The 52055-nt window shown below is 33.3% G+C and overlaps 6 protein-coding genes across 13 annotated transcripts; 3 read left to right on the forward strand and 3 right to left on the reverse strand.

Moving 5' to 3' along the window:
* LOC18596117 (protein FLX-like 3) lies at nt 4802-12916 on the forward strand. 6 transcript variants are annotated; one of them, XR_001928476.1, is made up of 8 exons: nt 4802-5011; nt 5156-5235; nt 6102-6632; nt 6786-6931; nt 7612-7688; nt 7791-7999; nt 11832-11879; nt 12604-12916. XR_001928476.1 is itself a non-coding variant. In XM_018123187.1 (6 exons), the coding sequence occupies exons 3-6, from the start codon at nt 6103-6105 to the stop codon at nt 7863-7865; spliced, it is 828 nt and encodes a 275-aa protein (XP_017978676.1). In that variant the 5' UTR covers nt 4802-5011; nt 5156-5235; nt 6102; the 3' UTR covers nt 7866-8153. The 6 variants fall into 6 exon arrangements, 1 of the variants encoding a protein (XP_017978676.1); XR_001928477.1 differs by having other exon boundaries at nt 11832-11861; XR_001928474.1 differs by lacking the exon at nt 12604-12916 and adding an exon at nt 12054-12559.
* On the reverse strand, nt 17608-18253 carry LOC18596119 (SKP1-like protein 1A). The gene has a single exon (XM_007024396.2). The coding sequence runs from the start codon at nt 18173-18175 to the stop codon at nt 17717-17719; it is 459 nt and encodes a 152-aa protein (XP_007024458.2). The 5' UTR covers nt 18176-18253; the 3' UTR covers nt 17608-17716.
* LOC18596120 (phospholipase D alpha 4) lies at nt 20384-23481 on the reverse strand. Its single transcript, XM_018123185.1, has 4 exons — nt 23326-23481; nt 22483-23043; nt 21197-22400; nt 20384-21043 (listed from the first exon to the last, which is right to left on the reverse strand). The coding sequence occupies exons 1-4, from the start codon at nt 23410-23412 to the stop codon at nt 20598-20600; spliced, it is 2298 nt and encodes a 765-aa protein (XP_017978674.1). The 5' UTR covers nt 23413-23481; the 3' UTR covers nt 20384-20597.
* On the forward strand, nt 26952-28137 carry LOC18596121 (PRA1 family protein F2). The gene has a single exon (XM_007024398.2). The coding sequence runs from the start codon at nt 27082-27084 to the stop codon at nt 27640-27642; it is 561 nt and encodes a 186-aa protein (XP_007024460.2). The 5' UTR covers nt 26952-27081; the 3' UTR covers nt 27643-28137.
* LOC18596122 (protein WHI4) lies at nt 30232-34323 on the forward strand. Of its 2 annotated transcripts, none has more exons than XM_007024399.2 (10): nt 30232-30658; nt 31348-31410; nt 31502-31583; nt 31724-31798; nt 31966-32044; nt 32234-32276; nt 32513-32622; nt 32798-32867; nt 33712-33794; nt 33887-34323. In XM_007024399.2, exons 1-10 carry the CDS (start codon nt 30473-30475, stop codon nt 33915-33917), a joined length of 822 nt encoding a protein of 273 aa, XP_007024461.1. In that variant the 5' UTR covers nt 30232-30472; the 3' UTR covers nt 33918-34323. The 2 variants fall into 2 exon arrangements, with proteins under 2 accessions (XP_007024461.1, XP_007024462.1); XM_007024400.2 differs by having other exon boundaries at nt 32519-32622.
* LOC18596123 (inactive protein kinase SELMODRAFT_444075) lies at nt 35176-41894 on the reverse strand. 2 transcript variants are annotated; one of them, XM_018123366.1, is made up of 10 exons: nt 41585-41894; nt 39802-40898; nt 39007-39158; nt 38822-38916; nt 37663-38705; nt 37040-37200; nt 36631-36707; nt 36399-36546; nt 36033-36182; nt 35176-35635 (listed from the first exon to the last, which is right to left on the reverse strand). In XM_018123366.1, the coding sequence occupies exons 2-10, from the start codon at nt 39983-39985 to the stop codon at nt 35420-35422; spliced, it is 2226 nt and encodes a 741-aa protein (XP_017978855.1). In that variant the 5' UTR covers nt 39986-40898; nt 41585-41894; the 3' UTR covers nt 35176-35419. The 2 variants fall into 2 exon arrangements, with proteins under 2 accessions (XP_017978855.1, XP_017978856.1); XM_018123367.1 differs by having other exon boundaries at nt 41341-41590.

The raw sequence follows: 52055 nt of genomic DNA on the forward strand, positions 1-52055 counted from the left end.
TTTTATCAATTTTTTAATGTTATAGAATCAATTAATTTGAAATTATTAATTTATAATTTAGGATTCAATAAAGTTTAAAAAAAGTAAAAAAATTAGCAAAAGAAAACATAATTAAACTTTTAAATATTATAAACTTCACATATGAATATATTTGCTTTTAATAATATCAATTTTTTATAAAAGATTAATAAAATTTATAAAAAGTTTTAAATGTTTTAATAAAAAATTATTAGTACCAACAGAATTTTCCAACGGAATATTTCGTTGGAAAATTTACGTTGGTAATAACTTTTTTCAACGGAATTTTCGTTGGAAACTTCAACCGGGTTTTAAATTTTTTTACTCTTAGAACTTTTTGATAGATTTCCAACAGAAAATTTTTCGTTAGAAATTCCGTCGGACATGGTGGTCTCCTTTTTTTTTTGCTCCCCAAAAATTTTTCCAACGAAAATTTCGTTGGAAATTCCGTCAGAAATGGTGGTCTCCTTTTTTTTTTGCTAGCCAAAAATATTTTTTCAACGAATTTCCAATGAAAATTCCATTAGAAAAATTTGTTCCTGTTTTTTTGGCTCGCCAAAAATTTTTCCAATGGAATTTTTTCGTTGGAAAAAATGGATCGAAAATTTTTTAAATTTTCGTTGGAATTCCGTTGGAAATTTGTTAAAAATTTTCAACAAAAATTTTTTCGTCGGAAAAAACAAAATTTTTTGTAGTGTAAGTTATTGGGTCTAATTTATTAAATTAAACAATTAAGTTAATTGAGATGGATTAATTGGCAATTACAAAATAGCTTTGTAATTAGGGTTTAAAATTAATCCAAGGTATAAATACCTTGCTATAGTCTCTAAACAAAAATGAAAGAGAACGGCGCATTAGAAATTCCTTTTGCCTTGCTGCTCCTTGTGTGAAGAAAAAATAGTTTTTCATTCACTTGATTTCTTTTATGTGTTTAGCCTCAAAATTTTGTGTGGATTATGAGTTTATGAAACTCATCTTTGCTGGGATATTGTAAAGGCATAGTGTTCCCAATCCTTAAAGAAGGATTTTCTAGTTCATTGGTGTAGATCACCGTTAGAGGCTCCACAAAGACTCCTTCGACAACTTTGGTTTGCAATATCAAGGCTAAGGTGCTTGAGCTTTTGAAGGCTGATTTGGTGCTTTAATAAATGATTCATCAACTTTTATTATTTAGGTAAAATGATATGATCATATACTTTTATTTTAGTTTAATTCTGTACTCAATTTGGTATGAAAGAAATCTTAAGAGGATGAGACATAATTTAATTTTTTAAATTTATTTTTACTGTGTTTTATTTGTATTTGATGCGTGATCATCTCTCACCCAATACCTTTAACCAATGCCATACAACTACCCTTCTATTATCCAGATTACTTGTCTCATTCCATGTCCTTAAAGCTCGTCTCATCAAGCTAGAAGTTGAAAAACATGAAGGGCTTGGGCCCCTATTTGGCTTTGTCAGTACAAAGTGAAATGGGGTTGTGATCAAATAGTGAGCAAAAGAGACAACTTTGAATCAGATTAGGGAAATACTTTGTAACTTTCGTAGTAACCAGAAAACGATCGAGTCTGTTGCAAGTGACATATTCCTTGAAACTACACTAAGTAAACCTTCCAGGCGAAAAAGGTAAATCAATAAGTCCATAATCAGTAATGAAATTGTTAAAGTGACCCATTTAGCTATCCAAATGAACTCATCCAGACCTTTAATCAACAATCCTAACTGCATTCAAATCGCCACCAATACACCAGACAATGTTCCTTGAGCTCAGAATATTAAGAAGCTCATCCCTAAATTCCTGACGTTCCCCCTCGTCATTCGGTGCATAAAGATTCACAAGTCCACATTCCACATTATATAACTTCAATTTACCAATGATAAGGACGTACCTTCTATTTGTCATTCTACAATCAACTTCAAAAAAAACGTTACTCCAGATAGAGATAAGGCCTTTTGAAGCCCCAAGCAAATTTGCCACTACCCAACTGCAATCTCCTCTACCCCATAATCTTTCAATTACTCTGTTACCTGAGTCCTGCAATTTAATTTCTTCAAGAAATAAAAACTGAGGCTTGTATTTTTGGGACAGAGATCGCATCGCACAAATCTTTTCAAGGCACCCTAATCCTCTCACCTTCCAACATATGGCAAGCATAAAAAAGAAAACCCGGACAACCACACACCGCAAACATTTGACTTCAACATTTCCTTAGCAGGATAAATGGGCACTTACTTACCAAGTGACGGTTTCACGTGAAATTAGTCTTGCCCATCCCCTTTTTATTTAACAAAAACTTTACCCATCTCTTCATCACAAAGATCAAACTCCAAATCCACCTTCGTACCGATGTAGAGAGTTTCCTCGACCTCCTTTATGATAGCCTCATTTCGTCTAGCAATGTCGCTGTCAGACACTAGCTTAATTGAAATCTCAAACTTATTTTTACAATTCCTGACTCCTTTTTTGATTGCTTTCTTACCCCTCCATTTAGTGACTACTACCCTACACAGAGTAGCACGACTCTTTGTTAGCTGATCGGAGTCGTTGGAGTGTCGTTCATCAGTAAGCATAATGGGGGCTCGCCCATTGTCAACAAAATCAACATCAGCATTCGAAACATCTTCTCTCCCAGCTTTTTTTTTCCCCCAAATGTCGTTAATCTTGGATCAAGAATTACAGTATTCTCCACCAATTCTCGAGATAGCTCGTCCAAGGAAAAGCACAATCTAGGCATGTTCTCCATTATTTCTTGACTAGCGTTAAAAAGCCTATCAAGAGAGCCATATACAAGCCCAGTTGGTCTCGTAGCCATGTCCGTTTGATAGGAACTTATTGCAGATTCATCTAGTCTTTGAGCCTGGTCTCTCTCCACCACATTTACGAGCTTGGTATGCATTAGATAGATAGGCTCGGAACCTCATGATCTAATGATCAATTCTTAACGTGTTCTGTTTGGCCATGATTCACTCTCGACTAGCCTACATTTTTAATTTGGTGCTCTGCCAATACCTCATTTGAAATTCAAATTCAATCTACAAATTGACCCATCTAACCTTGGACTCGCCTGACTCGATGGCTCACCTATTGCACCACCATTTCTAGAGGAGGCAACTGATTGAATTGAGCTATGGTTGCTACAAACGTTAAAGGAGTTCAAATGTATTTGTTCACTGTCATCGTTGTTGTCAATCGAAAGACATAACTTAACCCGACATCCATTGATACAAAGTTCAACATCATCTGGAATTCTCACCTTATCTTTCACCATGATTAAGATCCTAGCATAGTCAAGCTTTTCTAATCTGCTAGTGATTGCTATTTACTTCGATAACATTACCTTATAAGCTCCCAATATAATGGAAAACATCTATATGCCAAAGATGAATTGGTAGATTCTCAATTCTAACCCAAACAGCTGTTTTGAAACCAAGGGAATAAAGGGAGATGAACTTAAACCAAGTGTTAAACAGATCAGAGTAACTACCATGGATGACCTTCATTGTATCCGGGCTATCAAACGTGATTAACACCTTTAACGCACCAAGTGTTCTAATTGTCATTGGGATACCTTCATTGAGCAGCCTAAATTGTATGAGATTAAGAGGAACTAACTCCCTCATAGACGCAGTCACACTCTATCTCACCTATTCCATTTCACTGCCCGAAATGCTAATGTTGAGAATTATGAGATACTTTCTATTTAGCTCAACCCAAGCAGTACGAGAAGGGTCTGCTTTTTGACATTGCGGTCATCATCCCGCTATTGACCTGTGCAAAGGGCTTCCTTGAATGATCTTATGGTACTCGAAGTAGCTTGAATCTTACCTTTCTCTTGGTTGGCCAGCCTCTGGTTCTCCAATCTTTTTGGCCTAACCAGTTTGTTTTAAAGTGCTCTATTGACGATCATATTAAATCCATCAATTAGTCTCTCATCAGCTTGTGCTATTGCCCTCCATCTCTCTTCCACAGTTCTATATAGAACAAATGTAAAGGATGGTCTTTCATTCCTCACTAATCGATTGGGCTTCCAGATGAAGATTTCGACAACAATACCAAGTTCTTGGAAAATGTTATTCAGTTGCTTCCAAGCAACCTTAGGGTCTAGATTTCCCACATAGACAAAGAAAAGCCTACTCTTCTATCGCTTTGAAGTCTTATCCCAACTCTTTCCTACCTCAATCACTACTTGAATGAACGTGCTATTTTCCATGCAGCCTTCTGTTGTCTCTCATTGCTCTCTAATCTACGAGACTAAATAAAATTTAACTAAATTTTTATTATTTTATTATATTCAATCAAGTTTTTGTACTTTCATTCTTGATCAAATAAATTTTTATAACTAATAATTAACTAATTATTATTAATTAAAACGTTTCTTATCATTTTATACTCACATAACGTTAATGTGAAAGGTGAAAAATACAATATAGCAATGTCATCATGCCATGCCATCGTTTATTATAATATGTCAATATGTCACGTTAGTACTATGTCAATATTATATGATATAAAATAACAAATAATATTTTAATTAAGTCAATAATTAATTTTAAAAATTTTTTTAACCAGAAATTAAAATATAAAAAATTATTTAATTTAAAATAAAAATATAAAAATTTAATCAAATGTATATAAAAATATAAAAATTTATTTAAATTTTTTAAAATAACTTAAAGCTTTTTGTTAATTATTATGTCAAAAGAAATTATTCTGCCCAAAGAAAAAACTATATTGACATAAAATTAAACGCTTAACTTATGTTGGAAAGAGAACTGAAAACCGACGGTCATACCACATGGGCACGATGGTTGCGACGTCGTTTGGTATTTCGACGCCATTTCTAGCAAAAAGGCGACCTCGGCAAACCCTCAGCTAACAGCTTCTGTTCATTCATCAAAACCATTTTTCTCCCAAAAAAATTTTTTTTCCTCTAATATTTTAGTCTAGTCCCCGCTGACAAACCCTAATATATCGTCCATTTTCTTCACAGGTTTCGATTCCCCTTCCTTTTTCGTCTTCTTTTTTAATTTTATTATTTGATTAACATTTAAAACAGAAAGTTAGGACTCAGATTTTACCCATATAAATTTTTTTGAGTCGTAAATTTTTGCTTAATTACCTATTTTGATTGCAGACAAAACGGTGTAGAAGCAGAGAAAAGAACTGAAGATTTTTTTCTCAATCAGGCCGCGTTGATAGTTGAATTGTGCTCAAGTAAGAAGAAAAAAGAATTAACTTTTTTTTACTGTTTTACATTGGCAATTCAGGTTCTTTTAGCTAATTTATGTAAATTTATGGTTTTGATTTTTTTTCCTTTTTGTATGTGTTTGTCTGGTTTCGTGTTTTGTATGCGAAATTTATAGAAGGGAACTTAATGTTGCATTGGAAATAGTTTATTAAAAATTTCAAGTTGGTTTTACTGGAATAAGGTTTCTAGTGTTGTGGGCGTTGGCGTGTGATGAGAAATTGAGTCGTTTCAGTTCGTCTGGAATTTCTGGGGCCCAACCAAGAACAATAGTAGCTTGATTGTTTAAAATCAAGAACAATGGTGGCTTGATTGTTTAATTTCTGCCACAGTAATTTACAACGTCATGTTGATTCTATATGCTGTTGCCATATTTTTTTGTTATGAGAATTTATGTTCGAATTTATGTTGGCAGCTTTACTGTATGGATTAGGGGATATTAATATGATGGTTCAGAAAAGGTCTGTTAATCTGCACTCTTGATTAAAGCTTAGGAAAACTAGATTACATTATGGACTTCTTTGCATCTGTTTCTCGGTATCTTACTTGTGTTTCATCTAAACTATGTTGAATAGTTGTATGGGAGGCTCAATTGAGCTGCATCTTGTTTCCTCTGGTAATTCATTATGAAAAATCCTTTGGATCCGTTAGCACTTGTCATGTGGCCAATTTATTCTTTTCCTGTCGGTAGTACATCACATATATTTCAGTAAGACTGATTAACAGATTCTGTGTTAAAAATGTGAGTGTATATTAATTCTGTTATCAGTATCATATTTATAAAAGCTGACTATAGAATGATTCAATGGTGTTATGTTTTCCCTGAATAACTTAGAATGGCTGGGAGAAACCGCATTCCTCGCGAAGCCTTCAATGACCGGCGTGGATTCCCTCCCGAAAGACCTTTCCTTCGTGGTCCTCCTTTGCCTCAGCCACCTCCTCATCCTGTGTTGTTGGAGGAAGAACTTGAAATGCAGCATGCAGAAATTCGGAGGCTTTTGACTGATAACCGCAGGCTGGTAGAAGATCGAATGGCTATGCAGCAAGAGCTTGGTGCTGCGAAGGAGGAAATTCATCGTTTGAATCTTGTCATTGGTGAAATTCGTGTAGAACAAGAAGTGCACTCCAGGGAACTTATTGAGAAAGGCTTGAAACTGGAGGCAGATATCCGTGCAACTGAGCCATTGAAAAAGGAGGCTGTGCAACTACGTACGGAAGTTCAGAAACTGAAAAATGTTAGGCAGGAGCTAACTGGCCAAGTTCAGACCCTCAAGCAAGATGTTGCCAGGCTGCAAGTTGATAATCAACAAATACCTATTCTAAGGGCAGAAATTGATGGCCTGCACCAGGAGTTGATGCATGCAAGGTTTATACCTGAATTCTTTCAGCCTTCTATTTTTTAAATTTTCCAGATGAAATGAACGTGCTTCCTTTCCATTGGGCATATAATTTGCAGCTCCACTTGCTATTATAGCCAATCATATATTTTTTAATGCTAAACTCAGAATTTATTTCATAGGACTGCTATTGATTATGAAAAGAAGGCAAATATTGAGCTGATGGAACAGAGACAAGCAATGGAGAAGAACATGGTCTCTATGGCACGAGAAGTTGAAAAGCTACGTGCAGAACTTGCTAGTGTTGATGGTAGACCATGGGCTGCCGGTATGACCTGTCTCTCTTTTATGTATCTGGTTGCAGTTTCTCCTTCAAATGTGAGTAGTGTGATGTTTGTTGTTTAGTATGCTGGCTCTTCAGTAGCTTTGGTCCCTTTGGTTCAGGATATGTTTCACACCTTTGTGTTTTTCTAGATTTCTTTCTTTTCTGTCACCAATCTGAAAGGATTTTCTAACCTTTTCCCACCAAGCCTAGTTGTATATAATCTGTGAGAAAAATTCTCAACTGTTCATTCAACCTCCATATCTTTCTGGTATGTATGGGGGTCCATTGTACCTTGGACTATCATCTTCTCTCATCTCATAAGTGTCTTCCCCGCTGCCCCCTCTTTTTTTAATTTCAAAGGTTTGAATTTGAGACATTCAAGTGGGAAGTCTGAAGTTTGAATGTTTGGGGTGTCTCTCTTGGGGTCTCCATTCAACCTACATTGGTATTCCCTTATTGATATTTCTATTTTGAGTAACCCAAATTTGTTAGGATTTTGCCATGGTCTTTTGATATACTCAATTTGAATGATAGTTACTACATTTTTCTCCCCCCTTTCTTCCCCTCTTCTTCATGTCTAGAGCTCATAAAATAATGGATTAGTTGATATTATGGATTGTCTCTGAAGCATCAGTGTTTTATGTTGCTTCTGATCTCAATGTCTTAATGTATGATGGCGCAAGGTGGACCATATGGGATGAAATTCAACAGTTCTGAAGGTGCTTTTCCTGCTCCATATGAAGGATATGGCGTTCATCTGGTATTTATGCTCATCTTCTTGTTTGAATTTGTTAGTTTGACCATAAAGCTATTACATCAGGTTTGTAATTTTTTCAGTTAAACATTTGTTTTCACTTAACAGGGTGTTGCTGACAAGGGTCCTTTCTATGGTCCCGGTCCTGCTGCTTGGGAGAAGCCTCGCATGACTCGTCGCTAGGAGAGTTATTGCTTGATGGAAGGAAGGAAGCGTTGCTGCTTTCAGCTGCCACTTGTGAAGTGCAAATGTTGATCAGCATGGAGTTCTTCATCTATGTGTGCATGCCACATCAGTAACTTTTATCTAATTACATTGTTAGTCATCTCAAACTTCTTATATAAGATTCTATGTTGCTTTCTGTTAATTGGTAGAGGAAGTGGTGTCCCTTATATATACATGAGATTGTGATGTGATAATTTGGACTTTTAGTGGGTCCAATTCTTCATTGCCAGTTTTTTTTTTCTTTTTTGTTGATTGTTTTTAGATCATTATTTTTAGCCCTTTTGCTTGATTATAACTAATATTTCTTTGGGTAGAAGTGCTGGGTAGTCGTCTTGGGTCCATTTGAAATTTATGGCCTATGAAGGAAGCTTTTGGTTACAACTTACAGGTTGATATACATGCTACCTTTTTGACCAATTTGGAAAGATTCCTTGAACAAGTTGTGTGTGATAGTAGATTGAAGAGGGATGCAATGAAGTTATGCCTAGCTGCAGAAAGATAATGTAATGTCCGATGGGATGGAAACTCTATGTTTTAGTCTTAATATAGATTATTTTAGTTACTAGGCTGTTGCGTGCAACACTTGAATACTAGTGTTGTGGTGGAGGGCATATTTCTCATGAAACGTGGAAGTTATCTCTCTGTGGATATTATTGGAGGTTGATATGTTAATCTTGAGTGCACGTTATTCTATGTGGATGAATAGGGTATTGTGTACCACGGTAGATTGTGGTTCTGAAGATGTGCACTTTGAGTATTTAATCTTGGCAGCAGAAGTGGGTGGAAGGATATTTTTCAACTTGTTTCAAAGGGTCACTTTATGGACGACGTTGTTACTTGATCTGTTAATTTTGAATGCATGCTATTCTTTCTGAGATGAATTGGATACCTTGAACCTTTGTAGAATCAAGATCTGCAGTTTTGGTATGTAATTCAGGAGATTATAAATTGCATTTTTACCAGTACAGAAATTCCTGAGAATGAATTCTTATCTCTCAAGTGATAAGGACATTCTATTAGATGATAGTGAGAAGGATCTCATGCTCTAGAAGTAAATTGTTTAGAGTATTCATGAGTTGCCTTTTGTCTGCTTATGTTAGCTCTTATTTCTTGATGTCTGCTGTTGAAGTATATGACGTACGGTTGCTTGCAAATTTTAGTGGTTTTGGTTTTAGGTAACTGGTGTTCTCCTTGCTACTCACTCTTAAGGGAGAATCATCTGTCTTAAATTTACTGCAAAGTGCCTTTGTGTATCCATTATGCCTAGGTAACCATAGTTATATGGTTGTGTCTGAAGCTTGGAGGTGCAAGTGTTATAAGGAATATACAAACTGGCATGGTGTGTGTGAGCAGGGATTTGTTTGGGTTTCTTTTTTGGAATAGTTTTTATATTATTTGCCTTTTTGGAATATATAACATGGAAAACTGGCGCGAGAGTATTTTTTTTCTTTTTGCTCCTATGGTCTTTTGAGAATGTGCTGAAGAGCAAGACCCTAATTGCTTCTGACTGTTAATGGATTTTGGCTTGAGGTATCTTGGATGGAGAAAGTATTAATCTTTCATATAGTCCACAGAACTACGTATAATTTCTTCTGATGATGAAAGTTATAAAAATGGGCTCAGCTATGAAGAGTGGGCCAATACAAACATTCGTCTGTGCAGTGTCACTACTCATCCTGAGTTTTAGTTAACATTTTCTTGTAAGTTTATCCGAATTAAAAGAAAGTTTAGCTCATCAAAAATGAACCTTAGAGTTCAACTAGTTTTTCCACTTTTTAGGTGATTTATGATCGGGTTTGATCGCATTCTATAATTGAGGGATTTGTTGTATTAAGCTGGTGCAGTGGGTGGTATATATGAGGTAGAATATGTTTTACACAAAGAGAAGGGTTTAGGATATTAGTCCATTATTGGATGCGCTTTGCCAAAAATGTCCCAGTGCCATGGGAATATCCTTTTGAAGCACACATAACAATTGAATACAAAAATCCCGGCTCCTTGATTGGATGATGGATTTTGCAATTCACCCTTTGATTAAATCTCATACCCGATCATCTGCAGTTATATACCATGTCCATCGCATCATCTGCAGTTCTGCAGTTTGTTCTGGTGCAACTCTTCAGCTCTGCTATCATTTTTTGTTCTGCAAAGTTATCAGTGGTCAAGATATTCCAGCCACCTACATGATTACAAGTGGCTCCATTATGCATTGAAAATATCTGAAGGATGATGGGCTGGCCATGTGGAAGAGGCTCACTACTGATCTGTACTTACGTAGGCAAGTTTTCTGTCTTTGTTATATGAGCTCCATGGATCTTCAATTTGATGCTCGTTTTTAAGTTGAACTTTCCTGACATGCTGTCTTAATGTTTCCTATCTCTTAATTTGGCATTTTCTGCTTCATATAGATAGACCTTTATGCTAATGCTCACATCAAAGCTCATTACTAGTATTGATTTATTGCTATAGTCAATGATACATAGTTTACTTTTTGGTTTTAATTGTAGTCGGTTTGGGATATTTTTACAAAGCTCCTGTGGGATTAAGTGGTTACGCCTAGTAACATAGTCATTGCAAGAATTTCTTAAGCCTGTTTTTGTACTCGTATTGCATTTGTACCTCATATTGGTTTAATTAGGTCTCAGGTTGATCTATATACAGGTAAACTAGTAGATATGTGTTTGTTATTTACCAAGGATTTGGATGAGGATAAGGTCCTGCAAACAAAATTTCAAAGGGTAATAATCATTCTATCAGGCTCTTGTTTGTACCAGTTTGTGGTGAAATGTTCTATTGCTTAATGTGCCAGGATCAGTAATCTTGGATTGGCTGTGAAAAACATTTTATTCTGAGTGCTCAAGGATGATAGAACCAATTACCATTGCTTAGTGTGCCAGAATTAGTAATCTTGGATTAGCAGTAGGAAAAAGAGTTATCAAGGATGATAGAAGATGTTAGGTTTGAGCCATTTGGTTGGATAACTCTAGATCTATATGATTTACTTGAAAGTACACACTTCACAATTAAATATTCTTGAAAATTAGGCGTAGAATTTATATATCGTGTAGAAGGGAAGACAAATGGTGTCACTGCTGAGGATGGGTGTTTCACCATTTTAGTGGGAAGGAGTTTGCACAGCAACAATCTATTAGTTTATCTAAGAATGACTTGAGTGGCTTCCTTTAATGGGTCTCTACTTATCTAAGATATTTTCAATGTCATGGAGCACTTATATGGAGAACATCTGTTGGGAGTGATGAATCATTTCACAGAAGCTAAATTTTTGTTGGCTCCATGAAATTATTTTGATGCTAGGCTGTTACAGAACTGAAAATTTTGTGTTCTATTTCTGACCACATATTGCTATATCATTTTTTACTTGATGAGATCAAGGTATAAATCATTTTGTTTTGATAGCTTATTGATAAGAGACAGTACTTGTATCCAAATATACTGATCTCATCCAACAATAGTTTCCTTATTTTTCGATTTTCTTTCCTGCATTGTGCTGACAATTGGAAGAGAAATAGTTCTGTTGTCTACGTAAATTTGTACTTGAGCATTGACCTAGCTTGAACAGAGTTGCTGTTGCATTCCTTCCTGCAATTGAAGGTATTTGAAGAGTCAACTTGTGGCTGGCCTCAAATTGTTAATTATGGTCATCTTATTAGTAAGATGCTTATGTGATTGTGAAAGTGGAGACAGGAATAGCCCGGGTTGCTGCATTGCTTGCAAGTTTTTATACCAGTTAATAAAAAATTTGTTGTTTCATTTAGATCACTTTGATGGTAAATAAAAAATTGTTGCTTGTTTACTACTCATCGAAAGAAGATTGTTACAGTGTATTCGATAAATTTCCTTATAATGGAAATTGATATTTCAATTTCTAGATTCCTCCTAATTTATTGTTTTTAATGTTTGCAGATGGGAAGCTGTTATACATCATGCAGAAAGGTAAAGAAAGAAGATCAGGTATATCTTACATGAGATTGAGGACATATTTACATGTGCTTCCTGACAAATTTGGAAGGAGGAAAAGGATAACTCTGTCTGCATGCGTGTGTGTTCATTGGTATATATGCATTTCAATCTTAAAGGGGATGCATGGAACTTTGTTGTATGATTTTATTTATTTTTTCCATGCAGTGAGAGATGGGGAGGGGATTTTGGAATTCATTAGGCTACACAATGACAGCCAGCACTTTCAGTTCTGTAGCCTATGGTCTCCTTCCCCATTCCTTTTCGGGGTCTCCTGCAGTCTCTAGTGATGACAGGACTTGATCGCAATTCCTTGGTATGATCAACCAAGGACATTGTCATATAAGCTTGTTTCACAGCCAGCATTGCCATCAATGTTTTATAGTCTTAGTTATCTCTGGTTAGATGGAATGTCCAACTAGCCTAGAACTTGCTAACATCTCCTAACCTTTTTTCCTCCTTTTGGGTGGTTCATCTGTGAAACAATCTTTGAGAAGGATCTTTCTATTTTGAAAGAGAAAGCTTTACCCACCACTGATTACTAACAAATACCAAGCACGAGATTATATGCCTGCACTAACTAATTGTATTTGTTCTACATTCTGGAATGATACTGTGTTATGTTTGCGAAATATTAATGTAGGTTATATCTATTATGATTTTCCCATTTCAAAGCACGCATGTATGTATGAGTAACAGATAAGATGTCTTGCTCCAGGATCAGCACTGGAAGTAGTGAAGTGCATTGTGTCATGCATTATCTTTCTATGTCAAATATTGATGCTACAGCCCCCCCAATCCTGGTGAATTGAGGTGTGGTGTCATGTAGATACTCTAGTTTTGCCACTTTGATTGCTCAAGCTGACGCAATGCTGTAACTAGAAGACATTTTGCCCCTCAGCTCTCTGGATTAATATTGAGATGGTCTTGTAACAAGAGGCAATATATCTTTCTTGTCTATTTGAAAATGATGCTGGCTATGGGATTTTCGTTTTTAAAATAAAAGAAAGAAGTCTATAATCCTACATTTATAGTTTTGCTTTTTCTAGCTTGTTTATTCTGTGGTAATTCCTTTTGACTTTTTGAGGTCTGGTGTAAGCCTTTAAGCAATGAAAATTTGTAGCCAACAGATTATGTGTATCCTCCTGTTTAGTTTGGAGTTAAAATTAATTATTAAAAAAGGCATTTTTCGTAAAATAGAATATTGAAAAAAGCATCAAAAATCATAATGCTAATGATTTGGCCCTCACTCGCAGCATGTTCCATGCCTCAAAAATGCTAATGATTTGGAGGGCATATTCCTCTTTTCTGTTTCTCAATTGCTTAAGCTTAAAAGATCAGGGCCAGCGTCTACCTGACTCGGGAAATGCTTGGCTTTACTCATCTCTTCGAGCTTCCTTTAGGTGATAAACGTGGAAGTGGGGGCCATAACATATGGGAAAATGAGAAAAGTGAGGAAAGCGCAATCATGGTGATAAATAGTTGGTAATGAATATTCAGAACGTACAAATTGACAAAAAGGCCTTCAACGAGGAAACCAAGAGGAGATGCACATGAATTTTTTGCTTGATCATATGTACCACTATATTTCCCTCTTCTCCTAAAAATAAAATATCAAAGTAACTAAGAATGTATCGACAGTCTCTGATCACAAAGAATTACAGATATACATGGGGTTCAGCTTGCCTGAATCAGGTAACGGCGCCCGAAGCAGCGGTGGGGCTGAAGCAATTGTTGAGCCCAAGTAAAACAAACTCTTGGCCATTTTAATGGAAGCACTGCCCCTGTGCTTTCAATACTGCCCTTACTAGAAAAGAGCTTAACTGGTCAGTCATCAACTTCAGTGACTGTTGCGATGTTCCTAGCACGTGAACAAAGTTAGACAAGGGAAAAAGTTCAAAGGAGGATAGAAAATCTCTTGAAATTATTAAAGAAAATTTTTTCTTACATGATTTTGTTAACAAATTCCAAGTGCTGGATTAATTAGCAATGCACCAGAAACAAGAAAGAGTCAAAGACCTGCAGTATCAAGATTAGTGAAAAAAGCATCCCAATTATAACTTAAGTATTACACATGGTCAAGTTGAGAATGAGTAAAAAGTACAAACGGAAAAAACAGAGAATTCGACAAGAGTTGAGGAAATAACATATAATAATTACCCTATCCACAAAAACATGCTCCCCTGCTTGATTTCTTAAGAGTGCCAATCGAAGCTCTTCCTTCAATTAATAAAAAGTAAAATTAAAAATAAAAAGAAAATGTGTTGATTCCATTTCAACATTGTTAATACTTAAAAGAATTAATCTTAGAAAAACAAAAATAATATTTTAACCTTATGAATGAGGTCATCATCAATAATTGAGCAGCTCAGTTCTTATACAGTTAGTGCAATGCTTCCACTTCATTCGCACTAAGTGTGAAATTTTAAATCAACCAAAGAAAATCAAATTCGGAAAAACAGGTAAAAATATATATTTAGAAAATAATCAGAAATGATAATATATGCTAATTAATAGACGAGGAGAGTTGTTAGAGAGTCGAACGATGTCGTGGAAGGAGCAACGGAGTCGTCGCGGAGTTTGATAATGATGGAGGCAAGAAGTTAAGCTTAAGATGAGAGCTTCGATCTGTCTAATAATTGGTACCAACGTAGCGTATAGTGTCATAAGTCAATTTTGTATCGGATCACGATAGGGTGGAGTTGTCTATGGGATTTAATCTTTTGTACTTGTAAGAAAAATGTCCCTCTTTCAAATAATGTAATAGTTCATTGTGACACATCTAAAAATACTTGTTAAGTCTTTAGGAGAAAGACCCTTTAAGAAAGGAATATCTTCATTTCAAGCGTTGTAATGGCTATTGGTAGAATACTTGTAAAATCTTGTAAATTTTTTATAGGAGGTGAGTAGTTGACGAATTGTTGGGCTGTTTCACTGGTAAAGGTATATTTGTAGCGAATCATTTAAGGTTACCCCTATGGCCCGTCGATGGCATGTCTTGATCCATTTGTAATTAATTTCATATTAATAAAACATTTTTCCTTGTTATGGCTCAGTTGTTGCATATATGACATTCAATATGTCATCTGATTTTTATATGAATTCTCTTAATCTAATTTGTTACAATTATTGATGTTTGATAAGATATAATCGAATATTGATTAACTTGCGTGAAAGCGTCCACTCAAGTGTCGCACAGATTATCGTATATTTAAGTGAAAGAGTATAATTCATGACACAGCCTCTCCTCCATCGTTAATGAGCTCGATCTCTATATTTATCATTCAAGCAAACTCCTCAAAGTTAACTAACTTTTCAAAACATTGAAATTCTTTTTTTTTTTTCTTTCAAATCCAAACAGAGAGAGAGAGAGAGAGAGAGAGAGATGTCGCTGCTGTGTAGCACCCATTTATGAGCTGAAGGAATCATGGAGAGAGAGAGCTATGACATCTGAAAGGAAGGTGAGAGGGAAAGTTTTGAAAAACCGTTTTCCTTAAAAGGTAAGCAATAAAAGGAAAAAAAGTCAAGACCCAACTTTTACGGGCAAAGTATCTTTCTTTATCCCCTAAAAAGAAAAAAGAAAGAATTTTAAAATTACTATGTAGGTGATTAATATGGAGATAGTTATTTACGTAGAGAATTATTTATACTATTTCTTCCTTAAAAGATGGTCAAATCATATAATCTCATAAGCTTAATACAATTTTGAGTTAGAAGCTTTATAATCCGACACCTTGTATTAAGAAAGATTGGGATACTCTAAAATCGAATTTAGGTAAAATTTAATTAATAAAATTGCTATTCGTCACGAGTTTGAATAGATGCGGATAGTAATCTTAGGATACTCACAATCTAAACCCGATTATAAACAGTGATATTTAATATTTATATATGTTATTTTTTTATTTATAAATTTCATATAATTAGTGTATACTTACTAAAATTTATTAATTGTTATAAATATGTTTTTAAAAATTTTAATTTTATTTTTATGAACTAAATTTAATTTATTAATTTAATTTTCATCAATAATATATATAAAATTTGATTTTAAATTTCTTTTAATCGAATATGTGACAGGTAGCATTTATGATATTCGAGTACGTTTTCAAATAGAAATTGTAAAATTTAATTGGATATTTATAAGTTCCAAATACCTTATCAAATAATCTGGTTTAGATAAAGGTACCTAAGAAATAGTCCGTACCATACCCGTTGATATCTCTATATATAATTCAAATTCATCACTAAGTGCTTGTTTGGCTTGGCTTTTTTTCAGTTTATCTACCTTTTAAAAGCAAAAGTCAAGCCAAATATAAATTTTGAAAAGCTTTTAAAAAAAAGTAACTTTTTTTTAAAAAATAAAATTTTTAAAAAAAGAGCTTCAAGAAAAGCTCTTGTGAGAAGCTTTTTCTTCTCTTCTTTTAAAAATACAAGAGAATTTTTATTTTTGTTTCAAAAATATCCTCATCTATTAAAAATAATTATAATATTANCTTATAAAACGAAAATTTACTAAACCACTTTAGCTTAATTTTAAAAACTATTATTTTTTATAAGAGCTTTATAATAACTTTTAAGCTAAAAAAAAATCAGACCAAACAGGCTCTAAGTAGGGATATGAAAAATCTATAAATTTTCAAAATAAATAAAAAAAAAAGGAACATTTCATGAATTCTATCACATAATTCAATATAAATTTTAAATTTAACTTTTTTTTATAAAGAGTAATTTCATATGGTCCGAAAGAAATTTACCTTTTTTTTTTAATAAGGCATAAGAAGAAAGAAATTTACTTACCAAATTGTTTTTATAATTGTGTTGTATAAGTTTATATAGAGCTATTATAACATTCTTAATTCTAATAGTAGTAAATAATTTATAAATTTATATTATAACATTTCTATTTTTTTTTACTTCAAAACCTTTAACTTTATAAATATTTGTACATATATATATAATTATTATTTAAAATAAATAAATAAAATATTGGCACAAAACGTAACATGGTAGCAAATATTAATCCTTACTAGCATGTTTGGTTGGGGAAATGGCTAAGCCATGCCCCCTTTATTTCCAAAGAATTTTAGTTTCTTTATTTGGTTAAGAAATAGTCCAAGAAATAGTCATTTCATAGGAATGGTTATTCTTCAAAATCTTTCAAAACTAAAGAATAGCTAATACCACCCTCCCTCATGGTATTAGTTATTTCATGATTGAGGAATAAACTCAAAAAATTATAAAAACCAAAATACCCCTTACAAGTTTCAAAAATTATAACTCTATACAAGTTTTAGTTTCCCAAAAACAACAAGAACCTAGTAGCTAGAAATTTAAAGCCAATATTATTTTTCTCTCTTTCTTTTTTTCTTCCTTTAACAATCATGGCCTTGGAAGATTTATTATTGAAAGGGTTATTTCATCTAATTTGAAAAAAAATAAATAGACATATACTGTCATATAATGATAGTTTCAGACAAAAATAACAAGAATTAATTTGATAAGTAGAGAATAATGTCTGTTGTGAAAATAATAAATTAATCTCAAATCTTACACAATAAAAATATAAAAGGAAATTAAGTAAATTTACAATGACACAAAAATTTACGTGATTTAATCTTTTGATAATTGAAATTTAGAAGCACGACAAAATAAAAAAGAATCAAAACTTAACAAAATATGAATGATATAAATTTTATATATTACTTATCTATTTTCCAAGTTGTGAAGTGATCTGTAGAACCAAGAACTAAACATAAAACAAAATAACTAAAAGGAAAATTAATCCAATGTTTCAACTTTCCCCATCTTGACAAGCAGAAGCTACCCAATCACTCGAATGCCCACTGGTTCTCCCTCCTAATCTCCTCTTCTTCCTCAGGGGTGAAATCATTCTCAATGTTGAAGGTCTTGCGAATCTCCTCAGGTGTCTTTCCCTTTATCATGTCAGCAACAGTTTGGCAAATCAAGTCCAACAAGCTCTGGATGTTCAAATAGTTGGCAGCCAAGACGAGATGGTAGAGGATATTTTGGTCAACCTTGACAAAATCAGCATCCCACGCCTTTAGTTCATCCTCGCCCATCTTTCCCTTGTCCACGTGCTTCTTGCAGTACTCGAGGACCTTGGCCAAGATCTCGCTGGTGACGTTGGGGATAGGGATCTCGTTGTCCGCGCAATCGTCTTCGATCATGTGCTTGATCGTCTGCAACTCAACGGCCACCGCTTCCTCCACCTCGACCGTCTCTCCATCGGAGCTCCTCAAGATTATCTTCTTCGAAGTCGACGCCATTGCTTCTTCTAAAATTCTCACGCTGCTAACACAAACCCGAGAGAGATAACAAAATTCTTAAATATCTCTGATAGACTATTAGCACAAAAGAAATCTTGTATTATAATATTGTATGTATTACATAAGTGAATGAGGTATATATATATAAGCTTAATCCTAATCATAATCTAATTTTAAGTAACTAATCCTAATTATAATCTAACTTTAAGTAACTAATATTATTATACTATAATTCCAATGAAGTGTTGTAGTCTAATTAAATAATGATATTGTACAGTAACACTAACTTGAAAATTTATATAATTATCTTAATATAAAGAATAGATAACTAGATTTTAATTAACATTTGAGCATTTGATTTATTGGTTGGGGTAAAATCTTCCTCTAAAAAAGAATAGAGTTCAAATCTCTCTTTTTTAAATAAAAAAAACTAAATTTTAATTAATTTGTAATTTTTTGATTAATTAATTAATTATTTATTTTATTTAAATATATAATAATAATATGATAACAAAACCATGCAATGTTATGGTGTTGACAACAAGGATTTCCTTGTTCTTTCTTAGTAACTCCTGGAATCTCATCAATCAAAACAAATGTTCCATAACTAGAAGATGGAAGGCTTTTAAGCCAATGTTGGATTTTTACTGAATCTAGGCACAAAGAAGTTTTAATACCTGACTTCTATTGCAACGAGTTTGTGTCCTGAGACAGAGACGAGGTGAGTAGCTCATGCCACATAGAGGAAACTTCACTTGTATGATTTTCGAGGTAGTCTTCCTACCAAAGTTGATCTAGTAAAAACCTGTTATGTGCCATAATTTGCTGGTGTGACTTCTCTTACTCGATGTTCCTTCACCAAATTCTTTTGAAAGTCTTCCTATGTGATGAGATCCAATAGTTTTAATTTCATTTTTAAGGTAACCAGGGTTGCAGGTAGAAGAAGAGATAATCAGCTTCCTAAGCTTACCGATAGACAAAACTTACGAGATATGCTACAAGCCACAATCTTGAAAGAGTTTGCTTCTGTACTACCGGATTGCAGAGGGAAAACTAATGGTAGAGAATGGCATTAATAATTTACTTTGACCTTTCAAAATCAAGTAGGACTTAATGGATTCTTTTAGCTCAATATATAAAATATATAGAAATTTGCGGATGTAATGAAGCTTCATGTTCTTTAACTTTATGTTTCCATGCAAATAACCAATATAACTGTAAAAATAATCATAGAAGAAGATTAATATTTTAATGTAAGTAACTTAAAAGGAAAGTTTTAATTTGGTATATAAATGAAAGGGTAAAATACACTAACACTCTTAAGTTTTAACCATAAATCCAAACGAGTCCATTAATTTTAGAAATGTACAATCCATCTTAAAATAATATCTTTCAATGAACACATAAGTCCAGTCGTTTATTTTTTTTAAATAACTACTTAACATATAAGTCTAGTCATAGTCAATCGTTAATGTTTTCATTAATTTGATAACATGATAATATTGAAAAGATAATTTTATCTTTCATTAATTTTAAAAATTATCAAATTATAATATTTCAAAAAAAAAACTCTACCCTACCTCTCACTGAACTATCATCCCATGGCCGGATCTGGCCAAATCCGACTAAATCGCGCTCCTTTGGATGCGTGCTTCCCAGAGAGAACTAGTCTTGGTACTCCCCTGGCTTAATGGTCGGGGTAAAAAAGCATCGCCGATTGGCCAGAAAGAAAGAAAAATAGTGAAAAAAAAACAAAAGGCATTTTAGACATTTCATTGTAAATATTAAAGACATTTACATGTTTATGACAAAATATTCATTTTGAAAACTAATGGACTTGCATGTAATTATGGTCAAAAATTAAAAGAGTCAATGTATTTTACCTTGAATTATAAAGATGAATGAAACTATTTACGATTAGTTAAGATTTGATGCATTATAAATTTGAGAGGTTACAAGAAAATAAATTTAAAATATCTATATGTATATGTACTAAAAGAAATATCTTAAAGTATATGTAAATAAGTGAAACATTAAATTATTTATGAAATTGATCTCTTTGAGAAAGAATTTTCATCTACTTCTTTGGAGCCTTGTTTAAAATAGATTCGTAGAACAAGTTTTTGTTGAACCAATTTTACTTGGAATGAGAAACAAGATTGATAAATTTTAGTAAAAGTAGGACGAGTAATTAATTAAAGACAAATATTATCGTGATAATAATAAATAATTGTTGTCTTATTTTTTTCCCTTTTGCTTGCGTTTCAATCTTTACAACAAATCAAAGGTTCCGTAACAGGGCCGTGATTTGCATTCTTCCTTTGGGATTTGGAGCCCATAAAAGGACAGGACCGTAATACACGGCTCGTTACAATGACAGTTAGAATGTAAGTCCTGTTGAGCTTAAATAATATTTCCATAACTAAGTAGTGAAAATGGGTGGCAGCATTTTCGATCGTCTTCCCTTCACGGGGGATTTCGTGTCAGGAAAATTCCCACCGCCATCGGCAACATCTTCAGTCAAACCATCCACCGTCACGTTAACGGGGTAAGTGACTAGGTGCACTCCTTCCATGTCCGCAATTTCTTCTTCATTGGCATAAATTTGCCACATTTGGTCGCCCAGTGAACGCACCTTCTGTACACATTCCAGGCTCTGTGGCTCCAGGAATACGTCATCGGCAAGTCCAGTGTGCTCATACCATAGCGACATTCGATAGGCATGGATATCTCTGGGAGTTGTGGAATTATTGCTTTCAGGATTTTCTGGCAGCTGGTAGCATCCTATTGCAATTTCTGTGTCTCGTCGCCCGTCCATGGATCTTTGGTTTACGTTTGCAGATCCTATTAGAATGTACAAATCATCCACTGGAAGTAGCAGCAACAAACACCGTTAATCGTGAATCAAGATTGTCATTACCTTTTCATTTGTAACAATATTTTAAGAAGAATCTAACTCATGAAATGGCTTAAATATTTGACAATTTTATCAAATGGAAAAGTTAATTAATGGGGCATTACCTATCATGACCTTGGAGTGGACATACACCATGAACCTCCTATGCTTTTGGGCATTCCAGTATTGTGTTGAAGGTTGAGGGGAATGAGGAGGAACGAACTCTTCTTTGCTCTGTGTTTCCCTGTTTGCAAGACAGAAGAAGTTAAGGTAGTCTCTCGGGTGCCCTGGCTCGCCGCTTTCCTTTATGGATTCTCCAATCAATTTGTACATTATTGACATTGTTTCTCTAGTCCAGTGCAATATATCCTGAACTGGTTCACTGTCAGGTACTCCTTCAGGCCACATTGGTATCAAAATATACACGGTAAACCTCTCCTTTGCTTTGATTTTGCTTGCCACCTTAAGTGCAATCTCTACGGGAATCAAATTTCTACAGCCAGAGTGCTTATCTTTATCCCATAAATGGCATCCCCCAATGAAATATTGGTTTTCAATGTATATGAACCTCTCCGCCCGCCTTATTGCTTCCACGTAGGCTTCATGGATGCTTTGCTCAACAGTTAAGTTTTTAGACAACTGGCTAACCGAGACATGGTCAATTGATCTAAATACTTGTACCTTCCAATTCCTGTCGTTGGAAATGCTTGAAGCAAAAGGCTGGCGTATGAGATTCGGTATGGAGCTTGTAGGCAATAACAAAGAAGGGTCACATTGCTTCGTCCATCTTTGCTCAAAATTGGCCAGCACATCCCAAGCAGCTTCCCCAGTTATGCAGGCGTGAGCATCGTGCCATGGTTCCCTTGGTCCTCCTTTGTGAAGGCTGGCTCCAGATATATTTGTTTGATAGAAATCAAAACAATGAGCTCCTGTATTAAGTGTGCGAAACAAGGAATGTTGCTCTGTATCATACCGGCCATCGCAAAGATCTACTCCACCGACAAAGCTCATGATTTCCCTATCGTTTACTGAAGAAGTACTATAAGTTCTAGCATCAACAGTTATAGTCTTTTGATGGTGAGCAAAGAGTGTTGGGAACTTATGGTGCAATCTTGGGCATAACTTGCATCTGACTTTGGTGTGTTTGAAGTACGCAAAAGCATCTTCATCGTGTGTTCTCATTACTCCTTTGTTCTTGATAAATGGTAAGGAAGTTTCATCATTCCAAAGCATAACTCTTACTGCAACACCTTCTTCAGCTTTTCGTTTCAACAATTCACCAAGCTTTATTCCTTTTGCATGTGGAATATTAGTTTGAGGATCTCGGACCTGTTTCAAAGAGAAAATAGATTAGAGAGTAAGAGGAAAGGATTAATTTTGATGGATCATTGTGACAATATGTTTCATTTACCAGAACCATCTTCGGATTGAAAGACCAGCCTGCAATGTAAATTAAATGCTTTGCACCCTCAATGGCCTTGTATACATCCTCCCATAATTTTCTTGGACTACCACAGAGAGAAAACGGAGGCTGAAATTCAGAGCTATGATGTGCGTCTTGATAGAGCATGACATGGCAATTGGACCGTTGAGGAAATGTAGCATTTCTAAGACCCTGGAATCCTCCATATTTAAGTACTTCACCCCAGGTTGGTTCAAACTCTGCTGGTTTGAACCACAACATGAACCTTAGCTTGAGTTCTGGGTTCGTTTTACCATTTTCCATTTGGAGAGGAAAGAACCCGCTGATCAAACTAGCTTCATTTAGTATTTGTCCTGCCTGGATACAGAATTTTCCTAAGATTGAGCACTTGGTTTTCATTGTAATGGTGATGGTTGAATCAGGTGGATGAGCACAGAGAATTTGGAAGGTTTGGTTCCAAACACGATCACGCTCAAGGGTTGTCTTTGCTACCTTCTTATTGTCCAGTTTGATGGTCACATAGGTTGGCTTTCCATTTGCAAGTACACACTACAAAACGTATAGTCAGAATTGGGAAGAAGGAAGAAAGAAAACATGTCAGGATAGCTTTACAAAAGCCTTCAGGTATATAATTAGAAGTTGCTAGCCTAAGATTTGATCTCGAAATTTCAAGTCTCTCAAGCAAGGGAGATATTAACTCAACCTTAAGGGTGAGAATAACTTCACCAATTGTCAAGTGCTATAGTAATTGCAATGAACCTACTACTAACTTCTCGTAGAAAAATCTATTTACAGAATTTTCCAATACACTGCAATCAAATTGGCACTTACATTCAATGGAAATGGAGGTATGTAAGGTGTTGCATCAAAAATTGTAGCTTCAAGTGTTCCATGGAGGAACTTTTGTTTTCCCTCCATTGCTCAGAACCTTCAAATAGCTATCAAAGAGACAAAGAGACAGGCAGAGAGAAGCTACTTAAATGGTGAGTTTGGTTTTGACATGAAATAAAATTTGTCATATCATCCTCGAGTATTTAAAGGTAGGCGAGGCTGAAGTTGCTATTGAAGAAGCAATGGTAACTTGGGATGCAATTGAATGGGGTTGGCGCCTTGGAAAAACTTGTGGAATTCTCCATTCTTAATCTTAGCTGCAATCACCAAGTCTTTGACAAGTTTTTCACTTGAAGTTGAAGTTTCTTAAACTCAAATCACACTTTTCCCTGCCACAAAAAAACAAAAAAAATTGGAACCTTTAGTAGATAGATTACATCTGTTTGAGGTCACCTAAGAAACTTGAGACCACCACATAGATTAAGGGCTGACCTGACGATATTATCAAATTTGACAATTTATGGTAGGTATTTATCTTGTCCATAAATATGGTGCTCTTAGGTTAATATGTGGGAATTGAAATTATGCTGTTTCTCGCCCTTTTTTGTTTGGAAAGTTCAAGTGCAATTTTTAGACAGCAAATGAATTCATTAATTAGTCAAACTCCTTATTCCATTTTGTCAAATTAATTTGAATGAGAATAGTGAGACCTGCTGAAAAATTGGAGGTAAAATAAATTTATACCTATTAATTCACAGTTATTTGTCTAATTAAATGTATTTTTTTTTTTTTTTTTTTGCATAAGAATGCTATATATTGGGAGCAATTTATAGTGGCCCTCTGCCAACTTTTTAGGAATTATAGGAGAATGACTTTAAAAAGTTAGAGAAAAAGCAACATCATTTTCACACTTTCTCTTCACATGTTATGCAAAGAGGATGGATGTATTACCCACATATTCAAATTGACGACAGATGATTTGATAAATTCAGTTAAGGGTCCGTTTTATAATCGAAAAATAACTTGTTATAACAAAATTTTTTCTGCATAAAATATTTTATTAAAAAATTTAATTTTTGTACTATTTAAATAAATTAAAAAATATATTTTATATCATTTGAATCAATTTATAGAAAATATTTTACACCATGACTCATTTTTAAAAATTTTTCACTAATAAAGAAAAACATATTACAACAAATTTAAAAAAAAATAATTACTCTTTCTCTTTATTTTTTTTTAATAAACGAAAAAAAGGAACTCATCGCCATTTCTTTTAAGTCATCATCTGTAGATCCTCTACCTCTGCAATAAACACTTCCAGACACTGAAGACTAAAAAAAAAAAATTAAGTTATCTAAAGATTAAAAATTAAATTTTTATTTTTTTTTATTTTCAATTTTAGAAGGGGAAGAGAGAGATAGGCTAAATTCCAAGCATGAAGGCAAGAAATTCGACTCCGAAGCGAGTTTTCAAGAGCTCATTCACTCCATCTTCGTCAACCCAATGAGGTCACAATTAGGCAATCAAATGTCAAATTACAAGTTTTTTTTTTAATGAAATTACATGTAAAGGAAATAAAAAAATTCAATGAGATAAATCAACCTACAAATTCATGTATAATTAGACAAATTCAATATAAATTTAGATGAAACTTATATATGATGAGATTTGAACATGAAAGTTTAATTTTTAAATCTAAGACATCGTCTCATTACTCTTACTTACATTAATGGAGATTAAATTACAAGTCTTTGTTTGCGTGTAAATTAAGTATTATGGAAGATTATATACACAAATATTAGAGGTAACTTTCATCATTTATATTTGTAATGAAATTTTGATTTGTATGTATAAATTAGATATTAAAGAAGATTATCTATATACAAAATATTAACGATAACTTTCATCATGTCTTTCTAACAGAACTTTAATTTGTCAAATCGGTCCCACATCCACACTATATTCCCATTGCTCTTACTTAGAATTTTGAAAATTTGTAAATTATATCGATCAAAGTGGACCGACAGAAAACAAAACCTTCGGATGTCTAACGTCTCAATCAAAATTAATCTAATTTAATGTTCGATTGAAACTGAAATTTAAAAAAAAACAATTAATGGTGAAAGGTCTTTCTTCTAAAAATGCATAAATTATATGAAGTACAACGGGTTGTCCTGATTTTATAACTGAATCGCTTCTATAGTTCAGATTTTATGTATAGAAAAACAAAGTCAAGATTAATATAAAAAATTATTTATATGGATAATTAGCAGACAAAAAAAATTTTTTTTTTTTTTAGAAACTCACTGTAGGGATCATGAGCGAAGTTCCTCTGAAGAAATAAATCAGTCTTAAAGGATAACTCTCAGCTATAATAATTAGCTTTCACAATAGCAAAAGTGACCTAAATGATTCCATTCATCCGATATTGATAAGCGGAGCTGGCATCTGAATTACAAAACATATGCTATCAAACATTTGTCACATAAACTGACATTCACAAAAATTTGTCCTAACAACAACGTGTTGATCTGCAAAATCTTCCTTCCGACATGCCAATGGCATTTTCTGTTTAATTTGAATCAATATTCAAAAATCCTCCAGCCAATGTGTCACTCTTCCTCACCCACGTCTCGAAACTCGATTGGTTGGTTGTTCCAAAAACTCGTCTAGAATCCACGTGCGCAGACACTGTGATTCCGGATTTAGCAAAGACAACCGCAAAGGGAGGGAAAAAGCTTGTACAACTTTGCCAGAGCTACCAACATGCCACGTGGACGAAGTGGCCGGCCTCGTTGGTAACTTACCGTCGCTTTACCCGTGCCGTCCCTACAACGTTTTAGTGTGGTCTTATCCGCACAAGACGCCAACTTATCCTTCTTTGAAGGGTAGTTGGATGTGTCGGCTTCTTCATATTGATTGTAATAAAATAAACATATTACTACTAAAAAATATCTAACAAAGTTGTTTAATATCCAAAACTCAGACATGTTACCATGTAGCTCAAGTCCATCATCACGCATAATCTTACAAAATCTAGACCGTAGGACCAATATAGTACACGGATCCGGTGGCCAGTGATTCCATCACACCGAAACAATATGCTCCTAAACAATATTCAGTAGTAATGTTCTTCAGAACTAATGTAAGTAAGAATAGAGAAGTATCTTTTTAAATGATTCAAATATTTTGATAAACTTTCTACCGTCATCCTTTAGAGATAATTAGGAATTTCACTAAGACTATATGATAAAGATGTGCATATAGAAATACATCATTAATGTTTTTCTCCTTTTATATATTATCAATGTTTGATGTTCAAATTAAGAATAAAAAACGTACATTATTAAATGTTCTAACAAACAAATTTGAATTGGCTGGATCCATATCTTTTATGTAGAAATTAAGAATTACTGCAGCCCCATCCTACATCAACAAATATCTATATATAGTAAAATGAATTTGTTAGCAAAAGTAGATATCCAATAAAGGTTGTTAATGCTAACGTGGCATAATTTGATAGGTTAGAAAAAATGCAATAAAAATCAGCAAATATCTAAATAATTATGAACCGTGAGATATGTATGGTAAAGCAATGGACCTCGCAATCACATTAAAAACCCACCCCCCCTTTTTCATCAATACTTTTATTCCTTAACCCCCACCTCCCCTACGTCCCTCTCGTTTCCTTCTCAGTCTCGATCTTCTTCCCCAAAAAAAAAGGTCAAACCTTCAAACTTCCAGCCAAAAAACATGGCATCCTACGGCACAATCCCGACCTCCTCATCGCCAGGACCCGCGACGAACCTCGAATACCTATCTCGAGCCAAGGAACGTATCAAAGAAGGCCTCGGAACTCGACGTCCATGGAAGCTCATGTTCAACATCCGCTCCATCAACTTCCCCGGGAACCTCTCCGAAGCCATTTCCAGAGTGAGAACTAACGTAGCTTACTTCCGCATGAACTACGCCATAATCGTGCTATTCGTACTTTTTCTTAGCCTTTTATGGCACCCCATCTCCCTCATAGTCTTCATAGTTATGATGGCCGCTTGGTTGTTCTTGTACTTCCTGCGCGATGAACCCATAGTTGTTTTCAGCCGTACGATCGACGATCGTGTGGTGCTGATCGTCTTGGGCGTTTTGACCATTGTGTTCTTGCTTTTGACTCATGCCACGCTTAATATTTTGGTGTCTGTTTTGATTGGTGTGGTTATCATTCTGGTCCACGCTACCCTGAGGAGAACTGATGATTTGTATGATGAAGAATCTGCTGCCTTGATGACTGGAACTGGACCTTCATCTTCTTCATAATTGTGGGTTTCTTCTTTTTTTTTTTTTGGTTTATTTTTTGTGGGGTTTAATTTGAGTTATTGGTCTTAGTATGATCTCAATTTTTTTGTTTATTTGTTTGTTTCTAAGTGTTCTTTAATTTAATATTGGGGTTAATTTCTTCTTTAAAAAGTTTTAAATTGCCAAAGATGTTTGGTTTGATCCCTTTAATCATATAATTGAATGGCAGTTTGCAAGTGGTAGTTCTGAATGGTAGGTAGAGGAATTTGTTGCTCAGATCATCTGATCTTTTTTCTGACGATTTTCTTTCCTTTTTCTTTGGTATTTGAGAATTTTGTTACTTCCAGTACTGTGTAATGAGATATGCACCAGCCCAAGCAAGCCATTGTTTTCAGTGAACAGTTGATAATCTTTGGCTAGGTGACTGTATATTAAAACAGTCTGGTATATTGTCCTTGATGGTTGATTTGGATTTTTCCCTGTTTTTGGTTATGGTATGGTCTTTCAGTTTCACTCTTTCTATTTTAAGTGGTTTTCCTTTATTGTTCCATATTGGCTTTGAATGGTTTCTTTTTTGTGGTTCATTTTGAGGAAATGAACTTAGGGAGAGTAATGCACTGGCCACTGGTTACATTTTGTTCAGCAAGTTGTGGGCCTTGTGGCCCTGGTGTATAACTAAACCAAGATTCAAGATTAAATAATTGAAGAAGGAAAAGATAACATAATTCATACAATTCACTAGCTGATGATGATGGGTCCTCATGATTTCTGGACTGCTTCAATGTCATTGACAGTGCTTTATACCGAAAAGTAAAGGCACATGGATATGGTGCAGTAGTCACTAGTCAACACAGAGGGGGGGGGACACACTTCTAATGCAAGATTGAAGGCTTTTGGCATGTGACCTTGGAAGCCATATGTCAGAGCCAAACCTTCATTTGTCAACAAATAGTTTGGGATAATCTTAGCTTTTTCTCCAATGGGTGGAATAATGTCATATTGCTAAGATCCATGATTTGAAAAACCCAATTTACTTTGTTGTTTAACCAATTCTTTTGCATGATCCCACAAATATAAGAAAAAACGAAGTTAGTCTCACAAAGTGGAAACAAGAGAATCCTATGCCTAGCATCAAGCTGGCCAGCATAATGTTTGCAAAATGAGGGGATTTAGTTTAAGATACCATGCAATCGAGTTAAGTCATGGGAGTTTTCTAGAGATAAAAGTAGGTGCTAAAGGTAAATATCTCTCTGCATCCATCTAGAGTAATTACTGGTAACTGGTAAGGGCAATCATGGCCTCCATGTGGATCTCGTGTGAGAGCCATAACTAAGATACCAACTATAAGTACAAAATTAATCGAGCAAGAATTTTATTATAGAACTTTTAAACCCAAAAATAAAGATAAAAGCTAAGTAAAGTATAGACATAAATTATTACCGAAAAATGTAGAGACAAGAAATTAAATATAAGCTCATTATGGTATGAATACCAAATGAAGGAAATTAAACATAAATTAGGAAGAAGTTAATTAAATATGTTCATTTTTCTAGTCGATATTCTTTTTCGTTTTGGATTAGCATCAATATTCAAAGCATAGAAAACAATAAATATAAATCAAAATCCTACAAACTCTTTTAAAATATGCATTCAGTGCCGTTAACCTTTCTATTTAGTTTGACCGAACCCTTAACAGTAGACTTTTATTTGAAACTAATCTGATACTACACGTTTGGTGTAGGGAATGGTATTCCCCCTCTATTCCCAGTTACTATTTGCTCCTCTTATTTGATTGGCAATTTGACAAGAAATAGTAATTCTCCCATTTTACCTATTCCTCAAAATTAGTAAAAAAATTTCAAAATCTTTATTTAGTTCATTGATTAGTACATAATTTCCCTTTCAAAAAAATAAACTTCAAATCTCCTTTTCTCAAATAAAAAAAAAAAAACTACACCCAACTCCCTTGGTATTAACTATTCCATGTTTGATGGAATAGTTTCAAAAATTATTAAAACTAAATTATCTCTCATAAGTTTAGAAATTTACAATCCTACCCATATTAATATTTGTAAATAAAATATAAATATTTAAATGATCAATTACTAATATTTTAAATAAATTACAAATTATTAATATTTAAAAAATAATAAAATAAATATTCATAATAACATTTAAATTATAAATACAATATTAATATTTTAAAATATTGAAGATTAAACTATAAATAAAGTATTAATATTTTAAATAAATTATGAATTATTAATATTTAAAAATAAAATAAAAATAAATAATCATAATAACATTTAAACTATATATAAAATATTCATATTTTAAAATATTAATTATTAAGTATAAATAAAATATTAATATTTAAATGATCAACGATTAATATTTTAAATAAATTATGATTTTTTAATTTTTAAAAATAAAATAAAATAAAAACAAATAATCATAATAACATTTAAATTGTAAATAAAATATTAATATTTAAATTATTAATTAGTCATATTTTAAATAAATTATAAATTATTAATATTTAAAATAAAATAAAATAATAATATATAATAATATATATACCAGGAGACCTTCAAATGCCAATTCGCCGTGAATCTCCGTCAGCTTCCGTTTGTAAACGACCTGAAAAAATTGATATTTTGGTAAATTCCATATAAGAAAAATGTGAGAGGAAAAAAAGGAAATTAAAAATTGAGCTTCCGTCCGCTGTCCTCCTCCTCTCTAAACCCCTCGAACTCTCGTCTCCGCCGCCGCCGGAGATAACGCCACCAAGCTATCTCTAGTCCTAGGTGCCCATCAATCTCTCCTAGGAGGACTCTACAACAACAATCCAATGTCGCGCCCGCCATACGAGTACGATCCCTACTACCTTCAACCTGACCAAGACCGCAACTTGATCAACACGCTCTTCGTTTCGGGGCTCCCGGACGACGTCAAGGCTCGTGAGATACACAACCTCTTTCGGCGACGCGCCGGCTTCGACTCTTGCCAGCTGAAGTACACTGGCCGAGGCAACCAGGTAAATAGGAGTAACATTTATTTTGCAAATTCTTTTACTTTCTGTTTGGTTTCGGAGAAAGTTCATTCATTCTTAACGAGAAATTGCAATGAGGACTGAGAGTTTAATTAATTCTTTTTTTATGGGGACCATTTGACTTTAGAAATAGTTTAACTGAGTCTTATTTGGGTAGAATTTTTGTAAGCAATGTGAAGTTCAAGCCTCCTATTTCTAGCTAATTCTGCAGAAGTACATTTGGATTTAATTAAAATGGTTTGCCAACAACAAATGCATGATCTTTCTTTTTATATGGAGCAGTTATGTTTGAATTTCTGTTACATTTTAACTATTTGCCCATTTTTTTAGCTAATTTTGAGAAAGCCAAAAACACTTCTTTATTATCTAATAATAATACTGGTCAATTTTTATATTTGTATGGTCTGCATTTTGTTTTATGATCATGTCATTGTTCAATATTTCTTCCCAGGTTCTTCGGTAGTAAAAAAAAAACACCACTACAAAACAATGATACAAAGGGGAAAAAGAGTAGAAGTTGCTGCCCTTTTATATACTCGTTGACACTTGCTTATTATTTAATAATCTAAGCAGAAATTTATTGTTTGTGTAAAGTTCATTATGCTCTTGCACATTTTTAAGACTAGTAGTCTTTGGGAAGATAATGTAATGGGGGCTGCATCTTGTGATCACAGGTTGTTGCATTTGCAACTTTTCTCAATCATCAATCTGCAATTGCAGCAATGCATGCATTAAATGTGAGTATTGTCCAGTAATAAAAATACTTGAAGCTTGCGGAGATTTCTATGTCTTTTTATTCTGTTCATTCTTTCAATGACCATGTTTTAGGGTGTAAAGTTTGATCCTCAAGCAGGATCTGTTCTGCATATTGAACTAGCCAGATCAAATTCAAGGAGAAAAAGGAAACCAGGTAAGTAATGTCTTAAGCTGTTCTATTGGTTGAAACTTTAATGCCATTCATCTCCAAAACTTTAATGCCATTCATCTCCAAAACTTTAATGCCATTCATCTCCAAAACTATCATAGGATGCTTAACTTTTCCTTTCTCAGATAGTGGTCCTTATGTTGTTATTGATAAAAGAACCAAGGCATCAGCCAATACCCAAGAAACATCAAGTGATGATGGTAAGCTCATAAAATTCCTCTCAATCTTTCCCCTTTTTAAAATTGTGGTGAAAAAAAAATGTAAAACAAAAAATGTGCATATCTATGATTCTACATGAGGGTGGCTATGCTTCTTCAACATGATCCTTTCATCACCTACTCATGTTAGCATGATTTTCCATATTCAGGAGGCAGTGACACTGAAGAACCATCTGGGACTGACGACGCTAATTCTTCAAACAAGGGTGATTTGAGAACTGTAAAGAGGTTGGAAGCACTCTGGAGATACATTATTGTTTAGTTTAAAGTCTAATATTTTAAGCTTCTCTATATCAGGCATAAAGAGTGAGAAAAACTTTGTATTACACGTAAACAATGAAGGAAGTGCTTTTTTAATTAACCCTGTGGATTTTTTATTGCATTACTAAGTTTACCTTATTGTCTGGTAATGTGCAGTGAGACAATAGTGGATCCAGAAAATGCTGTAGCAGCTGCAAATGTAAGTAAAAACCACTTTATTCTGCTTTCCATCATCATATAAGCATTTGAAGCTCTTTTGTAGAAGGCATATGTGGCTTATTCAAGACAGCATGTGTGTCTCGAATATTTTATCATAGAGGATTAAGTTTGCAAAGAGATTGTGGTCTTTAAGAAAAAATTCAAGAAGCACTTTCTTCTAAGTTACTTCTGTCAAATATTTTTTGAACTTGCACTTAATTTTGATGGTTACTGCAGGAGCAGTTGGAAAGGAATGTTGATGAAGGTGCTCAACCATGCTCTACTTTGTTTATAGCAAATCTAGGTCCAAATTGCACTGAAGATGAACTGAAGCAAGTTCTATCTCGGTAAGTTGCGGTGCTAATCATTACATAGTGATGTCTTTTGGTTGAAATTCTTTTCCTCAGCAGAATAAAGTTCTGGTGTTTGTATTTTTTTCCTCTAAGCCTGTCCTTACCCCTAATGTCTCTTTACTACACAGAGATAAGAAAATCAGCTGACTTCAATTCTTTCTGGTTCCAGGTATCCTGGATTCAATATGCTCAAGATTCGGGCTAAAGGTGGCATGCCAGTTGCTTTTGCTGATTTTGAGGTATCCAAACTTAATGCTGTAACTCATAGGCCTTGATTTTTGTTAAATTTTTTAAATGACCAATGTATCCTGATTCATCACATAATCCGTTCAATCTACACACCTTCATTATAATACTATATAATCATTGACTCTATATATCATTTCACTGTTGAAATTTCTATGAAAAGAGACTCCCATGAAATCATATTTTGTTTAGCAGAAGTAAACTCTATTTTTTCTTTTGTCTGTATATCTCTTAAATCTTTTTCTGTTCAGGGAGGTTTAATCCTCCATATGCCTTAATAGAACTGAGTAAAGATGTCTGTTTTAGAACTTAAATTATGGAGTAAAAATGGAAAATCAGGAGGATTATAAAATATAGAATGCAAAATACACCTAATTCTTTTGCAAAATAATATACTCCAAAATTGGTTGATTATGTAAGAAAAGGGTGTTTATATAAAAAAGAAGAAACCTGAGATAAATGCGCATGCTTGTAAATACACAATTCTGATAAACGATATATTTAGCAAGAAAGGCTACAAAGGTTTCTGTTTGGTTAAAATTCTTGTAGGAAACAATCACACAATGCGGTGACCTCTTGAAATCTATGATGATGCATCATTTATTCTTATGTCACAGCCTTTGCTAAATACATTCTAAGCATCCTGAATTCTTTTACATCCGTCTTTAGAGGTTTGATCAGTTAGCAACTGGTATTCTTTGTTGGGTCCATCAGGACCTAAGGTTGTTATGAAGACAGCACTATGTTGGTTCAATGGTCGTCATGCAAATAACATACTACATTGTCATGTTATATTGAGTGCATGATCTCATTAATCTCTCCCTCTCTGCATCACAGCAAACAGAACAAGCCACAACAGTGATGACGGATCTTCAGAGCAGCCTGTTACCTTCATCAGACAGAGGCGGCATGAACATAGAGTATGTATAACTGGCCTTACAAATTTTAAATATGCTTGTTTAGCATAGTCTCCTCTCATTATATCAAATGATACATTTTACTGGTTTTGTAGATACGCAAGGTCGAAGATGAGGAAGCCCTAGGGAGAAGGGAATGAGCTGGCAATTTTCAAGATGGTCCAGCTGGGCATTATTCCAGTTGTATTGTAAAAAGGCTTTGCCTCGTGTCCCTTTTTAAAGGATGAGTTCAATTTTCCAACATTGTAAAGGTGACGGGACTTCATATTTATGGCTAACTTAATAATATTATTACCTCTTTTGTATTGCTTTTCTCATCTTCTCCTACACCACACTGTTCTCCTAAATCTGTGTCGAGCACCCCAAGCAAAACAAAAAAGGAAAAAAGGGGCAGATTTCAGTGCATTTGTGGAATGGATACAAGGCAATTCACCAGGTAAAAAATTTGTCCAATCTAAATATGAATGACCCGTTTTTGCTAGCATCACATTGGAAAGTGAAACTTATTTGACGTGGGAAGACACCCACAATTCAGCCGTAGTTAAGTTTTGAGCAAAAAATGTTGCATTGGGGACGAAAGCAGGCAGGCAGGCAGGCAGGCAGTTACAGGATTTATGAGCGGCTGTGAAACTTTGGAGGCTGCAAAAGACGGTATTTCCCAACCTTGACCCGTTGAGCATATAATTGTGGGAATATCCAGAATGGAGCTGTAGAAGGTGAGTCATTTTTGCAGAGACAGGGTGAAACCGTGGGATAGCGTAGACGACCGACCTGAGGATAGGATCCCGTCGTAAAGGCTACACTGAAATTTATGACAAGGGGAAGCATCTTCGGGGGAGACATCACTTTCAAGTATTCACAAGATGGCCCTTGTATGTTTCAGTCCAGAAAAGGGAGATATCATGCACGTTGATCATCGTCAATGTTCTGTTATCAATCAGAGGCGAGGTGAGGACAAGGAAACCAACCAACTTGTCCTTGTTGATAAGAAAAAGAATCCTGCTTGATTCTTTAATGGCCTGTCTTCTGCAAATCTCTGAGACTTGTCATCGGGAGAAGAGCAGGGTAAGTTTCAATAAAGTTTGAAATTTCAAAAGAAAGAAATTTACAGGGTAGATAAGGATGTTTCACCCTCACCTCACCCTCTAGTCGAATGCTTTTTACAGTCAGTCTCATGTTTTCCTAAGTTTTGTTTGCTTGTAGATGCAAGACAAAACCTCAGACCACTTTTGGCTGCTAACAAGTATCAAAAATGGGAAACAACCACCTTACAATCAAGTGCCAAGACATTCAACTTTTGCCCACCAACAAGATTCAAAAGATCTGTCAACTGTCCTGCCATTCACTATCAAACAAAATCACAAACCCATAGACACGTGAGAGAGAGAGAAAGAGAGAACCATATGATATTCCTCGAGCTGCTTCATTGATTTAATTAGAAGGCATATTCACCAACCATCGCCATTTCCAAAAAGAATTACAAAAACCCTATTACCCTTGCTTCCAATACTACTACTATACAAAAGCAAAATGAAGATGGCATTGGAACAAATGAAAATATAACAAAAAAGGCCACAAATATTTTCAGCGTACCATGCGTGTAAAAATAAACTCGAAAGCTGAGCTTCTTACAAATCTTCTTCACAGGACTTCCTCCTGGTTCCTGGCCTTAGCCCTTCCAGGGAGAGCTTACCACTGAACCCTTCCGATGCCTCATTTACCAGAGGTCCACTGTAATGCTGTTTTTGCTCTGCCCATATCCGCCCACTGCGGTTCCCTACATCATATCCTGGTGATGTGTAATTTGTGTCCATGAGCATGTCGCCTTCCAATATGCGCAGCACCTGTTCCAAAATAACATTGAACCAACCAGCAAAAATTTCTGTTAATTTATTCCATAGTGACTTAAAATATCAAAATCTCAACAGGGAAATTTTGTAACCCAAGCCCCTCCCTTCCAAATGCCCATTACACTCTAACCACATGATCTGATATTTGCCATTTATGTCTTCCATTCCCAATAATTGATCAGAAAAGTCCTCCGGAACTTTAAACAATTGGAGCCAAAAATTTGTTTATCTGAAAAAACATTTTCAATAAAACTTTGAAAGTAAAAAAATGTTCTGATAAAGTAAAGTTGTGTTGAGTTCCCACTGATTTAAAGGCTACTGAGATCTATATAAAAAGCAAAAAATGTCTGGTACAACAAATTAGACTCTGCTGTACAAAGTTTCTCATTACCTGTGACATGCGAGGCCTAGAATGAGGATCCCTCCTTATGCATGAAGATGCTGCATGAAGCATGCAATAGACCTCATGTTCTGAATAGCAATCACCCAATCTTGGGTCAACCAATTCATCTATAGCATATTCTTCCAAAAGTGGGCGTGCCTAATCCAAATCATAACATATGCAATAAGTGACAATAAACCAACAAATCCACGGTATATAAAACATTAAAAAAAGAAAAAAGAAAAACCTTGTATTGCCCCTTCATTTGTAATGGCAGAGTTAGTAATATGTAATTTATATATTTTTGCTTAAAGTTACACAGGAGAAGACTAGTTATTTGCAGCAAGATATACAAGCAGAGTTTTAAAAGCACACCCATTCGGTTAGACATTGCTGGCCCTTTGGCCTATTAAGGTCCACAGCTTTTCGTCCAGTAACAAGTTCAATTAACACCACTCCAAAGGAATAAACATCAGCTTTTTCTGTGATTTGGCCACTTTGAGCATATTCCGGTGCCAAATACCTATACACAGCATAAACCATTATTGGATTCTGCAATTGCATTGGGAAGGTAAATTGGAAACAGAAGTTGTCATTTAAGATTTACCCAAATGTTCCGATTACTCTTGTTTCCACTCCAGTATCACCATCAGGCTGCCATCTTGCAAGGCCAAAATCACCAACCTATGAAAACAAAACTGAATCAATTCCTGCAGATACAACTATTTAAGGAAACCCTAAAGAGGTTCGCTTACACAAATGGCTTCTTCTAGTATCCATCTAAAAGATATTGTAGGTAATAGTATATATCGCAAATTAAATGCCAACAGAGCCAAAACTTATTAAAATTTGAACATCAAAAAACTTCTTTTTCATAGTTTGTGTATCAAAAATATTTTAGTAGAACAAGAAAAATAAAGGATCCTGACCGATGTCAATGCAAGAAACAATAAATAGAGGTTTTAGCTGTAGATTCAAAATTGACAACCATGCAGAAAAGTTAAAAGTTTGCATACCAAAGGTTCAAAATCATGGGTGATGAGAATGTTGTTCGGCCGCATGTCACGGTGCACAATGCAGCCAACTCTGCATTCTTCATGAAGATATCTCAGACCTCTAGCAGCTCCTACAGCAATCTTTTGCCGTGCAGACCATTCTAAAGGTTCCCGGTGACGCCCTGAAACACATCAAATTGATGGTACATTGAAAACCATGGTTGCTAGATAGAAATAAGCATATTTAAGTATAATAAACTTTTTACTTTTAAAAACTTGATTGTAGTTATGTTAAACCTATAATCACAGCTATGACTAATTTCAACTATCAGTGGTTTTTGAGTTTTGCATTTGTTTTCCTTTACAATCTGTTTTGGGGGGCAAGTCAGAGGGGAGTAATAAGGGGTTCAGACAACACTTTGTCCAATTCAAATATCAAAATCCAAACAGTTAGGAAAATACATCGTCATTAAACAAAGATAACAAGCCCTTTTAAGTCTCACAGCCATCATAGCACAATCTTTGAAGGGACCATATATGATGATTATATCAACCACCGGTGCAGACCAATGATCAGCACATTTATATTGGAGTTGGGTTAGATCGGAATAAAGATTCTATTCTACTTAAACAGAAAGAAATACCATATAGATGAGAATCTAGGGATCCATTGCATATGTACTCATAAACCAGCAGCCGCCTTCTATCCTCAATGCAGAACCCAATAAGCATAACGACATTCCTGTGCTGAGCACAGCTGAGGACTTCCACTTCTGAGCAGAACTCAAGATCTCCCTGAGAACTTGCCAATTTGTGTTGCTTGACTGCAATTGCCTGGCCATCTGGGAGTACTCCTCTATGAACAGATCCAAACCCACCCTCAGCCAAGAAATTAGCTTGTGAAAATCCACCAGTTGCAAGCTCCAACTCAGCATAGGTAAACCATCTTGGGGGTTTTCCAAAAACAGGTGCCTTATGCTGACATATTGAACACAATGGAGGAGGGCCAGGAGGGGCATTTCTGGATAATGAAATTGCTTCTCTCACATTTCCACTAAATTCAGTATCACTCCTAAAGCTTGATATTCCAATTCCAGCTTCTCTATCAAGCTTTGAAAATTTCTCCAGCAAGGCTTTTGTTGTTGAAGCTTGAGCCCTGTCATTAGCTCTACCTGAAGTTTCTTCTAGGTGCTGTGAGGATCGATGATGAGAAGTAAGATATTCTGTTATCCATGGTTGGAACCTTAAACTCGCTGAAGATAAGGATAAATTTTCACTCTCTGTGTCTGAACTAGATTCATCAAGATCCTGATTTTCCTTGATGACAATTGATTCCTCTTTCTTCAGGTCTCCATTCCCTTCTGAGATGAAAAAAGGTGAAGTGCCTGGATCAGAGCTTGACACTGAAGAAGTTCCTGCTTCAGTAGCAGTAAATGGTGTCCCTAGCTCTGGACTACTAGTTGGAGTAACAGCCGGGCCTCTAATAGAACCAGATGATCCATTTTTGCTTTTGGGATGCTTTTCAGACCTTTCATCCATCTCAGAATTTAATTGACAAGAAGCATCAGCTTCCTTCTTGGGTGATCCAACCAGATTTAAGCGGAGAACTTTTGCCTGTGAACGCTTCATAACCACTATGTTGCATTGCAACTCCTCCATGCAGCGTTTTTCCTCATTTTTTAGCTGCCTGGAAAAAGATGGAGATATTGAAGGTGTGAATATATATACCCTTTTAGATAGAACATAAAGGAAAATGGGGAAAGACAAAAAAAGGAAGAAGCAACAGAGCAAACAGGATGTTACTTGTCCAATACTACCCAACTAGCTTGGGCTAGCTTGGCTTCTGCAGCTACAGCTCCGCATGGTGATCCAGAAACAATTTTTATCTTGACATTAATCTTGCAATTATGTTGGGAACAAAGCATTAGCAGGCCAGGACACTGACATAAAACAAAAATAAAATCATGCAGCAAGAGCCAGGTATTTACCTTGTTTGGATCATAAACATCATGGAGCTGGAGGATCATTTGGGAGCAGGAATCAGTGATATCAGATTTCTGCTCTGAACTTGATCCTGATTGAGACTTCCGGCTACCACTGGCGCAGTCCCCAGCAAATCTAGGAAAACCCCATTTTCTACCTGAAGGATTGCAGCATTTAACCAGTGATCAGGAATAACTGGAGAGAATAAAATTAGAGGATATTTCAAAAGCTAAACACCGTAATAATTTCTAATTAAGACTCTTTCAAGCCTTGATCACACTAGTCTATGCCACAAATAACCTAAAATACACATGAAACCAATGATCATTTGAAAAGTATCTGGGCTAAGTCAGAAACTGGAAAAGCATAATCTGAAAGACAGTCTACATACAGCAAGATTTTCAGAACAGATGATAATTTAAGTATCCGCATCCATTAATTCAACAAATTCCAAGATGGGCACCCAAAAACCAAAATATACAACAGATAAAATATAGCGTTAAGTGGGAAATTTCTTCATTACTAACTTGAATAGACATGTTTTAAGAAACCTGCTATAACAACATTGAGTAGAAGATTGGTTAAGTAACTTGTCTGAATAACATAACTTCCTCAGACCAGAAAAATTGTGAAGCGAAAACACTAACCAAACCCCTTTGAAAGTGGGGTTCAAAAGTCACTCAAGTAATCAATGTTCTAAAAGAGCAAAACAAAACCATACATTAATATTACCATCACCAGTAGTTCAATACTTCAATGGTCAAAGGTAGATGCAAAATCAACAAGAAAAAAAATAGTACCTGAACCATGGGAAGGTACAACAACAAGCAACGTAATGCAATCTCCAGGTTGAACAACATGAGTCAAAGCCCAAACCAGAGCAGTCTTAGGAATTTCTTTCGATGCCTTAACAGCAACCACAACTTTCTCGGCCACATCCGTTCCACCCTTTTCCTGCTTTCCCTTCTTCTGCTCTCGACTCATTTGGCACAAAGAATTTCTATGAAACTTCCTTAACAGATTCAACTCTTAAAAGCCTATCTTAATACCAATTATCATGGTAGAGGCCAAAAAAACATGTCTTAAAAAGGCACAAACAAAACAAAACATTTGCATTATTGATCTGCCCCCACCATACTGGATTCTAGGGCATGTACAACCGACATGGCTAACTATTCCATTCCAGATAATCTGCAGAGAGACAGACAGATACCAGCACCAATGACAAGACCCTTTTCACTGATTCACATGAACTCCTCAGGAATCGCTCACCCTTCCAAAAAAAACCCCACACTAAAGACCTCTTAGTTTCACTTTCTTGTGAAACTTTAGTCTGAATGTTCCACAGATGATGGCATAGATGATGAAGATCTAGCTAGCCTTTTGTCTCAGAAAACAAGAAACTAAGTCCTTTTGTTTAAATTAGGCACGGATTGAGAATCATACCAATGTTTGACATGAACTGCAAAGCGACAGCTACCTGAAAAAGTGAACCTAAATGCATCTATATAACACAACTACTTTGCTTCTTTTTTTTGTGTAAGGGGTTCAAATCACGGAGTCAAACCAGTGAAAGTAACAGCTATAAAACAAGAAAAATGAGCTGTGTATTTTTGGATCCAAAGATCAGTTTCCCCTCCTTTTTCTGTTCAGTTCTTGACAGAAACAGAACAAAAACTTCTGGTCTTTGATTCTCTTGTGGAGGCGTCCATACAAAGACGATCAAATCACAATGATGACAATAGAAGGTATAGTTGCGAGCCAGTAGCTTTCTTGTAGATGGATTTGACTGTTGAATCTTCACAACTACTAACAGACCTCAAATTTGAAACTTTAAAAGGAAAAGAGAAGCACCCATTTAAAGCCTCAAATTCAAGCCACAAACCAAGTTCCAGTCCTGCAAAATTGTTAAAACAAAAAAAATAGAGATCAGTACTTTAATATTTAAACATTCATTCAAAAAAAAAAAACCAAATGCCATGCTTGTTTGGCTGAAAATGAAAGAAATCAAGAAGAACAAACAGAATTACCAACTAACAACCTAGTCTTTTTTTTCTTTTTTAATTTTATAAAGAAAACCCATAGCGACAAACCAGCAAACATCACCAAAAACGAAAATTGTTAGAAAAAAAATCCAATCCCCTTAAAAATGAGCTTGAATACAACTCAAAGTCTTCCTTTAAACCAAAAAGAATAATAAAGACCCCCCAAGTCCAAACATACCCTTGATTTTAACATTCAAGGCTCACCAATCTTCTCATTAACTAAACAAGAAAGCAAACAAAACAACAGGCATACAGACATTAAAATAAAGAAGGTATACTAAACCAAACATTTACCAGTAAACTTTCTAACAATTCAAACACCATAAAATTGTTTTCGAACAAAAACCCAGATGCCCATCGACAAAAAGGAAGAAACTTTGATCGAAAGAAAAAAGAAGAAAAAAAGGAAAAGAAAGGCTAACTTAGTTGAATAGGTTTTTGGCAATGAAAAAACATGGGAAACAACAGGTTTCGTACCCAGACACGAAATAGTTACTCATTTGTTTCCATTTTAATATTATATTATTTTTTAACTCACACTGCTGCTTCTTCTTCTTCTTCTTCGTCCTCTTGTTCTTTCACATCATCTCAGCAACAATAAAAACAAGCAAGCTCAATGAACGAGTACGGATAAATATTAATTTATTTCACTTAAAATAAAATAAAGAAAGAAAGAAAGAAGAGCGCCAAAATGGAAATAAATATTAGGGTTTTATTACAAAGATTTTGAACAGAACAACCTTTGGCCACTAAATGCTGTCTATCTCTGCATTTTCGGAGATAACAACAAAAAATTTTTGCTCGTAAAAACCCAACTCTTTACTGCTTTTTCCATACATTTAAAAATTAAAAAAAAAAAGGGAGAAATCAGTGCCTTGTAATAGAGACACGTACGGTGGAGAAAAGAACAGTGATGAAAATTATAACGATGTTACCAAAATGCCCTTGGAGATGGTTGGAATATCGGGGTTGGGATTTGAGAGAAAGATTTTGATTACGTTATTAAAGGCGACGTGTTTGGGAGGTAATTACAATCCTACTCTGTTTTTCTCATTTTAGTAATTTAATAAATTTTTTGAAAAAAAAATATCAGTATAATAAAATTAATAAATTATTTAGTATTAAATAAAAAGCGGTAGGATAAATATTTTTTTTAATTTATTATTTGATGTTAAATTTGGAGTTGCAGTTTTGAAAGAGAGGAGGCGCCATCTTAAGGAAAAAGGTTAAGTTTGGCTTTGGAAGGGGAATTTGTCGTTTAGGAAAGGCCTAAATGGGGGAAATTAGGCGGCGCAGGGCGCAGGGGTGGCGCACAATCACAGGTGAGTTCAGGTCCCGTGCTGCCTGCTGCATGCGACACCGTCTACCCCTTTGGCTTATCAAAAGTCTTAGCTCATTGGAACTTTGATGGACTGGACCACTTTCGTCACATCAGCTGGATCATTTAATTCTAAGTTTGAAATTTGGTGTCAGCTGCAGGCACATAAATATATAAACAAAATACTACTACTGCTATATCTGATCTGTTTACACCATTTTTATATTTATACGTTTACTCTCTGGTCATTTCTTCAAAAGTGAAAATTAAATAATAAATCACACGACCTAATGGGACTAAAATTTTATTATCTTCTTTTTAATTAAATAAATTTTTATAATTAATACTTAATTAATTTTTATTAATTAAAATATTATTTATCATTTTAAGATCTGTTTGTTTTGTAGTAAAATATTTTTCAAAAAACGTTTTCAAAACTTATGCTTATTTGATAAACGAAAAATTAATTTCAAATATAAAACATTTTACGAATCAATAAAGTTAATCACAAAAAATGTCTTACGTTCTCCTTGAAAAACATAAGATACTTTTCAAATAATAACAAAAATACTTTTATATTAAGTTTATGAGTATAGGTTTGATGAATATTAATATTTAACTTAAAATATTAAAAATATTAATATTTAATTTTAAAATAATTAATTTAAAATATTAATATTTAAATTATACAATATTATTAAAATTAAAAAAATTTATTTTAATAAAACCATTCAATACAATTAAATTTTTATTTATAAATAGAATAAATCTTACTAATAATTATAAAAAAAAATATTTCAATGATCATCATTTGATGAATACACATTTATAATAGATTTAAATCTTACTAATAATTAAAATAAAAAATATTACAATAATTGTTATTTAATGAATACATATTTATAAGTATAGGTTTTGGATATCTTATACAATTGATGAATATTTATATTTTTATAGTTATTATAAAAAAGTGATAAGATGGAAAATTTTTTGAAAATTAGAGTTTATTTTCATTACTGATTTATGGTTAAATACTTTGGGAAATATCACTATTGATTTTATCCATTTTCATTTCCATTCTTAGTTTTGATCCAAAATTAGTAAAAATCAAATATCAATATTGTTTTGTGCTCAACTCCTATTTATTATTTTAACACCTAAATAACTCCACCATGATGAAAAATATTTTTCATAAAATGATCCAAACAACAAAAAATGTTTTCGACAGCTTATTCAAACAAGAAAAAACATTAAATTTTCCTGTAAAACATTTTACATAGAAAAAATTTTTCTCTAACAAGTCATTTTCTAATTACCAAATGGACCCCTATACTCACGGGACATTAATTAAAAAGTAAAAATATTATATAATCATGTCATCATATCATATCATATCATTATTTATTATGATATGTCAATGTATCACATTAATATCATGTGATATAAAAAATAACAAATAACATTATGATTAGTGACTTTTAGCCAATTATTAATTGTAAAAATCTATTTGACCTAAAATAAAATACGCACAAACTGATTGACACAATAGAAAATAAAAAAATTTACTTAATATTTTTTAAATAATTTAAAAATTTCTTGGAATATTATATCTCAATAAAATGATGAATTTTGACCTCATCAGATGAATCATTATTTAATTTTTAATTTTGAAGAAATGGCAAGAGAGTATTTGTCACGGGCTTGGAACTTTAGCCAAATTTCATGCGGTGTAGTAATCTCGTGTTTGTAAGACTAAGTAAGCCTAAACAAGATTTCTTGATGATCACCGTGGAAACATAAAGTAAATAAATATGAAGAAAGAGATTGGGAAGAATAAATAAATATTATTGCTCTAATGAGAGAAAAACAAAGTACTTAAGATCGAAGCACAAAATAAATTGTTTGATTCGACAAACTTAATTTGATTACCTTATAATGAATTCTAAAAGTGCTATTTATAATAACCTGCTTGACTCAAACTTGGTGTGCATGTAAAAATAAATATGAAAGTATCAAACCTAGACTTTCTTGAAATACAAAAAGTAAAATCTTAAAACGATGCCTCATTAATGAGCAAGTAATCAACAAGAAAAACTTTATTTTTTGAAAATATTCTAACTGTATTAGAATACTTTGCTTAGTTGTCAAGACAACAGTTGATGAACCCCTGCATGTAGATTGACTCAACAATCAATACAGACTGGACTAATCAAGAATCCACTAACCATAACAATATTATTATGCCCTTTATTTTACTTTTGTATGATTATCAAGCAAAATAGCATTACTTTTGTGCGTATTCATGCACAATATATGTATATACATGTACAAAATGAGTTTTAAAAAAGGTTGGTGACAGCAATGGAAATTGATAGGCATCCACAGCCACAGCTTGAAGTAGACAAAAACAATCATTTGAAGGTTAAAAGTCATATAAGTTACAATGATAAAATAATAGCAACCGTACAATGATGTTAAATGTTTTACTAATACTAACGTTTAGTTGTCAACATGCAACATTCCCTCATGATCAGTGTGATTATAAACAGAGCATGTAATGTACTTGTACTTGGTATGTAATCATTGCATTTTGACGATTATGTTTTTAATTCATTTTAAAGTTTTATGTAGTCACCTTTTAGAGATAACAACCCTTTCAAGATATAGAAATTTAAAAAAATAAATAACAAATCGGTTTTGGATATAATGTGTTTAAGTAAGTAATTAATCAGAATATCAGCAATCAAGTTTTGCATAGTGAAGAAGTTTTGAGCAAATGATGAAAAGCAAGAATTAACAACATAATATGTACAAGGATTAAATGCATGAATATTTATATTATTTAATGTATTTTCAAAATATTACTAGATGTTAAAATTATTTGTCAATTCAATTCACAAGTATTTTTGTAGCCTATTGCCTTCAAGAACTATGCAAGTAAGGGGAAGCAAAGCATTTCAAAAAAAAAAAAAAAGTAAGGGGAAGTAAAAATTGATCAAAATTGAAATAAATTATAAAAGACAATATGCTTAAAGAAGCATTTAAATTATTTAAAAATATTTAAATAAATTTTTATTTTTATTATATTTAATTCAATCTTTATATTTTATTTTGAATCAAATAAGTTATTATAATTAATGATTGATTAATAGTCATTAATCAAAATATCACTTTTCATTTTATATTCACATAACATTGTTATGATATTGATGTGGATGGTAAAATATATTACATGATTTTATTATTATATCAAATTAACATGTCATGTTAATATCAATTATAATATGTAAATATGTCATATTACTATTAATTATAATATGTCATATCAATATAATAATAAATTAAATTTTGACTAAATCAATCATTATTTACAAAAATTATTTAAATTTTTTAAAATGATTTTAGATTTTTATAAATATTATACCATTATAAAACTTATCAATTTTTATTAATTTCACTTCAATCAATAATAACTATAACTTTGGGATGGTTTAGTATGATTGTTTATATGATTAAAAAACAAATATTAATGCATTGATCATAACAGACAATGAGAACCGTAATTATTTAATAATAACGAATTAAAATGTCCAATAATTCAATTACTCAAATATGTAAAGTGACTCTAAAATTGTTTATTTATCACACCTACCATTGAGTAAGAAAGAAAATCTAAAGCCTATTCTGACGTCCTAGACCTAACAGGAGAAGCAATTCACAGTTCACACACTGCCCGATACTGATTTCTGCACTCACTATCACCCACCCTGAACTGTCCCTTTTCATTTTTCCTTTCAACCCATAAAAATTAGAAATCCCATTTTCGTAAATAATGTCCAAAAGCATGCCTCTTTAGTCTCCTCACCGGCACCCTATCTTTCCATCGCTTCTTCAATTTTTTTACCCCCCCTTCATTGAATGCAGAAACGTGAACTAAATTAACCCACACGCCCCCAAAGGCCACCCAGACACCAGACCAGAGCTCACCCCTGGCCCCCACGATCACAGCCCACCTCCCGGTGGGACCCACTCACCGTTACCCATCTTGGTCAGCCATTCACCTGTCACCGTCAGTCCACTTCCCAATGGCTAACGTTTTCCGTTTTCTCATCCCACCCAGCGCCGCACGTTACCGTCAACCTCTCCCCGCCGCCCCCCCCCCCCAACTTGTTTTAGCAGCCGTTGGTATTAAATTTGAGATATTAATTGCGAAGCCGTTACTGTCAAACGCCGTCGTTTTTAGAAGATGCTGACGTGGTTGTGGTGCCACGTGCCACGGATCGTGTCTCCCAAACCTTTGTTTTTGGACCATGCTAAATTTGTTTATTAGTGTTTTGTTGGGATTAAGCTTGTTTTGTAACGCAATGATGCAATGTTTTTTTGATTAATTAAATTACGTGCACATGTGTATTACATTAACGTCTAAAATTGTAGAATTTATAAATTTGTCTTGTACTATGAGAAAAAGAATTAATTAGTGTAAAGGAAAAAAATGATCTGCTCGATTAACGAGGACGAGAACGTGTTAAGCTAGATATTCCTTCTAAGTACCGTGGTTTGAGGCACATTGTCTTGTAGTAAGTATATATATATAATTAAAATGGTTAATATTTAGTATTTACTCTTTTTATATTAGAAAAATAAACTATGTTTTGTTTTGTTGCAGACAGACTTTAGGAAAATTCTTCTTAGGTGATCTAGTACTTTTACTTTCATTTGAAATGAAGAATCTACTTGCCCAATGTAACGTTAAAATAATTCAAATGAAATGCGAGAAAAGAAAATACTTTAGGGCCAAAAAGGATCAATCCCCGATATTTGGATTCAGTGATGTGTTTGCCTTTTCAGAAGTAGAACATTCTCACTATTAGACCTTGAGCTTCTTTAAAAAGGGAAAATATTACCATACCAGTCAAAAGAACTCAAAGCCTAAAATTAAGGCGTCGCACCATATTTTGTTCACCTATATTTTTATTTCAATTATATAATTTGATGTGAAGGGTTAAATCAGGTTTATAAACTTTAATCAAATGTGGAAATATTTATTGGTGACGCTTTATTTATGCATAGTCTTTTAATACATATTTCTTATTTTCGGCGGTAAGAAGATCCAAAGTTGGCGATGAATAAAAACGCATGCGGTGGATCTACGGACATTGCACAGTGCTTTTATTTAAACTTGAATTATAAAGAGTGATTTCGCACTGACTTCTAGGTGATTGACAATGGTCTCATCTTCTTACTAACTTTGGTTTATTGTTTAATTCAAACCTTGGGTTTCTTCTAATTTAATCAAAGATGTGCCATGCACGTCCAAAGCGTGCTTTTTTTTTTCTTAGTAAACTGTTTTCTTTTTCAAATAAACATGGATGCACAATTAATACATGCCCTAGCTATCAGTTTTAGAGAGGGACAATGACCCTCAATTTCATACTATCTCGAACTACAGCACGAGTTTTTAGAACGACACAGCTATATATAGCAGACATGTAGAAACAGGCATAGCAACGTGACTGACCAGTGACCATCTCTACTTACTATTCTAACCTTAAAGCTACTGTTTTCTAAGGTTTTCTGCAATAATATTATCTTAATAAATACCTTAGAAAGATATCCGTCATAAACAAAATCTTTACTCTCTATACATATATATATATATATATATATATAAATAATTTATACTTTAAAAGATTTTTACAATGAAGATTTTAAGAGTACTTGTTAAGCTACTACTTTTATGTAGTATTCCTTCTTACATTGAATATAGTAGTTGAATAAGTGAAAATATTACTAAACTTAACAAGCAAGGTTAGGGCATTTTAACTAGCAATCCCTTGTTAAAATTAGAAATTAATTAAGAGCATGTGCTAGATATAGTTGCTCCAAGTTCCAACATGTCTAGTATCTTCTCTGAATGTCATACATTGGCCTTGTTCTAGCAAACATATATAGGGTCCAAAAATTTGATTCTCTAGGCAATAATGGAAGATTGTCTGGTTTTTTGACCAAAAAAGGAAGATCATCTGTTTACGACTCTAATTTAGTTTACCAAGGCCGTGCTACATAGATTTTGGTGATGTGTTTCGGGCGTAGAGTATGGTTCAAGTGGGAGGGATTTTGTTATTTTAAGCTTTTCTCAGTAGTCATTAAATGTTCCTGGTCCTTTCTTCTCCCCAAAGCTACAAAGCTACAGCTAAGATACTTGGGCAATTAGCTCAAGGCTCTTCCCCATAGGGAATATTACTTCGTTTTCAATTTGTTGTGGCATTAAATTTTGCAGTCAATTTTTGTGCTCCTTGATTGATGCTGAGGCTTAAAGCAAACGTTATAGAACACGCTCAACACAGCTTCATGTTTTTTTAAATATATTAATTATATCATGACGTGATGTTGATGCTTAACTAAAATCAGGGCATTTATACAGAAAGTAAAAAAATATATAAAACAAAACTATAATTGGTTTAAAAAGATAGAATCAATAAATTATAATCCCTCGTAGGGAGTTAGTTTTGAACTCAAAGATAAAAGATTAGAGTATAACAATGAGACAAGATTGTTAATTTCTAAATATTATCTTCTTTGATACATATGATCTTAGATTAGAAGTTTCATAATTCTCCATTTCAGAAATTTTCAAAATTAAAAATTTTAAAATTTAATCATTAGATTACTGTCTTATTGGGACAATTAATCCATATAATATAATTTTATATAAATTAATTAACCTAAGAATTTCGAAATTTTAGTAAACAATGTCAACAAGACCTTGAGACAAAATTGTATTATAAGATATGAGTGTTACCAAAAATGATTAATCAACTGAAATCCCATTTAAAAGATTGGATGTGTGATGTGGAGCATGGTTAAGATTTTGTATTTAATGTTTTTGGGTGTGGTGGCAATGTCAATGAAGATTGCCAGTTAAAACTATCTAATTTAAGGTATTACATGTTCGTGGAGAATTTGAAAGTCGAGCAGAAAAGGGATAACGTATCCCAATCAGGCATTTGCCACATTTGATTTGATAGAATGGAGTGAATGAAGATGGGACAATGAGTAGTTGTTGGAGAATGTGGTTTTTTTTTTTTGACAGTCGTGGTACTAGGTTTTGCATAAATAGAAAAATTAACTACTTTTTAGATTTAGCAAAGAACAAAAAAAAAAAAAAAACATGTAAATCTATGTTGGAGAGGTTAACATATGACTAATGTTTGTTTGCTGTAAATGTTTTACATCTATATCTTAATCCATACCACAAACTCAATAACTTTTTCTGTTTTTCAAGTCTTTGTATCCAAAACCAATAGCAATTTTCAACTTTTGTTTCATTTACATGTTACAGAAAGCCCGTCACAAACTGATAAAAGAAAATATAAAAGGATGCAAACCCATTTAAACTCTTTCAATTTTGACATAATATCTAAAAAGGTCTTTGATTATTTTAAAAAATTAAATATTTTTTATTAATTTTTGATTTTTACGTGGATATAAAATAATAAATGTCATTTTAACTAATAATAATTAATTAACTGTTAATTATAATGATTTGTTTAGTTAAAAATAAAAATATATAAACTTGATCAAAAGTAATAAAAAAATAAAAATCTATTTAAAATTTTTAAATAGGTCAAATACTTCTTTAAGCGTTGTACATTTAACTTTTTTAGAATATGCACTCTCAAACCATTTATTTTACTAATGGAGCAACAGAGTTGAGTACACTCTATAATTTGTCATTTAAATTTTCTTTTCAAATATATTTTAAATTGTATACATATCATAATTTGTTTGCTTGTTTTTTTATGATATGGAAAAGATTGATTTTCATTGGTAGAAATTCAAATAGTAATAGCATCATGCTACTATTAATCTGTCATGTTTAACCAAATACCACTAATTAGTATCCATTTAAATAATATGAGCAAATCTTTCTCAAAGTCAGGAATATTTTTAAGCTATGTTAGGAAAAAAAATAAAAAGAAAAGAATAGAGAAAAACAATATATATGGATATAAGGTACATAGGGTGGGACCCTATTTGATCCCACAATTGACAATTCTAAATTCTAATCATTTGCTTTCCCATCCACATGCTACTGTGCTACCTGTAAGGTAAGTTTTTTCTCTTAAGATGAAAGAGGAATAAGAAAAGAAATGGCTTGACTTGCCTTGCCACAAAATTTTATGGTTTAGATTTTATTAATAAAAAAAATTATTTTCCATGTGCATTTGTGTCTATAGTAATAAGAAGAAAGAAGGAAATGAAAAGCTTAGGCAGATAAGGAGAATGATATGCAGTTATTGGTAGGTCATCAAAATGAAAATAAAACCATGATTCTAAAGTCAGTAAAAAAAAAAAAAAAAGACAAAATAGGTATGCATGCCCTACATGAGCTTGATGTGTTTCTGTCTAAACCAAATTGTAGTATATGCATTCAGAAGTATGATACTGATACTCAAGAGCCTGATGAGCTTGACAATTCCCATGGATTTTGGTATGTAATAACTCCACCTGTTCTTTCAAACACCATAAAACAAATACATAAACTTGACATAAATTTTATGGTACAACCAACAAACCCAAAGCATGTCTTTGATTGATGATTTAAGATTAAGAATGATGACAAGTACAAGAGATCTGTGCCTTGAGGAGACCTAAAAGTAAAAGGAGCAGACAATATTGATCATGAAATTAATGCAAAAGAATCTGTCTTGCTTTTAATTAGAACACATTTATTGGTCAGTTGTGCCTTTGGGGTGGAGGGAAAAAAAAAAGTTAAGTGGTTTAAATTAAAGGCATTACCAAAGGTTTAAGTATGTATAGAGCCTAGTCTAAGCACAACAGAATGAAAATTAATAAGAGGAACAGTGAAAGTACAATTTGTCTTTGAAGTTGAATTTGAAACAAGAAGCCAATAAATTAACTAACAATGAAGCGTTGGCTTCAATCAGTGTGTAGACTGCCAAAGAATAAACTTAGATTTGAATGTTTAGGTTACGGCTAGTAAAATAGATAAGAATAAAGTAAAATAATTATTATGTAAAAATAAAATAAAATAATTATTACGTAATTTAGTATGACGAATGAAATAGGTTAAGAATAGTTATTATGGATTATTGTAGTGTTTGATTGATAAAAATAATTTTAGAATGAGAAAGAAATAGAGTATAAAAAGATAAAAATATCATTTATTATATATATGATTATTTATTTTTATTTTATATTATTTTTAAATGCTAATAATTTATAATTTATTTAAAATATTAATAATTGATAATTTAAATATTAATATTTTATTTATAATTTAAAATGTTATTATGATTATTTATTTTTGTTTTATTTTTTATAATTTATTTAAAATATTTATAATTTATATATTAATATTTTAATTATAATTAATAATTAATATTTTAAAAATATTAATATTTAATTTATAATTTAAATGTTATTACGATTATTTATTTTTATTTTATTTTTAAATATTAAGAATTTCTAATTGATTTAAAATATTAAGAATTGGTAATTTAGATATTAATATTTTATTTATAATTTAATCATTAAAATTTTAAAATATTAATTCTTTATTTATAAGTTAAATATTATTATGATTAAAATATTAATACTTTTAATTAATTTTTAAATTCAAAATATTTTATAATATATATTTAAAAACTTAAACTTTTTATTATAA

Source organism: Theobroma cacao, chromosome 6 (assembly GCF_000208745.1).
Source record: "Theobroma cacao cultivar B97-61/B2 chromosome 6, Criollo_cocoa_genome_V2, whole genome shotgun sequence".
Taxonomy (NCBI): domain Eukaryota; kingdom Viridiplantae; phylum Streptophyta; class Magnoliopsida; order Malvales; family Malvaceae; genus Theobroma; species Theobroma cacao.

What these genes read in the sequence shown, in the direction of transcription:
- LOC18596120 (XM_018123185.1), bottom strand. Translation starts at nt 23,412, where the DNA reads ATGGAGGGAAAACAAAAGTTCCTCCATGGAACACTTGAAGCTACAATT. An exon ending in TACCTCCATTTCCATTGAAT is followed by an intron (nt 23,044 to 23,325) that starts GTAAGTGCCAAT and finishes TACGTTTTGTAG; the next exon opens with TGTGTACTTGCAAATGGAAA. An exon ending in TCAATCCGAAGATGGTTCTG is followed by an intron (nt 22,401 to 22,482) that starts GTAAATGAAACA and finishes TCTTTGAAACAG; the next exon opens with GTCCGAGATCCTCAAACTAA.
- LOC18596119 (XM_007024396.2), bottom strand. Translation starts at nt 18,175, where the DNA reads ATGGCGTCGACTTCGAAGAAGATAATCTTGAGGAGCTCCGATGGAGAG.
- LOC18596117 (XM_018123187.1), top strand. Translation starts at nt 6,103, where the DNA reads ATGGCTGGGAGAAACCGCATTCCTCGCGAAGCCTTCAATGACCGGCGT. An exon ending in CAGGAGTTGATGCATGCAAG is followed by an intron (nt 6,633 to 6,785) that starts GTTTATACCTGA and finishes TTTATTTCATAG; the next exon opens with GACTGCTATTGATTATGAAA. An exon ending in TGGTAGACCATGGGCTGCCG is followed by an intron (nt 6,932 to 7,611) that starts GTATGACCTGTC and finishes TGATGGCGCAAG; the next exon opens with GTGGACCATATGGGATGAAA.
- LOC18596123 (XM_018123366.1), bottom strand. Translation starts at nt 39,985, where the DNA reads ATGAGTCGAGAGCAGAAGAAGGGAAAGCAGGAAAAGGGTGGAACGGAT. An exon ending in AGTTGGGTAGTATTGGACAA is followed by an intron (nt 38,706 to 38,821) that starts GTAACATCCTGT and finishes ATCTTTTTCCAG; the next exon opens with GCAGCTAAAAAATGAGGAAA. An exon ending in CCTAGATTCTCATCTATATG is followed by an intron (nt 37,201 to 37,662) that starts GTATTTCTTTCT and finishes GATGTGTTTCAG; the next exon opens with GGCGTCACCGGGAACCTTTA.
- LOC18596121 (XM_007024398.2), top strand. Translation starts at nt 27,082, where the DNA reads ATGGCATCCTACGGCACAATCCCGACCTCCTCATCGCCAGGACCCGCG.
- LOC18596122 (XM_007024399.2), top strand. Translation starts at nt 30,473, where the DNA reads ATGTCGCGCCCGCCATACGAGTACGATCCCTACTACCTTCAACCTGAC. An exon ending in AAGGAGAAAAAGGAAACCAG is followed by an intron (nt 31,584 to 31,723) that starts GTAAGTAATGTC and finishes TTCCTTTCTCAG; the next exon opens with ATAGTGGTCCTTATGTTGTT. An exon ending in GATTTGAGAACTGTAAAGAG is followed by an intron (nt 32,045 to 32,233) that starts GTTGGAAGCACT and finishes GGTAATGTGCAG; the next exon opens with TGAGACAATAGTGGATCCAG.